This window comes from Salminus brasiliensis, chromosome 5 (assembly GCF_030463535.1).
Source record: "Salminus brasiliensis chromosome 5, fSalBra1.hap2, whole genome shotgun sequence".
Lineage (NCBI taxonomy): Eukaryota > Metazoa > Chordata > Actinopteri > Characiformes > Bryconidae > Salminus > Salminus brasiliensis.
The window spans coordinates 505,619-577,707 of record NC_132882.1 but is presented as its reverse complement, the minus strand read 5'-3'; the positions used below and the strand labels follow the sequence as shown (position 1 = coordinate 577,707).

At 42.4% G+C, this 72,089-nt stretch overlaps 4 protein-coding genes across 7 annotated transcripts in view; 3 read left to right on the top strand and 1 right to left on the bottom strand.

Moving 5' to 3' along the window:
- LOC140555869 (uncharacterized) overlaps nt 1–12,793 on the top strand; it is a 15,944-nt gene extending 3,151 nt beyond the window's left edge. The window contains exons 3-7 of the mRNA XM_072679199.1: nt 1,435–1,671; nt 1,771–2,076; nt 4,656–4,949; nt 5,643–5,873; nt 7,511–12,793. Coding sequence (XP_072535300.1) covers nt 1,435–1,671; nt 1,771–2,076; nt 4,656–4,949; nt 5,643–5,873; nt 7,511–8,166 — 1,724 coding nt within the window. The 3' untranslated portion in view covers nt 8,167–12,793. The remainder of the gene's footprint in view (nt 1–1,434; nt 1,672–1,770; nt 2,077–4,655; nt 4,950–5,642; nt 5,874–7,510) is intronic.
- Nucleotides 12,794–27,482: 14,689 nt separating this feature from the next.
- On the top strand, nt 27,483–42,570 carry LOC140555867 (contactin-2-like). Of its 3 annotated transcripts, none has more exons than XM_072679196.1 (7): nt 27,483–27,527; nt 31,119–31,157; nt 34,489–34,725; nt 34,828–35,133; nt 37,874–38,167; nt 38,861–39,091; nt 39,867–42,570. In XM_072679196.1, the coding sequence occupies exons 1-7, from the start codon at nt 27,494–27,496 to the stop codon at nt 40,139–40,141; spliced, it is 1,416 nt and encodes a 471-aa protein (XP_072535297.1). In that variant the 5' UTR covers nt 27,483–27,493; the 3' UTR covers nt 40,142–42,570. The 3 variants fall into 3 exon arrangements, with proteins under 3 accessions (XP_072535297.1, XP_072535299.1, XP_072535298.1); XM_072679198.1 differs by having other exon boundaries at nt 38,861–39,083; nt 39,867–40,043; XM_072679197.1 differs by lacking the exon at nt 31,119–31,157 and having other exon boundaries at nt 27,487–27,527.
- A 965-nt stretch (nt 42,571–43,535) lies between these two features.
- LOC140555866 (contactin-2-like) lies at nt 43,536–64,136 on the top strand. 2 transcript variants are annotated; one of them, XM_072679195.1, is made up of 6 exons: nt 43,536–43,733; nt 47,216–47,254; nt 52,280–52,516; nt 52,619–52,924; nt 56,527–56,820; nt 63,277–64,136. In XM_072679195.1, exons 1-6 carry the CDS (start codon nt 43,700–43,702, stop codon nt 63,336–63,338), a joined length of 972 nt encoding a protein of 323 aa, XP_072535296.1. In that variant the 5' UTR covers nt 43,536–43,699; the 3' UTR covers nt 63,339–64,136. The 2 variants fall into 2 exon arrangements, with proteins under 2 accessions (XP_072535296.1, XP_072535295.1); XM_072679194.1 differs by lacking the exon at nt 63,277–64,136 and adding an exon at nt 57,517–60,025.
- Nucleotides 64,137–71,996: 7,860 nt separating this feature from the next.
- slc17a7b (solute carrier family 17 member 7b) overlaps nt 71,997–72,089 on the bottom strand; it is an 85,292-nt gene continuing 85,199 nt past the window's right edge. Inside the window, exon 13 of the mRNA XM_072679193.1 lies at nt 71,997–72,089. This exon is cut by the window's right edge and continues 2,173 nt beyond it. The gene's annotated coding sequence lies outside the window, so the exon portion shown is untranslated.

Here is a 72,089-nt window from a genome sequence, read left to right as displayed (position 1 = left end):
TGTGTTCTTCTGGAATGATGGTGGAGGAGCTCCATCCAGTACTTTTGGGAAGAGTTGGGGAGTTGGGGATGATGAGGTGGGGTGCTAATCATCATCCAACATCCTGACTTCACTAATGTTCTTGTTGAAGAATGCAATCAAATCCCCACAGCAATGTTCCTTCAGAATCTAGTAGAAAGTCTTCTATTCAAACTTCCACAAGAGAAGCCTAGACTGAAGATGTGCAAATGCTCACACAGCTTGTCTAGTCCCAGTGGAGAAGTCCTTTAGATTAGAGTCCAATAATTTTCTGATGTCACACAGCTGTTACTGCAGGACATTCAACAGAGGCTCACTGTAGTGTGCATCTTCTCCTGAATGCTCCTTTTCATGGTCAAAGATCTCATGACTCTGGATGCCTACACAACACAACACACACACACTTTTATCTTTCTTATTTAGGGTTAGTGAAGCTGCTGTGGAGAGTACACCCACCCATGAAATCATGTAGAGCAGAGCTGACTAGCTTCCAGAAACACACAGAGACAGTAACTTCCACTACTCCACCAGCACAGGGCAGCAGTCATCTGATCAGAAATCTGAGAACCTCTCAGAGAGCCATGGATCAATTAACACTTAATGTAGTCAATTCATTAAACTGTGTACAGCGTAAACACTGTGCAGCATGAGTAAATTAAGGACACTTATTTTAAAGAGACTGAATAAATAAATTCTAACACCCTGTTATTCCTACATCACTGAGATCATCTTCCCCTCTCACTTCAGAGAATTGAAACATCTAAGCACTTTTGCGTCTGAAATCCAGTGTGTAATCATTAATGAGGCAAATTATTTGTCCAGTAAATTACTGGAGCAGTTTGCTCATGAGGAGTGGGCCGAAATACCTGCTGAGAGGTGCAGAGGTCTGATTGACAGTTACAGGAATCGTTTGATTGCAGTGATTTCCTCAAAAGGTTGTGCAACAAACTATAAAGTTAAGGGTGCCATCATTTCTGTCCAGGCCTGTTTCATGAGTTTATTTTTTAAATAATTCTGTTGAAGCATGGTTGAAAACAAAGCATTCTGAAAAAAAGAAAAGTTGTTAAATTTATGTTTTACTTATTGTTGTGCTCCCTGATGTCGACCTGAGGAGGATGGGTTCCTCGCAAGGTTTCTTCCTTTCAGTCTGAGGGAGTTTTTTCTCGCCACTAAATTGTTTAAAAAAGGCTTGGACCCAGATCTCTGTGAAGCTGCTTTGTGACAACGTTTGTTGTGAAAAGTGCTAAATAAATACATTTAAATTAAACTCAATTGAATAAATAATTAGTGCAGGAAACAGACCTTCTCCACTTTCATTTGACTAAAAACCACATTACAAACCAAAGACACTTTCTGTAAAACTACACACAACCAGCAGAGACAGACACACTAACACATCTCCCTCTTTCTTCCCAGTTTCCTTGTTTCCAGGGTTCCCTTCCCACCATCTGTATGTGTCTGATGAGGTGACTCTGAGGTGTAAGGATGGTGGTAATGTATTGGCGAGTGGTGTAACATGGTTCTTTAAAAACAATCCCTTACCTACCAGCAATGCCACACTGAAGTTTCCAGCAGTGACAGTGGACGACTCAGGAACGTACCAGTGTGAACATGGAGGTCAGAAGAGTGAGGCTGTTGAGATCAAAGTGCTGGGTAGGACATCACAATGCTAAAAAATAAAGAATAATCCTTCAGTAAAGTACAGAGTCTGGCTAAAACCTTCTCTCTGCATCTCTTTCTCCACCCCACCAGATATGTTGCCCCAGGCATCACTGTCTGTGTTAAACAATGCAGACACTGTTATCGGTAAAGGAGGAGCAGTTCTTCTAAAGCTCTACATGGAGGAAGGGCTAAACGACTGGTGGTGCCGTTATACAGAAGGTGATCAAGAAATGTGGCAGCCAATAAAACGCGACCCAACACAGTCTAACAGCAGTCTGATCATACATGCTGATGTTGGAGAGGGAGACGGCAGGACCTATTGGTGCATGGACGCCAAGAAGGGTCTGACGCGTGAGGAGCGCTCACGTAGTAACGCCATCAAGCTCACAGCTACAGGTAACATCTCTCATGATGACTAGGGTTAACTCCAGGCTTTCTTTACAGCACTGCACACCATCATTCTACACACCTGCAGCTGGAAACAGAGGGGCGTGATGAATACCCAGAGAGTAGAGAAGCATGCGGTGATGACTAGGACTGGGATTGGGAAACACTGCTTTCACATTCCACGTTACTTTTCTTTCTATAAGCATCAGCAGGTTTTCCATTCACCATGTTTCAGCAAATTTTGAAAAAATCGACATCATCTGAATATAGTAAAAATATACATTTACGCTAGGACAAGGTGGAAAAAGGTGTGAAAGTATGATGGCTGTAAGTCATGTGATTCTCTTATCAGATGGCATGTGTGTTCGGTGACTGGCCCTACAGATGGTCCGATCATCACACACAGCTTTTCAACAGGTTACTTTCCACGTTCAGAAAGGCCAAATCCAAAGCTGGTCTAAAAAAAAAAATGGCTGTGCTCTGCTCTCCCAGAACTGTCTGGTGCATTTGCACTCCCAGATGTACGATGAATGTCATCAGGGTGTCCATGAGATTTCAGCCCTCATTAGCTGAGCCACTGCTCGTCCTGCCTGCCCGACTCTGAACAGCTATAAATGTGATATGCTGAAAGCAAAGACAGAGTTAATTATCTCTGTTCTGTTTGTGCGAATGCCGCTCCTAATTACAGTCACCTATGTCATTCAAAGGTTTGTTTTGCATAACTGTAGTGAATGGAAACAAATCTTACTTTACATTTTTGCAAAACATTTAAATGGAAATTAAACAGGTGTTAGAAGTTCATTGTAACACTGATGTTATGGTGTGGTGTGGGGTTTGGACTCAAGTGCAGTTTATTTATTTATTTTTAAATTTGTTTCTGCTTTATATAACAAAAATAGGTGGCAGTATAAAAACTTTCTAAAAGTAATACAGACAAAAGGGCTAGAAAACACTAACATATGAAACACCAGGAGAGGTGTCTTTCCAATAAAGGACAATCCACACTGCCCTCACCACACACTCTTCCTTTTTAAACTCTTGCTTTTCTTCACTGTTTGCAGCATAAACACTTTTCTTTTTCATTGTTTGCAACTTAGAACCACTGTTATTGTTCACCCCTCTACAAAGGTATGATGGTGAATTGTTTGGCTGGGTGTGTATATATAATGTGCCACACAGATGGGTCTGGTCAGCGTTAGTTACCGCTGGGGATTCTGGGGCTTGGAGTTTTTTGCTCCAGCTCCACCAGCTGTCTTACTGTGCTGGCCAGGCCCCCTGCTGGTGGCCGATGGTACACACTGCCTGCGTACAATCCCTCAGGTTTATACAGTTTGTACAGAGCATGAGTCTGTACATTTAGGGCTATGAGTGGCATAAGAGTGATTAGGTGAGCAGAGAGGCTCAGCAGTGATCATTTGTCCAAATGACTACACATAGTCTAGTACTTACAGGTAAATAATTATCTGACTTGTATTATTTACACTGTCTGCAATGGAGGACTTCTGGGCAAAGGTCTGCCACCGCTTCCCAAGATACACCACTACCTCCAGTGTAACTAGGCTTGTCTTGTACTTTGATGACTATTATTAGAGATCTCTGTAAAAAGATATATGTAGTATTATTTGATACACAAAGACAACAGTGAAACACATAGATCCCAGTAAAGGACCAAGTTTTGGTTTTTAAAAAAAGGGGACACTGGGGACACACAGATGTCCGGCGTGGTTGGGATGTTGTGATGACTTCAAGTAGACCTAAGTATTATTGACATGCCAAGTAACCACGGTAGTGTGTGTGTGTGTGTGTGTATGTGTGTGTGTTTGTGTGTGTGTGTATGTGTGTGTGTGTGTGTGTGTGTGTGTATGTGAAGGTAATAGGGATTTAAATATGTCTAAATGTATGCAGCTATACTAATCAACATTAATACATAAACGTCTACCAAACATTTACCAAAACTAATAAATAGCCTTAACAAAATCCTGGACATTTTACACAGCTTAGAAATCCTGACCACACACATTTTTGTACATTGACGTGTGGCTACTGGTGGCTACTGGGGGTTTATAGTGGATGGTTTAGTGTAGTATAGTGTAGTGGGTAACAACACTGCCCTCCCTGTGGCAGACCAGGGTACAACATCATTGTAATGGGTACAGTCTTATCACTGTTGAGGCATACACCCAGTATGCCCACATACAGCCACTATAGGGCAGTTTAGAGTACTTTCTACAAAAATAAAAAAAATGAAAGCATCTGTGGTGTAAACGGCAGTGGTCTGTGAGGCCATCTATCCCTAATGTCCATATGGCTGTGGTCATGTTTCACTTGAATCAGCTTTTCTGCCCCCATACTTCTCCACAGTGAGAATCATTGGCTAAGAATCCAACTTCTGCATTCTCCCACCTGTGCAACACAGGATAAGAGTCCAAATGATTGTAATGGATACAGTCCTGATTCATCACAGTTAGTCCTGTCCATGTCCTATCCTAACTCTTAATGTTTACTAAAAACCACTTCCTCCCTCTTGTTCTCTCTTCCACCCCCTTTTCTATCTCTCCCACTTTTGTCTCTCTGTCTCTTTCTCTTAGGAAAAATGGTGAGGCTGCAGATGTCAGAAAAGCCAGCGTGGTCGGGTGATGATGTCACTGTGAGCTGTGATGTGTGGGGGGGTCCAAAAGTGGACCAGGCTGTGTTCTATAAGGATGGACGAGAAATCACAGGGATACAGAAAGTCTCTCAGAACAAATTTACCATCCAGAACATCACCAAGTCCAGCGAAGGCGTGTACCACTGTGATGCCACCTACAGGTTCATTCACATCAGTAAAGATGCAGCGACGCATAGCAACTTGCCCTCTGATCAACAGGTCCTCACAGTCATAGGTAACCCAAATCAAACAACACAATAACAAACACTGCAAACCATCATTTCTTAGTGAATAAAATCATCTGAAATCCTATTGGTTGGAGTAGTGTAGACGGTTTAGTGGGTAACAACACCCCCTTCGCCCAGAGGCTAGGGTTCAATTGTCTGACCGGACAATCCCACCACTCTACACCAATAAGAGTTCTTGGGTACGACTCCTAAGTCTACATTCTCCTTTTATAATATTCTTACATCAATCCCAAAATAAGAAATATCAGCTGTTTAGACTTTGGAATTATTTTGCAGTGTAAACAACATGTAATCAACAGTCACACAACAACATAATACAGCAGTACAGTTACACAAATCACAAAAATACCACAATACCAAAGTAGCTTTATACATAAACCACAGAAATATGAGCAGAAAACATTCATAATCCTGTGGTGTGATGATAGATAACGGAGAGGTAGAAACTTATCATACTTGGACATTTGCTGCTCCTCCCAGCCATGACCCATATGTTCATAACTCTTCATTAATACCTTCATAACACAGTGGTGTCACATTTACACAACACTGATGAGGTTTTAATGAAACACTTCTTTCACTCTGATATCATTCAGATTGGATTGTGTACAGTATATTTTAGGGTTTCTGTGTTTCTTTCCCATGACTGTGTATCTGACTGATGTGTAATTGTGTGTTAGCTGGTCCTCCTAAGCCCCGCCTGGACTGTACACAGATGAAATGTGGGGGTCCGTGGAGCAGCAAGCCTGATTCCTACCTCTGGCTTTACACTCCAGAAGGAGCAACAGATCCAGAAAAACTGCAGGAGTCTAAAGATCAAATCCTCTCTGGGAAAACTGGGACGTACACTTGCAGTGCTAAATGGACGAGCTCTGGTTTCTCCCGCAAGAGCAATGAATGTCGGTTTGCAGGTAAACTCATATACCTTCTTCATATCCCAGTACTGGTGTCCAGTCTACAGTTTTAATCCCCAGCACAGGTTAAGGAACCCAGTGTACTGTTCAATACTGGTGTTATTAAGAACGTATTTCAGCTCCTCATCTTTCCAAAACAGAACCCCAACCTGCCCATCTAGACTGAATTAGTTTTGGTTTAGGATAAGAAAGTCCTAAGTCAAGAGAGACAATTGCCCAGTCAAGACAGTCTAGTCCTTGGTTAAGACAGTCTAGTCCTCTCTTAAGACAGTCTAGTCCTCAGTTAAGACAGTCTACTCCTCAGTTAAATCAATCTAGTCCTTGGTTAAGACAGTCTAGTCCTCAATTAGGACTTTCTAGTCTGGAGTTAAATCAATCTAGTCCTTGGTTAAGACAGTCTAGTCCTCAGTTAAGACAGTCTAGTCCTCAGTTAGGACATTCTAGTCTGGAGTTACATCAGCCTAATCCTCAGTTAGGACATACTAGTCCTCAGTTAAGACAGTCTAGTCCTCGGTTAAGACAGTCTACTCCTCAGTTAGGACATACTAGTCCTCAGTTAAGACAGTCTAGTCCTCGGTTAAGACAGTCTACTCCTCAGTTAGGACATTCCAGTCCTCAGTTAAGACAGTCTAGTCCTTGGTTAAGACAGTCTACTCCTCAGTTAGGACATTCTAGTCCTCAGATAAGACAGTCTAGTCCTCACTTAAGACAGTCTAGTCCTCGGTTAGGGCAGTCTACTCCTCAGTTAGAACAGTCTTGTCCTCAATTAAGACAATCTAGTCCTTGTTAAGACAGTCTACTCCTCAGTTAGGGCAGTCTTGTCCTCAATTAAGACAGTCTAGTCCTTGGTTTAGACAGTCTACTCCTCAGTTAGGACAGTCTAGTCCTCAGTTAAGACAATCTAGTCTTCAGTTAGGACATTCTAGTCCTCAGTTAAAACAGTCTAGTCCTTGGTTAAGTTAGTCTAGTCCATAGTTAAGACAGTCTAGGCAAATTACACAGTGTTACAGTGTGTATGTTTGATCTGCTTAGTTTTGGTTTCACACGGAGGTTTCACAAGCACACTTGATAGGCCTACATCCTGTCTACATCACCTATGTGGGCGGCATCTCCCAGTACTCAACATTTTTGTACAGTGGTGTGTGTCTGATGTCATGTTGTCAGTTCGGTGGATTGCCTTTCCCAGGAAAATTGCTGATTTAGTTCCACACCATCACTACCAGCAGTACCAGCTTCAAACAGAGAACTCCAGACTTGTTCTCCTGTCACTCATGTTTACGTCTCCTGCTGCTTTTCTTTTTCTATTGTTTAATGGGTGATGATGCCTCAACTTCCTGTAATTGGTCTGAAAGTCAGAACCGTCCCAAAAGTGTCTTCAAACTGTAAACCAACTCAACCATGGTTCAATATTGACCAGACTGAGATCATCTTATTTGATTATATGGTTATTTGGTCTAGACTGTGGTCTGAGGCACCTTTCACACCTGCTATTTTGGTTTGGACCAAACTGAAAAAGGGTCCAAACCAAACAAGGTAGGTTGAAAGGACCCTTAGGCTTCATTTGGGTCTGGAAACTGCATAAACCATTTGTGACAATATCTGTCTCTACCCTCATTTTCTATGTCTCTCTCCAGAACAGAAAGGGACCAGCCCCTTGGTTGTGGTGGTGGTGGTGCTGTTTTTGTTGGGGCTGCTCCTGCTGCTGTTGGCACTGTGTATCTGTAAAAGACGCACTGTAAGGAAGAAGAACATAGAAGTGGGTGCTGACGGTGGATACGAGGAGGTCGGGAAGAAAGATCCCGGGAAGGAGGGCGAGTATGAGCTCCTGAAAATCAGCCAGGAGGAGAAAGACAAGGGGCAGTACGACACCATAAAAGGTCAGGGTAAGGGTAAGGGTGAGGGTGAGGGTGAATATGAAGCTCTAAAGGCAGGTGAGGCTGAGGGTACAGTTTACCACACTCTAAAAGAAAAAGATCAAGGAAAAGGGGAGTATGAGGCCCTAAAAACTGCTCAGGCCGAGGTTTACCACACTCTGAAAGGTCCAGGCGAGGCTGAGGGAAAAGGGGAGTATGAGGCCCTAAAAACTGCTCAGGCCGAGGTTTACCACACTCTGAAAGGTCCAGGCGAGGCTGAGGCTGAGGGAAAAGGGGAGTATGAGACTCTGAAAACTGCTCAGACTGAGGTTTACCACACCCTGGGGCAAGGACAAGGGGCAGGAGTAGTGGAGGGGCAAGAGGCAAAAGAGGAGAGCCCATATGAAGAGCTGAAAAAAGAGAAAGACTCAAAGTGAGACCATTTGTTAAAATTTGTTACCAACAGTAATCCACATGGTTCACAAACACAACTTATCAATCTTAAAGCTGTGGTCACACTAGACCTCTGTTGACTAATTCCATTAATTTCATTGGGATTTGCAGTGAATAACAATTGGCAACCTCCAGAGTAAATAAAGTTTACGTACCAAACTTTGCATCAAGTTCAAATTTTGTGCACAAATAATAGCACCCTTGCTCTGACTACCCTGACTTCTGAAGGAGTGCTCCAACTCTGAAGACATACAACTGGAGAATTGCTAATGTTAACCGTCTCTAACCACAACCATTTCTCCCCTACTGTCTCTAAATAAACTGATATATATACAGCTCCACCCCACAGTATCAGTTTCTCTGGTTTTACTAGTTATACTACAGTGTGTTTTAGGGAAATGAACATTTGTATTTCATAAACCATGGACAACAAAGAGAAAGAGAGAAAGAGAGAGAGAGAGAGACAGAGACAGAGAGAAAGAGAGAGAGCGAGAGACAGAGACAGAGAGAAAGAGACAGAGAGAGAGAGAGTGAGAGAGAGACAGAGAGAAAGAGAGAGAGAGAGAGAGAGTGAGAGAGAGAGCACACACCCAGCCAGGCGACTGCATTATGATCTTTATGTCAGCTTATGGTTTATGGTAAGGAAGTTAGTCAGCATGCTAATCTCTCCTGTCTGTAAATTAACACACAAATTGCCCACTGCCCCGTCCACCGCAGTAACACATACAGTGACAGTGTAATTATCTGGCCCACTTTCGTGTTTTATTGTTTGTGGTAATTGCATGAGCTGTCATCTGGTACTGTTCAATGGGGTGTTTATAATGATCTGGCATAGTCTTGTTCACTTTTGTGTTTACGGTAGTTGCATTAGCTCACCTGCTAATGATAAATTATCTCCAAGCTAATTTCTACTGTTTATGGTAAGTTATTTAATGCTAGCATGCTAAAAGCACCAAAACATAGGACTGGTTACCAACAGGACATGGACTGCAGATGTTTAGTGCGAACACAGCTTAAGACAAACAGATTCAGCTCTTATTTTTATTTGAGTCAATATATTCCAATATGTGGTCTCCAATTGATTTGATGAGTATTTAAAATAGAAACCATGTGGTTCATTAATGGATAAAGGAATTTAATATGTTTATTAGATTATTTTTACAACCATATGAGGTCAGCTGTCTTCAGAATGTCCCCACCTGTCTTTCAAGTCCAGTCTGAAGGCTCCCAGTCAGATGTTGAGCCTTCTGTGAAACCCTGTGACTAATGATGAACACAAAAATGAAAACAGGTAATAATAATGACAACCCCAACCTCAACCTGACCATTTCAAATTTAGGAAACTGGGATAGGCAGGGAGTTGGGAGAAAAGAGAGGGCATCTACTCATACAGAGTAGACAATAAAGGACTTCCAAGAAGAAATTGGGAAAAGATCCTTCTATAAATAATCTATAAAGATATCTATAATTAGATAACTATCTATAACGATCTATAATCTATAAAAATGTGCTCCAAATTGCATTCGAATACAATTTACCTTCAATATTTTTATTAAAAAAAATAATACTGTGGTTTTCAAGTCCTGTTTACCACCCTGTTATTTTACCTCAGAATAAAACAAGCGGATTTTCTTTTCACAGAGGACTCGTAAATATATACTCTGCTCTGATTGGAAGTATGTCATTAAATAAAAATGACTAACTAAAATAAGTAAAAGAACATTTGGAGCACAAAGTAAAAATCTGTATGAATTTTAACTGATTTTTATCTCTCAGATCTGGGAGAGTTGGTGTGTTCCGTATTTGATGTTTTTATAAGGAGTGATGTGTGCTGTCCAGCGGTCATCATGAATGTGTTCCCTTATACTCTCACATTAGCCTGTTCCACTGCACTCATCATAATAAAGGTTCCTGAATGGCTGTGGACACTGATCTAGAAAAATAACTTTTACATTATGGAAGGGTTCTTTAAAGGTTCTTCATACTCTCATACTATTTACAATAACGCATGTCCAACAAAACATTCATTTTCTAGGAAACAAAAGTGGTTCTTCTGTTGGCATGGTGTCAAGAACCATATCTGGAACCTTTATATTCAAGAGTGCACAGCTGTTGTTTACTGCCATTCACATTATTGTCCATTAGCTCTGCAGCAGTCAGAAAATACCTTCATTCTGTCATTCAGATGATGCTTGCACTATTATCAGCATTATGTCTGTAATGCTTCTTAATGGCATTTTATTACCTTGTATTTTGCACTTTGTACATTTCTTTGTATTTTTATTTGGTACTTTGGTACTTTAAATGTGAGAAAGATGTTTATTTTCTTGAAAACTGTAGAGGGTAACAAGCTGTTTTTACATGAAAATGTGTAAATATACTATTTGGGTGTAAAAGTGATTTATTTTAACACAAACTGCAAACTTAATTAATCTACTACTTTTGCATATTTAACAGTTACAGTCCATGTTGTTCTTTACTTTTTAAAAAGTTTGAGGTGGAATTTTTAACACAGAAATAAAAATGAAGAATATTGTAACCCCAGAGTGCTGTTTGCACCATTTACACAAATACAAACATTCAGGCTGATCAACAAGACAGACATAAAAAAGCACAGTATTCATTTTCCATGGGGAGGTGGGGTAAAGCAATTATTGGCTGAGATTCTCAATGATTTTAGTATACAAAATTGTTGGTACCCCTCGGTTAATGAAAGAAAAACCCACAATGGTCACAGAAATAACTTGAATCTGACAAAAGTAACAATAAATAAAAAATCTATGAAAATTAACCAATGAAAGTCAGACATTGCTCTTCAACCATGCTTCAACAGAATTAAAAAATAATAATAATAAACTCATAAAACAGGCCTGGACAGAAATTATGGCACCCTTAAATTAATATTTTGTTGCACAACCTTTTGACACAATCACTGCAATCAAATTATTCCTGTAACCGTCAATGAGACTTCTGCACCTCTCAGCAGGTATTTTGGCCCACTCCTCATGAGCAAACTGCTCCAGTTGTCTCAGGTTTGAAGGGAGCTTTTTCCAGACGGCATGTTTCAGCTCCTTCCAAAGATGCTCAATAGGATTTAGGTCAGGGCCACTTCAGAATAGTCCAGTGTTTTCCTCTTAGCCATTCTTGGGTGTTTTTAGCTGTGTTTTGGGTCATTATCCTGTTGCAAGACCCATGACCTGAAACTGAGACCAAGCTTTCTGACATTGGGCAGCACATTTCTCTCTAGAATCCCTTGATAGTCTTGAGATTTCATTGTACCCTGCACAGATTCAAGACACCCTGTGCCAGATGCAGCAAAGCAGCCCCAGAACATAACAGAGCCTCCTCCATGTTTCACAGTCGGGACAGTGTTTTTTTCTTGATATGCTTAATTTTTCCATCTGTGAACATAAAGCTGATGTGCCTTGGCAAAAAGTTCCATTTTGTCTCATCTGTCCATAGGACATTCTCCCAGAAGCTTTGGGGCTTGTCAACATGTAGTTTGGCAAATTACATTCTGGCTTTTTTATGATTTGTTTTCTACAATGGTGTCCTCCTTGGTCGTCTCCCATGAAGTCCACTTTGGCTCAAACAACGATGGATGGTGCGATCTGACACTGATGTTCCTTGAGCTTGAAGTTCATCTTTAATCTCTTTAGAGGTTTTTCTGGGCTCTTTTGTTACCATTCATATTATCTGTCTCTTTGATTTGTCATCGGTTTTCCTCCTGTGGCCACATCCAAAGAGGTTGGTTACAGTCCCATGGATCTTAAATTTCTGAATAATATGTGCAACTGTAGTCACGGGAACATCAAGCTGCTTGGAGATGGTCTTATAACCTTTACCTTTAACATGCTTGTCTATAATTTTCTTTCTAATCTCCTGAGACAACTCCTTCCTTTGCTTCCTCTGGACCATGTTGAGTGTGGGACACACCATGTCACCAAACAGCACAGTGACTACCTGTAGCCCTATATATAGGCCCACTGACTGATTACAAGATTGTAGACACCTGTGATGCTAATTAGTGGACACACCTTGATTTAACATGTCCCTTTGGTCACATTATTTTATATAGTACTATCATTTCTGTCCAGGTCTGTTTAACGAGTTTACTTTTTAAAATAATTCTGTTGAAGCAATGGTTCAAAATCAATGTCTGACTTTCATTGATTAATTTTCATAGCATTTTTATTTATTATTACTTTTGTCAGATTCAAGTTTCTGTAACCATTGTGGGTTTTTCTTTCATTCACCGAGGGGTACCAACAATTTTGTCCACGTGTGTAGAAGCTAATTAGATTATCATCACATTTTTTGGAGGTAACAGCAGTCAAGTCGAGTAGCCACTCCCATTTCAGTCATTTATGTCCAGATTTCCTATCCCATGCAAATTGATCATAAGTTTTACAGATCTCCATTTCTACTACTCTACCTCCCTATGTAAAAACAATTCTGCCCAAATAGGGCTTAATAAATAAGAAACAAGTCAACAGGTGTGATGTATTTGCAGTGAGTCATTGTTTCTATTAATGGACTGTGTGGGACGCTGTTGCCTCTCAGAATTATGACTCCCTGCGGGCAATAATAAACAGTTCTAGAAGTAGTGTGGCCACCGTCTCCGTCTCTCTTTTCTGTGCTACTTGCTTTTTAACTTACAGTCATTTTGTAAATACAGGGACACTGTTTGTTAATATTAAGCTAAAAACATTATAAAATTGGTGAAGAGTGCGGATGGATGCAAACAGAGCAGCGGGTGCTGGTATTGACCGAGCAGTGTGGCCGAGAAGTTACTCCACACAAGACAAGACTAAGCCCACAGAGTACAATGGCACATATTATCAAACAGATTGAGGTGCTTGACGAAGCAAGAGAGCAGTAGTCTACCTATGTGGAGAGGTTTGAGCATTTTGTTAAGCTAATGGCATTACTGAGGACAAATGAGTGGCAGTGTTTTTTAGTGTAATGGGAGTTACTATATGTGGCTTACTCTGTAGCCTTATCGCTCCAGAAAAACAGGAAGAGAAAATGTGCAAAAAATTGTGGATGTGTTGCTGGCTCATTTTCCCCCAAAGCCCATAGTGATTGCAGAGTGTTCCCGCTTTATAAACGCAACCAACATGAAGGGGAAAGCATTGCACAGCATGTGGCTGTTTTAAAGAAGCTGGCCAAGCACTGTGAATTTGGAGTTTATTTAGAAGATGCGCTAGATGATTGTTGGTATGTGGTAAGCTATGAAGCCACTCAGAGAAAGCTCCTCACAGAAGCTACAATTACATACAAAAGAGCTCTGGACATAGCCATGCCCATGAAACAGTAGCGAGAGAATCTCAGCACCTCAGTAATTCATTGAAAGTCAATGCAATGTCCATCTCCACCTTCAAATGTTCCAGATGTGGCGAGACAAATCACAAGGAAAGTGAATTAAAGGGAACCGCATTAACTCTATAACTTATAACTATAACATAAAAGGACCAATTTCTAGTATGTGCAGAAGCAAAAAAACAAAGCCTGACAGTAAATATCAGAGACACGCCTAAGAAAGGACACATACACAAGGTGGAAACTAACAACACTGCTCAACAACTCAACTACAGACACAGAACTGGCATTACATACAATCACAGCTGTCCAGAATGACACAGCAGGGGTGAGTGTGACAAAGGATACTAACTCGATGCAGTGATTTTGATAAGGCCAGAGGTGGAAGGACTGCCAATTAACATGGAACTAGACACAGGTGCAGCAGCGTCTCTGATCTCTGAAGAGCTGTACAGAGATAAACTAGCTCATGTACGTCTGAGTAACACCAGAATGGTCCTGAAGACTTACACAGGTGAAATGATGGCACCTGAAGGAGTCATTAAAGAGTCAAGTTGAACAAACAGAGTTTGACTCCCTCTCTATGCAGTAAATGGAAATGGACCTGCACTTTTTGGCCGTGAGTGGCTTCACAGAATAAGACTAAACTGAAGTGAGATCAAATCAGTAAGGTGTGCACCAGGCTGATGTTGAGACACTGGACACTTTGCTAAAAAGGCATGCTAATGTCTTTAAAAAGGCCTGGGAACAGTCAAGTCAAGTCAAGTAACACTGACTTTGAAACCTGATCAGCAGCCTAAATTCCTACAAACACGCGTGGTACCGTACGCACTCCGACCCAAAGTGGAAGCTGAGCTAGAGCGACTACAAAAACAAGGAGTGATCTCACCAGTGGAGTTCAGTGAGTGGGTGACCCCAATCGTACCAGTGAATCCAGCTCTTTGTGCTGAGTATTATTCTTTACCACGTATAGAGGATTTGTCTACATCACTTGCCAATGGACAGCGCTTCAGCAAGCTGGATTTTTCACAAGCTTAACTGCAGGTAGCAGTTAGTGAGAAGTTCCATCAATGCCTCACAATCACTGCTCAAAAGGGTCTGTTTGTTTATAACAGACTACCCTGTGGAATTACCTCATCACCCTCCATCTTTCAAAGAGTGATGGATCCAGTGCTGCAAGGACTCCCTAACATGCATTGTTTTCTTGATGACATCTTAGTCACAGGTGCTGAGGATGAAAAGGTGCTGTGCATCTGAAAAGCTTGGGGGCAGTTTTGCATCGTCTTGAGAAATTTGTGTCCAGGTACAGCAGGAAAAGTGTGAGGTCGTTAAGAGTTCATTGGAGTACCTGGGACACACTATTGATGTGGCAGGACTTCACAAGTCTCCAGACAAGGTACGAGCGATCGTAGAGGCTCCAGCTCCAGTTATTGTGAGTCAACTAAGGTCATTTTTAGGGCTAATCAACTATTATGTCAGATTTGTCCCTAACCTAGCTACCACACTACATCCTCTGAATGCATTGTTGTATAAAATGTGAAGTGGAATTGGTCAGTAGAATGTGAGAAGGCATTCCAGGAAGCCAAAAACCAGTTGGCAAGCAAGAGTGTACTGACTCATTATGACCCACAACTTCCAATCAGGCTAGCATGTGACACCTCACCATATGCCGTCGGGGCTGTGATTTCTCATGTGATGTCTGACCGGCAGGAAGAACCCATAGCTTTTGTCTCGAGGACATTAAATAAGGCAGAACAAATGTATGCCCATATAGAATGGGAGGCACTGGGATCATTTTTGGTGTCAGAAAGTTTCATGCTTATCTTTATGGACGGCATTTCACCTTGTTCACTTACCACCGTCCTGAGCCCCAACAAAGCAACTCCTTCCAAGGATGCAAAACGACTTCAAAGACTCTTGTACTTGCTGCCTATAATTACACAATTCAGTACAGAAGTGCTGCTGACCATGGTAATGCAGATGAATTGTCCAGCCTACCACTTCCAGCACAACACAAAGAGAAAACAGGATCAGTTCATCTTATTCATCAGTTGGCGGTATTGCAAAAAGGCAGATCAGACATCGGTAAAGAGACTAGATCTGATCCTACCCTTTGTAAGGTTTCGGAAATGGTGTCAACAGGATGTTTCCCCACCACAAAAGGTCCTTGTAGTGACCTAACCCCATATCTAATCAGACAGAACGGGTTTACAACCTTTCAGGGTTGTCTGATGTGGGGCAACTGAGTAGTTGAGGTGGTCGGGCATTGATGCTCACATTGAAGAAAAATCTAAAACTTGTACCCCATCACCATACTGCTCCATACTTTACCCCATCACCATACTGCTCCATACTTTACCCCATCATCATACTGCTCCATAATTCATCTCATCACCATACTGCTCCATACTTTACCCCATCACCATACTGCTCCATACTTTACCCCATCACCATACTGCTCCATAATTCATCTCATCACCATACTGCTCCATACTTTACCCACATCACCATACTGCTCCATACTTTTCCCCATCACCATACTGCTCCATACTTTTCCCACATCACCATACTGCTCCATACTTTACCCCATCACCATACTGCTCCATACTTTACCCCATCACCATACTGCTCCATAATTCACCTCATCACCATACTGCTCCATACTTTACCCCATCACCATACTGCTCCATAATTCACCTCATCACCATACTGCTCCATACTTTACCCCATCACCATACTGCTCCATAATTCACCTCATCACCATACTGCTCCATACTTTACCCCATCACCATACTGCTCCATACTTTACCCCATCACCATACTGCTCCATACTTTACCCCATCACCATACTGCTCCATACTTTACCCCATCACCATACTGCTCCATACTTTACCCACATCACCATACTGCTCCATACTTTTCCCCATCACCATACTGCTCCATACTTTTCCCACATCACCATACTGCTCCATACTTTACCCCATCACCATACTGCTCCATACTTTACCCCATCACCATACTGCTCCATAATTCACCTCATCACCATACTGCTCCATACTTTACCCCATCACCATACTGCTCCATAATTCACCTCATCACCATACTGCTCCATACTTTACCCCATCACCATACTGCTCCATAATTCACCTCATCACCATACTGCTCCATAATTCACCTCATCACCATACTGCTCCATACTTTACCCCATCACCATACTGCTCCATACTTTACCCCATCACCATACTGCTCCATAATTCACCTCATCACCATACTGCTCCATACTTTACCCCATCACCATACTGCTCCATAATTCACCTCATCACCATACTGCTCCATAATTCACCCCATCACCATACTGCTCCATACTTTACCTCATCACCATACTGCTCCATAATTCACCTCATCACCATACTGCTCCATACTTTACCCCATCACCATACTGCTCCATACTTTACCCCATCACCATACTGCTCCATAATTCACCTCATCACCATACTGCTCCATACTTTACCCCATCACCATACTGCTCCATAATTCACCTCATCACCATACTGCTCCATACTTTACCCCATCACCATACTGCTCCATAATTCACCTCATCACCATACTGCTCCATAATTCACCTCATCACCATACTGCTCCATACTTTACCCCATCACCATACCGCTCCATACTTTACCCCATCACCATACCACTCCATACTTTACCCCATCACCATAACGCTCCATACTTTACCCCATCACCATACCGCTCCATACTTTACCCCATCACCATACCGCTCCATAATTCATCTCATCACCATACTGCTCCATACTTTACCCCATCACCATACTGCTCCATACTTTACCCCATCACCATACTGCTCCATACTTTACCCCATCACCATACTGCTCCATAATTCACCTCATCACCATACTGCTCCATACTTTACCCCATCACCATACTGCTCCATAATTCACCTCATCACCATACTGCTCCATAATTCACCTCATCACCATACTGCTCCATACTTTACCCCATCAACATACTGCTCCATACTTTACCCCATCACCATACTGCTCCATAATTCACCTCATCACCATACTGCTCCATAATTCACCCCATCACCATACTGCTCCATACTTTACCTCATCACCATACTGCTCCATAATTCACCTCATCACCATACTGCTCCATACTTTACCCCATCACCATACTGCTCCATACTTTACCCCATCACCATACTGCTCCATAATTCACCTCATCACCATACTGCTCCATACTTTACCCCATCACCATACTGCTCCATAATTCACCTCATCACCATACTGCTCCATAATTCACCCCATCACCATACTGCTCCATACTTTACCTCATCACCATACTGCTCCATAATTCACCTCATCACCATACCACTCCATACTTTACCCCATCACCATACTGCTCCATAATTCACCTCATCACCATACTGCTCCATAATTCACCTCATCACCATACTGCTCCATACTTTACCCCATCACCATACTGCTCCATAATTCATCTCATCACCATACTGCTCCATACTTTACCCCATCACCATACTGCTCCATACTTTTCCCCATCACCATACTGCTCCATACTTTACCCCATCACCACACTGCTCCATACTTTACCTCATCACCATACTGCTCCATAATTCACCTCATCACCATACTGCTCCATAATTCATCTCATCACCATACTGCTCCATACTTTACCCCATCACCATACTGCTCCATACTTTTCCCCATCACCATACTGCTCCATACTTTACCCCATCACCACACTGCTCCATAATTCACCTCATCACCATACTGCTCCATACTTTACCCCATCACCACACTGCTCCATACTTTACCTCATCACCATACTGCTCCATAATTCACCTCATCACCATACTGCTCCATAATTCACCCCATCACCATACTGCTCCATACTTTACCTCATCACCATACTGCTCCATAATTCACCTCATCACCATACTGCTCCATACTTTACCTCATCACCATACTGCTCCATAATTCACCTCATCACCATACTGCTCCATACTTTACCCCATCACCATACTGCTCCATAATTCATCTCATCACCATACTGCTCCATAATTCACCTCATCACCATACTGCTCCATAATTCACCTCATCACCATACTGCTCCATACTTTACCCCATCACCATACTGCTCCATAATTCATCTCATCACCATACTGCTCCATACTTTACCCCATCACCATACTGCTCCATACTTTTCCCCATCACCATACTGCTCCATACTTTACCCCATCACCATACTGCTCCATACTTTACCTCATCACCATACTGCTCCATAATTCACCTCATCACCATACTGCTCCATACTTTACCCCATCACCATACTGCTCCATACTTTTCCCCATCACCATACTGCTCCATACTTTTCCCCATCACCATACTGCTCCATACTTTACCCCATCACCATACTGCTCCATACTTTACCCCATCACCATACTGCTCCATACTTTACCCCATCACCATACCGCTCCATACTTTACCCCATCACCATACCACTCCATACTTTACCCCATCACCATACCGCTCCATACTTTACCCCATCACCATACCGCTCCATACTTTACCCCATCACCATACCGCTCCATAATTCATCTCATCACCATACTGCTCCATACTTTACCCCATCACCATACTGCTCCATAATTCACCTCATCACCATACTGCTCCATACTTTACCCCATCACCATACTGCTCCATAATTCACCTCATCACCATACTGCTCCATAATTCACCTCATCACCATACTGCTCCATACTTTACCCCATCACCATACTGCTCCATACTTTACCCCATCACCATACTGCTCCATAATTCACCTCATCACCATACGGCTCCATAATTCACCCCATCACCATACTGCTCCATACTTTACCTCATCACCATACTGCTCCATAATTCACCTCATCACCATACTGCTCCATACTTTACCCCATCACCATACTGCTCCATACTTTACCCCATCACCATACTGCTCCATAATTCACCTCATCACCATACTGCTCCATACTTTACCCCATCACCATACTGCTCCATAATTCACCTCATCACCATACTGCTCCATAATTCACCCCATCACCATATTGCTCCATACTTTACCTCATCACCATACTGCTCCATAATTCACCTCATCACCATACTGCTCCATACTTTACCCCATCACCATACTGCTCCATACTTTACCCCATCACCATACTGCTCCATAATTCACCTCATCACCATACTGCTCCATACTTTACCCCATCACCATACTGCTCCATAATTCACCTCATCACCATACTGCTCCATACTTTACCCCATCACCATACTGCTCCATAATTCACCTCATCACCATACTGCTCCATAATTCACCTCATCACCATACTGCTCCATACTTTACCCCATCACCATACTGCTCCATACTTTACCCCATCACCATACTGCTCCATAATTCACCTCATCACCATACTGCTCCATACTTTACCCCATCACCATACTGCTCCATAATTCACCTCATCACCATACTGCTCCATACTTTACCCCATCACCATACTGCTCCATAATTCACCTCATCACCATACTGCTCCATAATTCACCTCATCACCATACTGCTCAATAATTCACCCCATCACCATACTGCTCCATACTTTACCTCATCACCATACTGCTCCATAATTCACCTCATCACCATACTGCTCCATACTTTACCCCATCACCATACTGCTCCATAATTCATCTCATCACCATACTGCTCCATAATTCACCTCATCACCATACTGCTCCATACTTTACCCCATCACCATACTGCTCCATAATTCATCTCATCACCATACTGCTCCATACTTTACCCCATCACCATACTGCTCCATACTTTTCCCCATCACCATACTGCTCCATACTTTACCCCATCACCACACTGCTCCATACTTTACCTCATCACCATACTGCTCCATAATTCACCTCATCACCATACTGCTCCATACTTTACCCCATCACCATACTGCTCCATACTTTTCCCCATCACCATACTGCTCCATACTTTTCCCCATCACCATACTGCTCCATACTTTACCCCATCACCATACTGCTCCATACTTTACCCCATCACCATACTGCTCCATACTTTACCCCATCACCATACTGCTCCATACTTTACCCCATCACCATACCGCTCCATACTTTACCCCATCACCATACCGCTCCATACTTTACCCCATCACCATACCGCTCCATAATTCATCTCATCACCATACTGCTCCATACTTTACCCCATCACCATACTGCTCCATACTTTACCCCATCACCATACTGCTCCATACTTTACCCCATCACCATACTGCTCCAGAATTCACCTCATCACCATACTGCTCCATACTTTACCCCATCACCATACTGCTCCATACTTTACCTCATCACCATACTGCTCCATAATTCACCTCATCACCATACTGCTCCATAATTCACCTCATCACCATACTGCTCCATACTTTACCCCATCACCATACTGCTCCATACTTTACCCCATCACCATACTGCTCCATAATTCACCTCATCACCATACTGCTCCATACTTTACCCCATCACCATACTGCTCCATAATTCACCTCATCACCATACTGCTCCATAATTCACCCCATCACCATACTGCTCCATACTTTACCTCATCACCATACTGCTCCATAATTCACCTCATCACCATACTGCTCCATACTTTACCCCATCACCATACTGCTCCATAATTCATCTCATCACCATACTGCTCCATAATTCACCTCATCACCATACTGCTCCATACTTTACCCCATCACCATACTGCTCCATAATTCATCTCATCACCATACTGCTCCATACTTTACCCCATCACCATACTGCTCCATACTTTTCCCCATCACCATACTGCTCCATACTTTACCCCATCACCATACTGCTCCATACTTTACCTCATCACCATACTGCTCCATAATTCACCTCATCACCATACTGCTCCATACTTTACCCCATCACCATACTGCTCCATACTTTTCCCCATCACCATACTGCTCCATACTTTTCCCCATCACCATACTGCTCCATACTTTACCCCATCACCATACTGCTCCATACTTTACCCCATCACCATACTGCTCCATACTTTACCCCATCACCATACCGCTCCATACTTTACCCCATCACCATACCGCTCCACACTTTACCCCATCACCATACCGCTCCATACTTTACCCCATCACCATACCGCTCCATACTTTACCCCATCACCATACTGCTCCATACTTTACCCCATCACCATACCGCTCCACACTTTACCCCATCACCATACCGCTCCATACTTTACCCCATCACCATACCGCTCCACACTTTACCCCATCACCATACCGCTCCATACTTTACCCCATCACCATACCGCTCCACACTTTACCCCATCACCATACCGCTCCATACTTTACCCCATCCCCAGTTTAGAATACAGGGAGCTCTAAAACTGAAACTGACAGAACAGTGGCCTACAGTGAGTCCGTTACTGAACATAACAGTATGAGAACTACTCCCCCCACTCGGCTTCCTGCATCCTGTTATTGGGAACTGGATATTAGCAGATCAAACAGTCAGTTTCGTTCCTCGTTGTAGCCAAGACCAAAAAGAGGTCAGATGAACTTACTTGTGTGAGCAGACATGGCCTAAAGGTGTGTTGGTTTAATCCCTGGGACAGGAACACTACACTTTCTCTGGCTCTCTCTACTTCATTCTTTCACTTGAAAACATGGAAACAAAAATGTTATCTCTCCCTTTCTCAGATATGGACACACACACACACACACACACACTTTTAGCTGAATAACCATTTAGCTCACAGACATTATTAATACACATACATTATACGGAAGTATTGAGACCTTTTGGGAGTTGATCCTGCTTCTGTTGGAGTAACTGTCTCCACTGCCCAGGGAAGAAGACTTTCTACTAGATTCTGGAGGAGGAACATTGCTGTAAGGAACCCAGAGAACACAGTTCTTCCACTGCTCCACAGCTCAATGCTGGGGGGCTTTACACCCCTCTAGCCCACACCCATGCTAATAGGTCAATGATGATCTATTCTATTAGCAGTGCTTCTCCACAGGGAAGTTGTGTATTTGCACATCCGTGTCAGCAATATATACAGTGTTGTACAAAAATACAGACTGTTAATTACAATATTTATGTCTGTGGGACAATTCACACAGCAGAACAAGGATGGTCTTTGTTCCCCCAGCACTCATGCATTTTAAGAGAGGTACAGCTTAAGATAAGATAAGATAGTCCTTTATTAGTCCCGCAGTGGGGAAATTCTCAGTGTTACAGCAGAAAGGGATAGCAAGACACTCAGTTACAAAAAATGATAAATAATTTTGGGGGGGGGGGGGGGGGGGTATTGCACATAGTATTTTTGCATTGAGGGACCTCTGTTCCCTGAACATGTGTGTGTAGTGTAAGTGTGTGTGTAGTTTAAGTGTGTGTGTGTGTGTATGTGTGTATAGTTTAAGTGTGTGTGTAGTTTAAGTGTGTGTGTGTGTATGTGTGTATAGTTTAAGTGTGTGTGTAGTTAAGTGTGTGTGTTTGTGGTCCGCTGGGAGCAGTGCTGGTTGTGGAGTCTGACGGCAGCAGGAAGGAAGGACCTGTGATACCTCTCCTTCACACACTTGGGGTAAAGCAGCCTGTCGCTAAAGGAGACATGCATCGGGTAGTCTCATGCATGGGGTGGGAGCTGTTCTCCAGCTTGGCGGTCATCCTCCTGTCTCCCACTTCTAAGAAGCACCCCAGGACAGAGCCGGCCCTCTTTATGAGTTTGTCCAGTCTCTTCTTATCTGCTGTCGAGATGCTACTGCCCCAGCAGACCACTCCATAAAAGATGGCAGATGCCACCACTGTGTGGAAGAACGTCCTCAGGAGTGCTCCCTGCACCCCAAAGGACCTCAGTCTCCTCAGCAGGTAGAGTCTGCTCTGGCCTTTCTTGTAGAGATCAGCATTGTTGACTGACCAGTCCAGTTTGTTGTTCAGATAAACACCCAGGTATTTATAAGAGTCCACTCTCTCGATGTTCATACCCTGGATGTTCACTGATAGAGGGGGGTGTCTGCACCTGCGGAAATCCACCACCAACTCTTTGGTCTTTCCAGCGTTTATCTAAAGGTGGTTCTGCAGACACCAGTCCACAAAGTCCTGAATAAGTTCTCTGTACTCGCTGTCCTCCTCATTGTATATGAGGGCGACGATCGCTGAGTCATCAGAGAACTTCTGGAGGGGACAGGTCGGTGAGCTGTACATGAAGTCAGCAGTGTACAGGGTGAAGAGACCATTCCCTGAGGGGCTCCTGTGCTGTGGGAGGTTGGAGCTGCCAGACGATGAGCCATTAGGGGATGATGATGACTGTGAGCTAAAAGTTGTGAGAGAGGGGGGAGGGCAGCATGATGGTGGTGCTGCTGATTGGGGATACAGCAGGTCTGTGTAGAGGGAGGGCTAGGTGATTGATCAAATCTGTTGAAAAATAGATTGAGATCATTCACCCACTTCTGGTCCCCCGCCACCTGGGAGTTGGACTTTGTGTGGCCAGAGATGGTTTGAAGGCCTTTCCACACTCCCCTGATGTTGTTCTGCTGCAACTGTTCCTCCAGCTTCTTCCTGTAGCTGGCTTTCCCCTCCCTGATCTTCCTTCTCAGTTCCCTCTGCACAGCTTTCAGCTCATCCTTGTCACCATTTCTGAAGGCCCTCTTTTTCGCTTTTAGGAGAGCCTTTATATCTGGATTAATCCATGGCTTGTTGTTGGAAAAACACCGAACAGTCTTGGTGGGCATGGTGTTCATACAGAAGTTGACGTAGTCCGTAATGCAGTGAGTGAGATTGTCAATGTCCTCCCCATTAGGATCACACAGTTCTTCCCACACCGTTGTTTTGAAGCAGTCCTTCAGAGCCTCCTCAGACTCCTTAGACCATTTCTTCACTGTACGGGTGACAGCTGGTTCCCTATGTACAATGGGTTTGTACACAGGCAGAAGATGAACCAGACTGTGATCAGATCTTCCAAGGGGAGGGAGAGATGACTAGTTGTATGCCTCCTTTGTGTTGGCAAAAAACAGGTCCAGTGTTTTTATGTCTCTGGTGTGGCAGGTTACATACTGGGTGAAGGTGGACAGAGTGGAGGATGGAGGAGCATGGTTGAAGTCTCCGGAGATAAGAAGGAGGGCCTGCAGGTTCTGTGTCTGCAGCCTGCACACAGCTGAGTGCAGGACATCACAAGCCGAGTCAGCGTTAGCAGAGGGGGGGACGTACGCAGCTATCATGATAACATGTGAGAATTCCCTCGGGAGATAGCACGGTCATGCCCCTATATTTATTATAAGATGTAGTGATGTACTGCTGGCCCCTTGTCCCCTTGGCCCTGCTCAGCAAACTGCCACTGTTGGGCCCTTGAGCAAGGCCCTTTACCCTCTCTGCTCCCCGGGCACTGGAGTTGGCTGCCCACCGCTCTGGGTGTGTGTACTCACTGCCCCTAGTCACTAGTGTGTGTGTGTTAACTACCACAGATGGGTTAAATGCGGAGGACACATTTTGCTGTACAGTGACAAATACGTGCACCTTTACCTTTACCTTTACTATGGAGCCTAAAAGTGCAGACCCTAGTCAATTAAAGCTTCCATCTTTTAATGGCCTGTCTCCAGATGATATTGTACAGACAGAGAGATTAGAGAACAAGTCAGATGATCTTTGCTATGGGTAAATGAGAGCATGGCATTACCAATCTGTCATGAGATTTCTCTGGTAGGTTATGCCCCACTGCAAGAGACTTGCCACTGCATACCACATTTCAGCATGACGCCGTTAAAGCCCTTTTAAAGCAACTTCAGAGTTTGATTCTTTAATCAGGATGCATGGTATTGATATGAAAGAGTCATCAGAAATCTTCTTATTGGCATTTCTGATGACATCAATACCGTGCATCCTGACTGAAAAACTGTAAGAAAAATGTGAACAATACTTGTTCACATCAGTCAAATCACATCAAATGTATTTGTATTGCGCTTTTCACAAAGCAGCTTTACAGGAATCAGTAAGAGGACAGGAGGTCAAAAAACATACAAACCTTAAACCCCCAAAGGCCACAGTGCAGGGGAAAAGGGGGAGCCTGGCAGTCAGTATTCCATTAGGTCTGGCCGGATCAGGGGGCAGTCATTTACTGGGAGAAGGTAAAGAGACAGAGTTAGTTCTGAGAGGATTTTATAGAGATCAGAGAATGCTGAGCAGCATCAGAGTGTGTCTGACGACTGCGGCAGGTCTGACTATAACAGCCTAATTAAAAGGAGAGAGCCAGAAGGTAACACAGACACAGGAGCTCCCTGAAGTGCTAGCATCCATCTGCTCCACCGTCCACAAACCTGAGCGATCGTGGGGTATAGAGTTAGTTAGGGTAGCGAAGCACCAGCAGCATCTGTGACTTATCAGCAAGCCCATCAGCAATTGGAAGTTTAAGCTAAGCGACACAATCAGACAATGTTTATGCAGCTGTCCCATATTTAATATGACAATTTGTATGCCCAAGAAAAAGAGTATCATCAAGACAGGAATACAATTCAAGATCATTGTAATGTCACTGTTTGAGATTAAACAAAAGATAATAGTGTAGTGTACCCTATCACCCCTGCCCACCAAAAAGGTCCCATCAAATGTCCATAGGTCATAAATTCATCCTGCAGTAAGTGCAGCTTATCAGCCAGGTCCTGAATAAGGTGAATTACTGGATTACAGGAGCAAGAGACAGAATGAGTCTGATGAAGAGGAATTATGGGAAATAACCCAATAAACCTTTTAGCATTTATAGAGCACACAGTCCAAGAGGGTGCATTTGAGACAGAGGTATTAGTTGAAGGAAGGAAAAGTCCTCTTCCAGAGGAAAGTGAGCCAGAGCTAAGACTCTAGTTACAGCTGGCCAACATGTCAACTCCTGTAGGCTTCCTTTCTATAGCCTATAGAGAGTGGGAGATTGTAAACGGTTCAGAGGATATCCACATGGCAGGTTAACAGCATATATTGGTGGATTCCCCTGCTCAGCAGTGTTGGATTAAACGTGCAGACTAAATCACAGATGTTTAAAGGTACATTTGACTTCACATCAGATTTGAAAAAAAAAATACAATGTGCAATACCCCCCCCCCACGTGCAATTAAGAGTCATTTGCAATAACCTGTAAATAATATTGTTATTGCTCTTTAATTTCTTATTTATATTGTGTATATAGTGTAATTTATTTATCTACATTTTTGTATCTTGTGTCTTGCTATCCCTTTCTGCTGTGACACTAAGATTTTCCCCACTGTGGGACTAATAAAGCATTATCTTATCTTATCTTATCTTGACTGAACATCAGAAGGTAATTTGTTTGTTTCTTAGGCTATCAAGTTTTAAGTAATTAGCTGATGAATGTGTTGTGGTATGTTTTTTAATGGAGAAATCCCTATACAGGGATAATGATTCTGTGTAGCTGTACATTCTCTACATTCTCTACATGCTTTTGATAGAATGGCCAGTTTGAAGCCACTTCCACAGTAAAGTGAGAAGCTATAACTGCTATCTAATCTAAGTAAAAGACAGTGTAGGAGAACAGTGATTAGCCACTATTAAGAGAATTGTGGGATTGGTTTGATGGTTTGGATTGGTCTAACTGCATATTTGTCTTGCAGTGTGTTGGATAGGTATTTGAGGTGTAATGCAGTATTTATACTGTTGTGAATGGAGTGTGTTTTGGCACTTGAGCCGGTGTTCTTTTTTTAAATAAAATTTCTGCTGCTTATTTACCTGTTGTAAATAAAACTTTAGAATATGAATTCCTTAATAATAAAAATTCAGCTCCCTCTCCAACACTCGCCCCCTCCCAATCTCTCTCTATCTCTCTATCTCTATTGCACACCCACTCTCAGTCTGACCCAGGACTTCTTCAGAAATGGACATGAAACACATTCTCCTCATCTTATCAGGTAAAGCCAACCAGCCTCAATTCAGCTCTCTCTCTCTCTCTCTGTTGATTGGCTTGTTCACAGGTGTTCACAGGTGCTGAGTACAGACTAACCTTAGATTAAGATTAGGATTAGTTTAGACTGAAGTATGATGGTCAGGGTGGAAACATGGGGAGCTCAGAAAACTAGGGGTTCAGGTCCAGCTTAAAAAAACTGTGAATCTCAACAATGAGAGTGTCTACCTGTAATTAACTCCATATAACATTAGAATAAACCCAAATAATCATAAAGTCAGTGGTCAGTGAGAGTGTCTACCTGTAATTAACTCCATATAACATTAGAATAAGACCAAATAAACAGAAATAAAGTGGTCAGTAAGAGTGTCTATCTGTAAATAACTCTATATAACATTAGAATAAACCCAAATAAACATAAAGTCAGTGGTCAGTGAGAGTGTCTACCTGTAATTAACTGTATATAACATTAGAATAAACCCAAATAAACATAAAGTCAGTGGTCAGTGAGAGTGTCTATCTGTAAATAACTCTATATAACATTAGAATAAACCCAAATAAACATAAAGTCAGTGGTCAGTGAGAGTGTCTACCTGTAATTAACTGTATATAACATTAGAATAAATCCAAATAAACATAAAGTCAGTGGTCAGTGAGAGTGTCTACCTGTAATTAACTCTATATAACAGAATAAACCCAAATAAACATAAAGGCAGTGGTCAGTGAGAGTGTCCACCTGTAATTAACTGTATATAACATTAGAATAAATCCAATGAAACATAAAGTCAGTGGTCAGTGAGAGTGTCTACCTGTAATTAACTCTATATAACATTAGAATAAACCCAAATAAACAGAAAGTCAGTGGTCAGTGAGAGTGTCTATCTGTAATTAACTTTATATAACATTAGAATAAACCCAAATGAACAGAAAGTCAGTGGTCAGTGAGAGTGTCTACCTGTAATTAACTCTATATAACATTAGAATAAACCCAGTTAAAGTCAGTGGTCAGTGAGAATGTCTATGTTTACCTGGACTTATCCTCATCTTATCAGGTAAAACCAACCAGCCTAAATTCAGCTCTCTCTCTTCCTCCATGATTACTTCTAAATATAAAAAAAAAAATCATTTCAGTTTCATAGAAAGTTTGTGCTTCTTTTAAAAAGTTGTGTCCAGGTGTAAACACATATCATCCTCTAAGGAGACAAACAACTACACTTTTTACTACATTGTTAGTGATTATTTACTGAAATAAATAAAATAAATAAAACCTGTATAAAGAATATGGTACATTTAATGTTTTTTGTTTGTTTCCAATCTGTTGAATTTAGTAAATAAATAGAAATTGTGTCTAAAATGTTTGATATTTGTCAGTGGGTTTACTGTAGGGGATTTATATACTTGTTTACACTCAAGAACGCGTGTCATTAGAACAGAGTGCACAAACTTTTGCTTACAACTATCATAACCACATATGTAATATACTAATCTAAATCACTGTCCCGAGGTTTGTAGATTCAGGAGTTGGTTCTCCTGGGTAACACTACCACAAAAGCTCACCTCTAGAAGTGTAATTTTACTGAAAACACAGAACACTCAAAAGAACAAGATTACCACCATCCCTAAAAACCCTGTGTCTCCATTATTCCTGTTCCTATTTTCCTATTCTCACTTTTCTCCATGAAGTGAATCTGGCAGTAGTTCTTTATAATGTGTCAGAATAGGACCAATAGAAATGCTCTAAAATACCTTGAAATCTTTAAAAATGTTTTGTTCACCTACAGTGTAAATAAGAATACAGTAAGCCTAAAATCATTATGATTTCTTTAAAAATACATTTTAGAAATAAAACCTGAAAGGGTCAGCAGTAGAAGGGCCCTAACAAAATGTAGTGTGGATTATTATTAGTCATATCTAAGCTGAAATGTATCTTTCTAATTCTAGTCTATCAAATATACAGACTATAAGATACAATATACATATATATATATATATATATATATATATATATATATATATATATAGAGAGAGAGAGAGAGAGAGAGGGAGAGAGCAAGCAAAGGAAAGAGTTGTCTCAGGAGATTAGAAAGAAAATTATAGACAAGCATGTTATAGGTAAAGGTTATAAGACCATCTCCAAGCAGCTTGATGTTCCTGTGACTACAGTTACACATTTTATTCAGAAATTTAAGATCCATGGGACTGTAAACAATGATGAGTGATTGGCCACAGGAGGAAAATTGATGACAAATCAAAGAGACAGATAATACGAATGATAACAAAAGAGCCCAGAAAAACTTCTAAAGAGATTAAAGGTGGACTTCAAGCTCAAGGAACATCAGTGTCAGATCGCACCATCCATTGTTGTTTGAGCCAAAGTGGACTTCATGGGAGATGAACAAGGAGGACACCATTGTTGAAAACAAATCATAAAAAAGCCAGACTGGAATTTGCCAAACTACATGTTGACAAGCCCCAAAACTTCTGGGAGAATGTCCTATGGACAGATGAGACAAAACTTACAATAACTTTTTTTGTGCCTTTTTGCCAAGGCACAGCTCTATGTTCACAGATGGAAAAATGAAGCATATCAAGAAAAGAACACTGTCCCAACTGTGAAACATGGAGGAGGCTCTGTTATGTTCTGGGGCTGCTTTGCTGCATCTGGCACAGGGTGTCTTGAATCTGTGCAGGGTACAATGAAATCTCAAGACTATCAAGGGATTCTAGAGAGAAATGTGCTGCCCAGTGTCAGAAAGCTTGGTCTCAGTCACAGGTCATGGGTCTTGCAACAGGATAATGACCCAAAACACAGCTAAAAACACCCAAGAATGGCTAAGAGGAAAACATTGGTCTATTCTGAAGTGACCTTCTATGAGCCCTGATCTAGATCCTATTGAGCATCTTTGGAAGGAGCTGAAATATGCCGTCTGGAAAAGGCTCCCTTCACACCTGAGACAACTGGAGCAGTTTGCTCATGAGGAGTGGGCCAAAATACCTGCTGAGAGGTGCAGAAGTCTCATTGACAGTTACAGGAATCGTTTGATTGCAGTTATTGCCTCAAAAGATTGTGCAACAAAATATTAAGTTAAGGGTGCCATAATTTCTGTCCAGGCCTGTTTCATGAGTTTATATTTTTAATAATTCTGTTGAAGCATGGTTTAAAAGTAATGTCTGACTTTCACTGGTTAATTTTCAGAGAATTTTTATTTATTATTACTTTTGTCAGAGTATTATAATATATAATATAAGTATATATATTATATAAGTTATTTCTGTGGGTTGTGGGTTTTTCTTTCATTAACCGAGGGGTACCAACAATTTTGTCCATATGTGGTGTCTTTGAATTTTAGTTTATTCAAACTAGCTAAGGATATTTTCTGAGTAAACAGTAAAGCACTTTTGTAAGACGCTCTGGGGAAGATCGTCTGCTAAATACCATAAATGTAATGTAATGTAATGTAAATGTAATCTTTATAAATCTATATATTTACACAAATAGAATATTTATTTGCAGTGTTACTTTATTATAAAATGAACTACATGCAGATGTGTGTAGGTGTGTTATGAATAGTAACTGATATTTTGTCTCTGTTTTCAGTATTCTGGGCTTTTACACTTGGGCAAGGGAAACCAAAAGGTAACCCCCCCCCCTCCACACACACACACACACACACACACACAACAGCTCTATTTACACACCAACATGGCATTGACCCAGAGATGCAGAATATAATAATAATAATGATATATATATATATATATATATATATATATATATATATATATATATATATATATATATATATGTATGTATGTATACTATGTAATATTAGTTTTGGGTGCTCATGACCCTGTCACTGATTCACTGTTTGTTCTTCCTTTAGGCACTTTTGGTGTAACAGCACGCATTAACCTTGAGTTGTCACTTCTTGTTACTCTGATTAGTAAACCATTATCCTAACTTGTCTTGCTGAGAAAGGATGAGATTGTTCACCTGGCACCAGTTCTCCAGGTCTCTTATCATTATCAGAGATCAGCCCCACCACAACACAACACAACTTGACAATGGTGGTAGGGCTGGAGATGGCCACACAGTTGTAAGTGTACAGTAAGTACAGCAGGGGGCTCAGGGACACACTGCTTGTGGTCTGTCCGTCAGGAAGTTGGAGATCCAGTTATTAATTACACAAACACAAGCATTTTAACATAAGCACCCCCCAGTGTTCAGGTAAGACAGTGGACTGTGGAGCAGGTGAGTAATGGCATCATTTGTAGAGTGGTTGGGGCAGTAAGTAAACTGTAGTGGGTCCAAGGAGTCCAGCAGAGCAGAAGTGATGAAGTCTCTACCAGTTTTTTAAAGAGTGCTATCTCCTCATGTTCTATCCACTCATGGCTTCTTCTAGTGAAATGTCCTGTGTTTTTTGGACTTTATTGTCCACCAGTTTCCCAAGAAGTCCCCAGACTGCTTATATAAAAATGTAGATGTTCTTGGAGCTGTGCTGCATGTCCCAGTCTGTCATACAGGATTTCCTGCAGGACTGGCCACCCCCTGAACTGGAATTTCCTGTTTCAGCTTTTGTTTGTAGATTGGCATGATTAAGATGGAGGCATGGTCCAACTTAACAAATGATGGTTGAGCTAACAGTGGGGAAAAAAGTATTTAGTCTGTCACCAATTGTGCAAGTTCTCCCACTTAAAAAGATGTGAAAGGCTGTAATTGACATCATAGGTAGATCTCAACTATGAGAGACAAAATGAGAAAAACATTCAGAAAATCACATTGTCTGATTTTTAAAGAATTTATTTGCAAATAATGGTGGAAGTATTTGGTCACCTACGAACAAGCAAGATTTCTGTCTGTCACAGACCTGTAACTTCTTCTTTAAGAGGCTTCTCTGTCCTCCACTCATTACCTGTATTAATGGCACCTGGTTGAACTGGTTAACAGTATAAAAGACACCTGCCCACAACCTCAAACAGTCCCACTCCAAACTCCACTATGGTGAAGACCAAAGAGCTGTCGAAGGACACCAGAAACAAAACTGTAGACCTGCACCAGGCTGGAAGACTGAATCTGCAATAGGCAGCAGCTTGGTGGGAAGAAATCTACTGTGTGAGCAGCAACCTTTGGAGGGAGTTGAAAGTTCATGTTGCCCACCGACAGCCCCAAAACATCACTGCTCTAGAGGAGATCTGCATGGAGGAATGGGCCAACATACCAGCAACGGTGTGTGCCAACCTTGTGAAGACTTACAGGAAACGTTTGACCTCTGTCATTGCCAACAAAGGATATATAACAAAGTATTGAGATGAACTTTTGTTATTGACCAAATACTTATTTTCCACCATTATTTGCAAATAAATTCTTTAAAAATCAGACGATGTGATTTTCAGAATGTTTTTTTCTCATTTTGTCTCATAGTTGAGATCTACCTATTATGTCAATTACAGCCTTTCTCATCTTTTTAAGTGGGAGAACTTGCACAATTGGTGACTCACTAAATACTTTTTTCCCCCCACTGTATGCCTTATAACTGTCTTTGAATGGAGTGTAGCAGTGTATTGATGCCCCTGGTGGGGCAGGTGATGTGTTGGTGAAAGTTCGGCACTGCATGCTTGAAGTTGGCACTGTTAAAGTTCCCAATTGCAATAGGTGCAGCACACCGGTGGTGCGTCTGAAACTGTGTGAGTGCTTCATGAAGCTCACACAGTGTAGTGTCCATGTTAAAGGTAAAGGTGCACGTATTTGTCACTGTACAGCGAAATGTGTCCTCCGCATTTAACCCATCACACACACACTAGTGAACTAGGAGCAGTGAGTACACACACACCCAGAGCGGTGAGCAGCCAACTCCAGCGCCTGGGGAGCAGAGAGCTCAAGGGCCCAACAGTGCTTGCCAAGCCCGGGAATCGAACCCACAACCCTGTTATCGATATCCCGGCGCTCTAACCGCTGAGCCACCACTGACTCACATTGCAGACATATTATAGAACCACGCTGGAGTTCAGTGATCTCTTTAGAACCATCCATTCTTTCAGGCAGACTGCATGGCTAGGGGCTTTATTTTATACACCTGTGGCAATGGCACTGAATTTCTCTACATTTGTATATATCGTGCATGTAATGGAGAAATTATGAAGTGAAGACTGCCATCCCTTGTTTAACAAAGAGGATATTAAACTCTTTATAAATTATGAACTAATTATTTTCTAATTTTAAACATCTTGGTTTATAGTTCATGAAAATCCAGAGTTTAAGTAAATTCTATTCAAACAATATAAAAACAATATCTCTTTGTCAACCAGAATCGTGTTGTCTAGAAGACAATCAGCACCCTCCACAGGATAAACCACAGAAGGTCACTGCAGAAAAGACTGTCTGTCCCTGTTTTAATGCATATTAATGGAAAGTTGACTGGAAGGGGAAAATGTGGTAGAAGAAAGGGTGCACAAGCAACAGGGATGACCACAGCCTTAAAAGGATTGTGAAGAAAAAATGATTTAATAACTTGGACTGGGTTTGGTGTCAGTGGATCCAGAGCCATCACACACGCATTCCTGATATTAAGCCCATTCTGAACCAGAGACACTGTCAGAAGCATCTGACCTGGGCTAAGAAGAAGAACTGCTCAGTGCTCAAAAGTTCTTCATCAAATACAAACACATACTGAATTAGTTTGAATGAGTGTGTGTTGTGTACGAAAATACAAATAAAAGAATACATTGAGCAATATAATAACTTAGTCCAAGACAAGTCCAAGTACAAACCCGCACAAGACCAAGACAGGTCTGGTCTTATATTAGTATATGTATTGAATATAAACAAATTATTCTCAAAGTATTCAAGACATCTTTTACCAAATGTATGCGGTTGGTTAAATCTTGTGTTAGTTGAAGAAGATGTTCTGTAAAACTACACACAACCAGCAGAGACAGACACACTAACACATCTCCCTCTTTCTTCCCAGTTTCCTTGTTTCCAGGGTTCCTATCCCACCGTCTGTATGTGTCTGATGAGGTGACTCTGAGGTGTAAGGATGGTGGTAATGTATTGGCGAGTGGTGTAACATGGTTCTTTAAAGGCAATCCCATACCTACCAGCAATGCCACACTGAAGTTCCCAGCAGTGACAGTGGACGACTCAGGGACGTACCAGTGTGAACATGGAGGTCAGAAGAGCGAGGCTGTTGAGATCAAAGTGCTGGGTAGGACATCACAATGCTAAAAAATAAAGAATAATCCTTCAGTAAAGTACAGAGTCTGGCTAAAACCTTCTCTCTGCATCTCTTTCTCCACCCCACCACCAGATATGTTGCCCCAGGCATCACTGTCTGTGTTAAACAATGCAGACACTGTTATCGGTAAAGGAGGAGCAGTTCTTCTAAAGCTCTACATGGAGGAAGGGCTAAACGACTGGTGGTGCCGTTATACAGAAGGTGATCAAGAAATGTGGCAGCCAATAAAACGCGACCCAACACAGTCTAACAGCAGTCTGATCATACATGCTGATGTTGGAGAGGGAGACGGCAGGACCTATTGGTGCATGGACGCCAAGAAGGGTCTGACGCGTGAGGAGCGCTCACGTAGTAACGCCATCAAGCTCACAGCTACAGGTAACATCTCTCATGATGACTAGGGTTAACTCCAGGCTTTCTTTACAGCACTGCACACCATCATTCTACACACCTGCAGCTGGAAACAGAGGGGCGTGATGAATACCCAGAGAGTAGAGAAGCATGCGGTGATGACTAGGACTGGGATTGGGAAACACTGCTTTCACATTCCACGTTACTTTTCTTTCTATAAGCATCAGCAGGTTTTCCATTCACCATGTTTCAGCAAATTTTGAAAAAATCGACATCATCTGAATATCGTAAAAATATACATTTACGCTAGGACAAGGTGGAAAAAGGTGTGAAAGTATGATGGCTGTAAGTCATGTGATTCTCTTATCAGATGGCATGTGTGTTCGGTGACTGGCCCTACAGATGGTCCGATCATCACACACAGCTTTTCAACAGGTTACTTTCCACGTTCAGAAAGGCCAAATCCAAAGCTGGTCTAAAAAAAAAAATGGCTGTGCTCTGCTCTCCCAGAACTGTCTGGTGCATTTGCACTTCCAGATGTACGATGAATGTCATCAGGGTGTCCATGAGATTTCAGCCCTCATTAGCTGAGCCACTGCTCGTCCTGCCTGCCCGGCTCTGAACAGCTATAAATGTGATATGCTGAAAGCAAAGACAGAGTTAAATATTTCTGTTCTGTTTGTGCGAATGCCGCTCCTAATTACAGTCACCTATGTCATTCAAAGGTTTGTTTTGCATAACTGTAGTGAATGGAAACAAATCTTACTTTACATTTTTGCAAAACATTTAAATGGAAATTAAACAGGTGTTAGAAGTTCATTGTAACACTGATGTTACGGTGTGGTGTGGGGTTTGGACTCAAGTGCAGTTTATTTATTTATTTTTAACTATTATTACTTTTCTATTTTTTATGTAATGAACTTTTTTTATATGTTTTATATCATGAGTGTACCAAATGTGAATGTTTGAAGTAAAAACGAGATTGGTGCTTGGTGATGCTATGTGGCCATGGTAAAACTTGAACTCCCAACCTTGGTGACCACCACAGCTGTGAGAGGTGGCAGTATAAAACGGTTTAAAACAATACATACAAAAGGGTGGGGAAACAATAACAAATTAAACATCAGGAGGGGCGTCTTTCCAAGCAGGGCAATCCAAACTGCCCTGAAAATCCAAACTCTTTCCCTTTTTAAACTCTTGCTTTTCTTAACTGTTTGCAGCATAAACACGACAGGGAAGTGTGTCTGGCTGGGTGTATATATAATGTGCCACACAGGTGGGTCTGGTCAGCAATTATTACCGCTGGGGATTCTGGAGCTTGGAGTTCTTTGCTCCAGCTCCACCAGCTGTCTTACTGTGCTGGCTAGGCCCCCTGCTGGTGGATGCGCCCAGCGTGCCAGAAACCAGGAACGCTACTCATAGCCCTCCCAGTCAACCAGATAATGGGTACCACGTCGTAAGGCATTCCATGCACCCTCACTACATGCTGCAATAGCATTTCTGCCGTTTAATTGGTCGAGGGGAGGTTTGTAACCATGTTGTCCTTAGACGGTGGAAAACCCAACACATGGGATCACGACGTGGGACGAGCTAGGGTCGGCAAGGGGTGTAGAAGGCCAGGTGGAGGGCACATACTGCCGACCAGGAGGACCACCCTGGGGTCGGGCTCCCTTCAAAGGGCTTGTGTTATGACCTCCTCAATGCTCCAACAGAGGGGAGCTACTTTTTGGGAGGCAGGGATCGCATTTAGACCTCGATAATCAATGCAGGGGTGGATATTTTTTCTCCACATAGAAGAAACCAGCCCCAGACAATGATGAGGATGGAAGTATGAACCCGGACTCCAATGCCTCCTTAAATGCAGGCCTGTGGGGGAGGCAGGATTTGCAACTCTTCCTTACGAAACACAGCACAAAGATCCCAATACACATCAGGAACCCTGTCCAGATGAGGAATGAGTGACTCTGGCATTAGGGTTCCTCTGAGGGGCCACTTCCTTGTGTCCCAGACAGGTCCCTTGATAATGTGGACCCCAAGCATAGATCGAGTGAGTTGCCCAATCTATTCAGGGGTTGTGGAGCTCCAACTGCAGATGAGGTGCCTGAGTCACGTACAATTCCACCTGCTCCGTGTACGCCTACAATGTTATTGCTTGGGTGCGATGGGTCATGGGACCGGAACCCACATTCCTCCAATCTATGGCATGGACAGGCAGTGGACATTCCAGGGGATCCACAGGAAGGCCGAGACTAGCAGCAAGAGAGCTGTCCACGAAATTGCCAGCAGCCCCAGAGTCCACAAAGGCTGTCAGCGATATACGTTGGGAGGTCCAAGCTAGAGTAACCGGTAGGTGTAGGCCCGAGATGGGGGATACCACATGGTCTAAGGCAGAGACCCCTGCTCAGGTTACACCCTCTCTGTCCCAGCATTTGAGGGACTATCTTAGACCTTTTCCTCGAGACGACGGATCAGGGTGGTAGATGGTCATGTAATCGAGCAATCTCCCAGTTGCATGGGCATAATGAGGCCATAATGAGTGGTATAAGAGTCATTTGTGCAAATGACTACACATAGTCTAGTACTTACAGGTAAATAATTATCTGACTTGTATTATTTATAATGTCTGCAATGGAGGACTTCTGGCCAAAGGTCAATTTATCTGCCACTGCTTCCCAAGATACACCACTACCTCCAGTGTAACTAGGCTTGTCTCAGGTTAGGTATTATCTCCTAACTTATTTTTTATCTGTCTGTCTCTTTCTCTTAGGAAAAATGGTGATGCTGCAGATGTCAGAAAAGCCAGCGTGGTCGGGTGATGATGTCACTGTGAGCTGTGATGTGTGGGGGGGTCCAAAAGTGGACCAGGCTGTGTTCTATAAGGATGGACGAGAAATCACAGGGATACAGAAAGTCTCTCAGAACAAATTTACCATCCAGAACATCACCAAGTCCAGCGAAGGCGTGTACCACTGTGATGCCACCTACAGGTTCATTCACATCAGTAAAGATGCAGCGACGCATAGCAACTTGCCCTCTGATCAACAGGTCCTCACAGTCATAGGTAACCCAAATCAAACAACACAATAACAAACACTGCAAACCATCATTTCTTAGTGAATAAAATCATCTGAAATCCTATTGGTTGGAGTAGTGTAGAGGGTTTAGTGGGTAACAACACCCCCTTCACCCAGAGGCTAGGGTTCAATTGTCTGACCGGACAATCCCACCACTCTACACCAATAAGAGTTCTTGGGTACGACTCCTAAGTCTACATTCTCCTTTTATAATATTCTTACATCAATCCCAAAATAAGAAATATCAGCTGTTTAGACTTTGGAATTATTTTGCAGTGTAAACAACATGTAATCAACAGTCACACAACAACATAATACAGCAGTACAGTTACACAAATCACAAAAATACCACAATACCAAAGTAGCTTTATACATAAACCACAGAAATATGAGCAGAAAACATTCATAATCCTGTGGTGTGATGATAGATAACGGAGAGGTAGAAACTTATCATACTTGGACATTTGCTGCTCCTCCCAGCCATGACCCATATGTTCATAACCCTTTATTAATACCTTCATAACACAGTGGTGTCACATTTACACAACACTGATGAGGTTTTAATGAAACACTTCTTTCACTCTGATATCATTCAGATTGGATTGTGTACAGTATATTTTAGGGTTTCTGTGTTTCTTTCCCATGACTGTGTATCTGACTGATGTGTAATTGTGTGTTAGCTGGTCCTCCTAAGCCCCGCCTGGACTGTACACAGATGAAATGTGAGGGTCAGTGGAGCAGCAAGCCTGATTCCTACCTCTGGCTTTACACTCCAGAAGGAGCAACAGATCCAGAAAAACTGCAGGAGTCTAAAGATCAAATCCTCTCTGGGAAAACTGGGACGTACACTTGCAGTGCTAAATGGACGGGCTCTGGTTTCTCCCGCAAGAGCAATGAATGTCGGTATGCAGGTAAACTCATATACCTTCTTCATATCCCAGTACTGGTGTCCAGTCTACAGTTTTAATCCCCAGCACAGGTTAAGGAACCCAGTGTACTGTTCAATTCCAATGAAACTTGGAATTGGACTTCCAATGAAAGTCAAGACAGGCTAGTTGCAATTCAGGACAGAAAAGGCTTAAGCCAAGCAACCTCTGAATCAAGTGAGACAAGACTCCACTCAAACAAGTCTAGTCCTGAGTTAAGCCAGTCTAGTTCAGAGATAAATCAGTGTAATCCTGAGTTTAGCCAAAATAATGCAGCCTTGTCCTGAATTAAGCCAGACCAGTCCCAGGGTAAATTAGTGTAGTCCTAAATTAAGCCAGGCTTAATCTAAATGAAACCAGGCTTGTGCTGAAATCAAACAGACTTGCCCCAAGTCAAAGCAGTCTAGTCGTATTTTAACCCAGTTCTTAATTTATAGAATGATAGTAGTACAGGTGATTGGTCTGAATGTTCGAACCATCCTAAAAGCCTCTTTACACTGCAAACCAACCCAATAATGGTTCAGTTTAATCCAGAGAGAGCCCACCACTTTTGTTCAGGCCACATTTTTGTCATTAGGTCTGGACTGTGGTCTGAAACACCTTTCACACTTGCTATTTTGATTCGGACCAAACTGAAAAGTCTGAAACAAATAAAAGTAGATGTGAAAACACTCTTAGGTTTCATTTTGGGTCTGAGAACTGCCTGAACCAGTAGTGGCAATATCTCTCTCTACCCTCATTTCTATGTCCCTCTCTCCAGAACGAGATGCTACGAAGTCCAACATCTGGGTTGTGGTGGTGGTGCTGTTAATGGTGGTGGTGTTTCTGTTGCTGGTGGCATTGTGCATGTGTAAAAGACATATTGGAAGATACAAGGTCAGCACTGGGAAGAAAGAACGTGAGACGGGGAGCGAGTGTGAGCTACAATCCTGCAAGAAGGAGAATGACAAGGGCCAATACGAAACCCTGAAAGATCAGGGTAAGGGTGAGGGTAAGGGCTCTCAAAACTCCTCAGGCCGAGGTGAACATCAGTGAGACCTAACGCAGTTTTTAATCTTTGTTTAAGGGAATGTAAAAAATAAAACAAGGAAGTGGTTAACCCTAGAACACTAACGTTAAAATTAGTAACACCATCACTAACGTTGGGTATATTTTACCCGGTATATAATTCCAGATAAAATATAGTTTTCATCCATTTATTTTAAAAGTACAACACTGTATGACAAGTTTTGGAACCCTTCTTTAATTTTACAACATACAACATTGCATAAAATACAAAAAAAAAGGTACCACGGATGACCCTATAAAAAAACAGAAACATTATTGGAAAATCGGGTAATCCTTAACAGGTAATGTCCTAACAAAATAAATAATGCTGCTGGGAACTTGGTCTTTGGTCCCCTTATTCCTGGGGCATGTGAGCCCTGTCTGGTAAAGGCACAGTCTTCCTGCATCACTGATAACTGTGGGACAGAGAGACAAAAATGGCATTTTTTGAGAAGGGAAAAAATGACCAAATTCTTTTGATTATATGAATTTTCTTGGAAAATACCATTAATTGATATTTATTCATTGCCATTATACTAATTAAGGATTATATGCAAATTCTGGGACAATTCTAACTTACCTTATGCCTTACATGCAGTCAGTACAGGCAGGATAGTAATGGCGAGGGCACACTGGTCGATGGCAGACATGACACCTGTGTTGTGTCTTCCTGTCCGAGCCTGTTGGGCAGTCAGCACACCTCACTAAGGGACCTCCGCTTTCTGCTGCCACTGGTCCAACCTCTCTAGCAGTAGTGCCAGGTGTAGGGATGTTGCACACAGTGCAGATGAGGATTCTGAGCTGACGGGACAGACTTGAAGAGCGGAGTCTCTGCTCTGCCCATGGCTTGATAAGTGCCATTGCCAAAGCCTGCATATACTGCTTCCTCCTCATTAGTGTCACCTCTCCTTAAGGCATTCTCCTTGTGAATGATCCATGAGTTTATCACACCAGCGTTCATCATGCCATATAGCACACACAGTGGCCACCTCTTGGTTTTTGGTTTTTTCACTTGTTAGCATGCCATAGTAAAAATGCCTGATACAGCATGTCAGCTGTGGATGAAATGGGGCAGAGAATGTGGCCGGCCTGAATGTTGTTTCCCTTGAAAAGTGCAAAGAGCGCCTGATTTAAACACACAAACACTAACATCGGGTAAATTTCACCCATAAAATATGTTACTCTCTATCACTAACGCTGGGTAAAAATCACCCAAACGCATGCCTCTTGAAGAAACCACAGATGGGAGGAGGGAATCAACCATACCATTAATGACATCAATGAGTGCCCTGAAGCTACCCAAAGTCCCATGCAACTCAAACAGCAGCAACACAATGAAAATCACATGACAAAAATTGTGTGGGTGAAAATCACATGGCGTTAGCGTTCTAGGGTTAAAAAGGAAAAAGGAAATGGTGAAAAGGGTTCATGAATTTCACAACACACCAACATTGTTTGATCGGAGGACACTGCCAGAAAACGCGTGAACCTACCAGTAACTGAGGAAATGCTAACGTTAGCCGTTTCTCCCCCACGGTCTCTACTAAACTAATAAAGAGAGAGAGAAAGCACTTTCAGTCAGGAGAGAATGTTATCATTTCTGTCATTTTACTGTTTATGGTGGACAAGTTAGTGAGCATGCTAATTGCTAAGTTAGCTCTTCTGCTAAAAGAAGCTGACCACACATCCCTCACTGCCCCACCCACAGCAGGATTATGTACAGTTTCTACTAAACTCAGTGTTTATGAGTGTACTGTAATGAGTGTGTAATCATCAGGCTTGTGTTTGTGTTTTATTGTTTATGTTTGCTGCATTAGCTAGCATGCTAAACCATGAGTTATTCTGAATAGGGCTAAACACATCAGTTAACTTAAGTTAGCTCCAAGCTAAGCTTTCACACAGAGATCCAATCACAGCTATGACAGAGTGTAGCTCTATCCAGTATCAAAGTATCTGATCTGTAACTATTTTCTGTGGTTTTAGTGTTTATGACTGTTGAGTTGACCGATGTGGGCATGCTAACAGTAAAAAAAAAATGTTTTTGGGTAACCAGGCTTCTGGCCAGCCTCATTTCCCAAAGTGATGTTGACTGACCATGTCTAATGTGACGCAAATAGATTCAACTCTCATTTTCAGTTGGGATAAAAAGTGTAAAAACTAAAATATAAACCATGTGGTTCAATAATAACAAGCTTACCCATAGATATATTTTTACGAGCAAGAAATATTTGAATTTGGAATAAGCTGTATTTACATGTTTTACAAATGTAGAGAAATTGTATATTGTTGAAAATGTTTATGTTAATGATGTTTATACTTTTTCACATATTGATCAGTTACAGAACAGTAAAGTTTGTTTTGTTTTTTATGTTATTAAGTGTCATTTTTACACAGAAATAAAAACAAAAATGCTGAAATATCAGAGTGCTGTTCTCTTTACAACCAGAGGAAGCAATAACCCAACACCATACTAACATCTAAATCAGCAAACCCAGTCAAAAGCTGTGTGATGTCATCTTCTTCAAAAAGCTGTATTTACTTCTGCACAAAAAACCCCAAAAACCTCCAGTCTGGAGAGTGTTCTCTTCTCTTATTCTGCCATTATTGAAGGCTTATCACTCACGTTTTACTTGATTTGACACACAGGCAAACTGTAGTGTGTGAGCATTGTGTGTGTAGGTATCAGTACTGATGTTTGTATTTTGCAGCATTTAAGATTCACTTTGGTGCCAGGACAGACAAATGTCTGGATGGTGGTGGGCTTGAAGGCTTTAACATATACAAAACAAAAGTATAATACAGACAGGTATAAAGGACTAGGAGATTAGTGTGATGTGTATACAGTGCAAACCACATCAGTTCATTTTAAGATTGTTCAGTGTTAATAATAGATGATTAGATAATTATTGGTGGATTTGTAGCGGATTAAGTGTAATTAAGAGATAACGTTAATAATAGTGTACAGTAATAGTCAGCAGAGAGTTCCGTTCAGGGGATCAGTTTGGCCAACAGATGATCACAGTGATGAAATGTTGATGGTCAGGAAGATCTCCACCGAGGACTACCTTCCCCATTTCACTATTAGCTCTTGAGTGAATGACGAATAAACTTTGATCTGATCTGATGTTGTTCACTAGACATTATTAGTGTACTGTGGGAGACTGTACTGCCTCAAATTCCACTTTGCGATTTAGACACTGGATGATGTACTCAACAGCTGTCTGTGCAGGTGGGCCTTCCGCTATTGCTTCCCTGAATTGTGCTGAAACAGAGGGCTGTGACTGACTATGTTGCATTTCTGCCAAATTGACAACCATATTTACCATTGGTGAAATTTGAACACACACACACACACACACACACACACACACACACACACAATCTCTCTCTCTCTCTCACACACACAATATCTCTCTCTCTCTCTCACACACACTCTCTCTCTCTCTCTCTCACACACACACACACACACACACACACACACACACACGCACTATCTCTCTCTCACACACACACCCACTCTCAGTCTGAGCCAGGACTTCTTCAGAAATGGACATGAAACACACTCTCCTCATCTTATCAGGTAAAAGCAACCAGCCTCAATTCAGCTCTCTCTCTCTCTCTCTCTCTCTCTCTCTCTCTCTCTCTCTGTGTGTGTGTGTCTCACTCTCTCTCTGTGTGTGTCTCACTCTCTCTCTGTGTGTCTCTCTCTGTCTCTCTGTCTCTCTCTCTCTCTCTCTGTCTCTCTCTCTGTGTGTGTCTCACTCTCTCTCTGTGTGTCTCTCTCTGTCTCTCTCTCTCTCTGTCTCTCTCTCTCTCTGTGTGTGTGTGTCTCACTCTCTCTCTGTGTGTGTCTCACTCTCTCTCTGTGTGTCTCTCTCTGTCTCTCTCTCTCTCTCTCTGTCTCTCTCTCTGTGTGTGTCTCACTCTCTCTCTGTGTGTCTCTCTCTGTCTCTCTCTCTCTCTCTCTCTGTCTCTCTCTCTCTCTCTCTCTGTGTCTCTCTCTCTGTGTCTCTCTCTCTCTGTGTGTGTCTCTCTGTGTGTCTCTCTCTGTCTCTCTCTCTGTCTCTTCTCTCTCTCTCTCTCTCTGTGTCTCTCTCTCTCTCTGTGTCTCTCTCTCTCTCTCTGTGTGTCTCTTCTCTCTCTCTCTCTCTGTGTCTCTCTCTGTGTCTCCCTCTCTCTCTCTGTGTCTCCCTCTCTCTCTCTGTGTGTCTCTCTCTCTCTCTCTGTGTGTGTCTCTCTCTCTGTGTCTCTCTCTCTCTGTGTCTCTCTCTGTCTCTCTCTCTGTCTCTCTTTCTCTCTCTCTCTGTTGATTGTCTTGTTTTCATGGGGTACCTCAGACCTATAGACAGGTGTTCACAGGATTAGTTTAGACTGAAGTATGATGGTCAGGGTAGAAACATGGGGAGCTCAGAAAACTAGGGGTTCAGGTCCAGCTTCATAAAACTGTGAATCTCAACAATGAGAGTGTCTACCTGTAATTAACTCTATATAACATTAGAATAAACCCAAATAATCATAAAGTCAGTGGTCAGTGAGAGTGTCTACCTGTAATTAACTCTATATAACATTAGAATAAACCCAAACAAACATAAAGTCAGTGGTCAGTGAGAGTGTCTACCTGTAATTAACTCTATATAACATTAGAATAAACCCAAATAAACATAGTCAGTGGTCAGTGAGAGTGTCTACCTGTAATTAACTCTATATAACATTAGAATAAACCCAAATAAACATAAAGTCAGTGGTCAATGAGAGCGTCTACCTGTAATTAACTCTATATAACATTAGAATAAACCCAAATAATCATAAAGTCAGTGGTCAGTGAGAGTGTCTACCTGTAATTAACTCTATATAACATTAGAATAAACCCAAATAAACATAAAGTCAGTGGTCAGTGAGAGTGTCTACCTGTAATTAACTCTATATAACATTAGAATAAACCCTAATAAACGTAAAGTTAGTGGTCAGTGAGAGTGTCTACCTGTAATGAACTCTATATAACATTAGAATAAACATTAATAAACATAAAGTCAGTGGTCAGTGAGAGAGTCTACCTGTAATTAACTCTATATAACATTAGAATAAACCCAAATAAACATAAAGTCAGTGGTCAGTGAGAGTGTCTACCTGTAATTAACTCTATATAACATTAGAATAAACCCAAACAAACAAAGTCAGTGGTCAGTGAGAGTGTCTACCTGTAATTAACTCTATATAACATTAGAATAAACCCAAATAAACAAAGTCAGTGTGCAGTGAGGGTATCTACCTGTAATTAACTCTATATAACATTATGTGAATATTTTAGGATAAATGTGAATATTTAGCTGTTAGTTATTAGTATTAATTGTAATGGTATTAATGCTGGAACTGAGCTGTAAAAGCATTTGTGTTGAAACAGTGCTGACGTTCCTCTTTTACTTGAAGATCTGACTTGATCCAAGTCCAAGAACTCTGTGTTAAACTGAAAGAGGAACTGAAAGAGTGGAGTAACTCACTTCTGTATTTCTGAAACTTTGCATGTTTATGCTGAATTACATTTTCCTGGTCAGCAGACTAATGGAAAATCTATATTAGGCACATCTGTAAGATCTGGGTTTCTGTTAAACAATCATGTGGAATATTATCTTCATCATAGGGTATCATATATCAGCTTGGTACACTTGTGAATGGTTATATTCTCTAAAAAAAAACAGCACATTTACAAAATTAAACTATTGATATGCACAGCACTTGCTCCAGGTGCAAGATGTCCCACTAGCCCTCAGAGTAGACAATGACATCATCAATCTAGGCAGTGGAAAAGGAATGGTGGGGCCAGAGGATGATGTTCATAAGCTGCTGGAAGGTGGCAGGAGCCCCCTGTAACCCACATGACAGAACCTTGTATTTCCACAGGCCTGAAAGGGTAAAGAATGCTGTTTGTTTTCCCTGGCTAACGGAGAGTGTGCTATCTGTCAGTAGCTGCTGGTCGTCCTTCTAGCAAGAAGAACTCTCCTCTCTCAGGAACTGTGGGTGCTCAGAAAATATGATTAGTATTTTGTAGCCTCTCTGTGGGCTTGTGTGGCCATGGATGTCTGGCACCAAGCCTATTGCTAGGTTTCAGTTCCTCTGGCCGTTCTCAACTTAGACATGGACGGTGGGGATGTGCTGCATGTGGCCGTGCTTGCATGGCGTTGAGCATTCCGTCCTGTGGCTGGATCCAGGGCCTGGCTGAGGGTCTTGCCAGGGTGATCAGGCTGCCAGTGCTGAATATGGCATCCACTTTCTGGTTGTCATTTTGGAAATTCAATTCAGTTGTTTCAAATCCGTCCATTAACACAATAAGAGCCTCAGCAGACCACTTCCTTACTGTCCTGGTCATCATGGGTTGCCTCAGTGCGAGTGGAGTCCTCAGCTGCACCAGGTTATGGTCTGAGTTATCATGCAGCTGTATGCCTCCTTGACATTGGTGTATAGCAAGTCCAGTTCCCTGGTAGGGCACCTGCCATACTGTCTGAAAGTGGGCAGAATACAGGAGAGCCTGACCGATTACGTAGTGGTTGGAAACACAGCTATAGCAGCAACAGGGATATATAGTGGGATATAGACTAACATTGTAAACACATACCCACTCTCTGGACAGATACTCTGGTCACATGCTAAACACTAGTAACTCAGTGTTAGTATGAGTATACAGTTTCTACTTTATAGTAATGTTATCTGAATTGTACCACATACTCTTACTCACATCACCAGCCCACCTCCTCTTTCCTCTCTGTGCTTCAGTCCACGCTCACCATATGGAAGTTCTCAATGTTAGTGTTTCATCAGGCATCAGTTAATATAGCCACGTCTCCCTTAAGCACACAAAACTACACTCCCGGGATTCCCACTGACTCAGAGTTTAGACCAATCTGTGCTTTAACCATTAATAACGTTTGACCCCAAGTAGTGTATGGTGAAAGGTATCATGGCAATAAACAAACACACACTTAAAGATGCTTAAAAAGTCAAACGCTTGCAGTCACACACACTTGTTACAAAACAGTTTTTTAACAGAGGTTTTGTCTGTGTTTTCAGTGCTTTGGGGTTTCACACTCGGACAAGGGAAACCAAAAGGTAAATCTCCACACACTCACCTTTATAATGTGTTGAAAGCTGTGTGAGTGAGTAATGGTGAATGGACAGATAAACATGGACAATGTTTTTACATCACCTGCCAGTGGTATTAATGTTATATGATTGGTGTAGCGTAGAGTTTATTAAAAAGATTAGGGCTTTGCAAGAGCAGCAAGCATTACTCTTGAGGAGGATTCGACTGATTGTACAAATGACCTCAGTTCACCCTCACCCTCCCAGTTCATTAGTTCACCCTGACCAGCACACCATTAACTTCAGAGGTAGAGAAGACACTATTTTGTCAGCTGTCATTGGGAAATGCAAAGTCATAGACTTAGGAGTCTTTTGACCACCAATAGACTATATGTGCAAAAGTATTGGGACACCTACACATTCCACCTACAGCAGTATCTTTTATGCCATCCCATTCTAAACCCACAGGCATTAATAAGGAGCTGGTCCTCCTCTGCAGCTCTACCAGCAGCAGCAGGTCTGGAGCTCTGCTGCAGTTACTGAGTCAGTTGGAGGCTTTTCTGCACTCTGCTCTGAGCTCAGCACTCGGCCCTGACCCCGCTCTGTAACTTTACGTGGTCTGACAGACACTCGGTGGCTGAGCTGCTCTCTGTGAGCTGTTCCTCCTAAACTCTTCCACTGTTCAATAATAACACCACTCACAGCTGATGGAGGAAGATCTAGGAGGGAGGAGATTTCAGCAGCTGACTACATTTACATTTACGGCATTTAGCAGACGCTCTTATCCAGAGCGACTTACAAAGTGCTTTGCTATTTACCCAAGAAAAACCTTAGCTAGTTAGAATAGACCAATAATTCAAAAGATACCTCTAAGCTTAGACATTACTAAACACATTACAATAAGGCGACCATAGAACTCTATTCGTCCAAGTACTCTCGGAAGAGGTGGGTCTTCAGTCAGCGAGCGACTCGGCCGTTCGGACAGCCAGGGGCAGCTCGTTCCACCACTTTGGTGCCAGGACAGAAAAAAGCCTGGACGCTTGTCTTCAGCGGATTTTGAGGGATGGCGGGTCGAGCCGATCCGTACTTGAAGCTTGAAGGGCTCTTGGTGCGGATCGGCTTTTGACCACTGCCATCAAGTACGGAGGGGCTGGTCTGTTCTTGGCTTTGTAGGCCAGCGTCAGGGTTTTGAATCTGATGCGGGCAGCAGCTACAGGAAGCCAGTGGAGAGAACGCAGCAGTGGAGAGACATGGCTGAATTTAGGGACATTGAAGACAACCCGTGCCGCTGCATTCTGGATGAGGGGTCTGATGGTGCGCAGAGGGAGACCAGCCAGAAGAGAGTTGCAGTGGTCAAGTCTTGAAGTGACGAGAGACTGAACAAGCACCTGGGTGGCCTCTCTAGGGAGGAAGGGTCGAATTCTCCCGATGTTGTACAGGAGAAATCTGCAGGACCGAGTTACGTTTGCAACATGACCTGAGAACGATAACTGATCATCAATCACTACACCAAGGCTTCGGGCTTCTGTAGAGGGAGTGACCAGTGAGTTCTCAAAGGTGATGGCAAGATCGTTTTTTGGTCCAGCAGTTCCTGGGATGTACAGCAGCTCCGTCTTGCTGGGGTTGAGTTTGAGGTGGTGAGCCGCCATCCAAGACGAGACGTCGGCGAGGCATGCTGAGATACAGGCAGAAACCTGTGTGTCAGACGGTGGGAAAGAGAGCATGAGCTGAGTGTCGTCGGCGTAACAGTGGTAAGAGAATCCATGAGAGGAGATCACTTTACCAAGAGAGCGAGTGTAGAGTGAGAGAAGAAGAGGACCAAGAACCGAGCCTTGTGGAACGCCAGTGGAGAGACTACAAGGAGCGGACGTGTTGCCCTGCCATGTTACCTGGTATGAGCATCCCTGCAGGTATGATGCAAACCATCGCCATGCAGAGCCGGTAATTCCAAGACCGGCAAGGATAGACAGGAGGATCTTGTGGTCCACAGTGTCAAAAGCTGCGGAGAGGTCGAGAAGGATCAGAACCGATGACCGTCTGGCAGCTTTAGCTGCATGGAGCTTCTCTGTAACTGCAATGAGAGCAGTTTCAGTAGAGTGTGCAGCTTTGAAGCCAGACTGGTTAGAGTCCTGAAGATTGTTCTGAGTAAGAAAGAGAGACAGTTGGTTGTAGACAGAGCGTTCGAGAATCTTTGAGAGGAAAGAGAGAAGAGAGATAGGTCTGTAGTTGCCGATGTCCAAGCTGTCCAGAGTTGGTTTCTTTAGGATAGGCACAACTCTGGCAGACTTGAAAGCAGATGGTACCTGACCTGACAACAAAGAGCTGTTTATGATAGAGGAGATGAAAGGAGGTTTGGAGCGATTGTTTGGAACAGAGGGGATGGAACAGGGTCTAGTGGACAGGTGGCAGGATTATTGGAGGTGAGAAGATGTAGGAGGTCATCTGTGGAAAGAGGAGAGAAGCAGGACAGAGGAGGGGGGAGGAGGGTAGTGCCTAGAGAGGGGGATTGAGGCAGGGGGGAGAGATCGCCGGATCTTGTCGACCTTTTCTTCAAAGAAGGAGACAAAATCTTCTGCAGACAGGGTGGTGGGTAGTGGGTAGTGGGAGGTGGGGGAGTAGGAGGGTTGAGGAGAGAGGAGAAGATGGTGAAGAGTTAACGTGGGTCAGATGCAGATGCTGCTTCCAGTTTCCCCCTGTAGTAAGATGCTTTAGCGGCAGCAACTTCTGTTCTGAACCTGGAGAGAAGAGACTGATAGGAGTGGAGGTCGGAGTCGTGTTGTGACTTCCGCCACTTCCTTTCAGCCAGTCTTAGCTCTCTACGGTTGTTGCAGAGAACATCTGACAGCCACGGGGAAGGTGGAGAAGAATTTGCTGACCTAGGGGAGAAAGGGCAGAGAAGGTCGACAGAGGTGGAGATAGATGAGAGGAGAGTGTCTGTAGCAGTTTCAAGTGGGAGAGAGGAGAAAGATTCAAGATGAGGAAGAGTGGTCAGGACAGTTGAGGCAAGAGCTGAGGGGGAAACAGAGCTAAGATTGCGGTGAAGAGTGGAAGAGCTTGCAGAAGTGGTGGTTGAAGGAGCAGAGAGGGAGAGTGAGAAGGAGAGAAAGTGATGATCAGAGAAGTCCAAAGGAGTCACAGCCACATCCAGAGTAGGGACAGGTCTGCTGAAGATCAGGTCCAGAGTGTTCCCTGCTCTGTGTGTTGGTGCAGACTGGTTGAACGCGAGATCAAAAGAGGATAGGATTGGGAGAAGGCATGAAGACTGGAGTTTCTCTGATGGAAGGTTGAAGTCGCAGAGTAGAATAAGTGGGGCGTCAACAGGGAGTCCACTCAAGAGAACATCCAGTTCATCAATGAAACTGCCCAAAGGACCAGGAGGACGATAGAGAACAATGATGTGTCTAGTGGGAGAAGAGACAGGAACAGCATGGTATTCAAAAGAGGAAATGTCAAGATTAGAAAAAGAGAGCGGGGTGAAGCGCCACAGAGGAGAGAGAAGTAGACCGGTGCCGCCGCCCCTGCCAGTCCTTCGTGGAGAGTGGGAAAAGGACTACTTGTTGGTGGTGCAGCAGTGTCTCCTATTACATACAGAACCACGCTGGAGTTCAGTGAGCTCTTCAGAACCTCCAGTTCTTTCACTGATGTGTGGAGGAAAGACAGACTGCAGGGTGTATTTATTCAGCTGTGGTGATGAGACTGAATCAAACACCTGAATTAAATGATTAAGAGGAGTGTCCCAATACTTTTATCCATATAGTGTATATACTGTTCTATATTACAAAAATATACAAATACAGTAGTACACAGCAAACACACACACACACACACACACGTGGTTTACAAAGGGACTGGAAGTGTGTGAGTGGTTTGCTACCCTGTAATAAATCGTGTATCATGGCCACAATTTGCAAATAATCCTTTCTCTTCAGATTATTTTATCATCATCCTTGAAAGTACAGCACGGTAACTACAGCAGCTGTGTGTGTTGGGCACTGGTCTGATGTGAAGTGGTGTGCTACAGTTCTTGGTGTGTTAAGTGCCTGGAGCTCACAGACTCTGGATGCCTCTGGAAAACAAACTCACCCTCAAAATCTGAGGACAGATTCCCCTAATGCAATTAACAGAATACGGTTATAACAGATCATATGCAGGATACTTTAATGGTATACTGAAATACAAGGTTTTATGTTTTATGTGATCAGTTAAGATATTATGCGTCAGTATCTTAATAAGCTGTCTTGGACTGCACAGCATTCTAAACAAAGGAGAAAGTCAGTACCAGTCCAGGACTAAGCTTAACCCCTGTCCAAGAAAACTGAAATCAAAAATGTTTTCATGAACTTTCAAAACATTTTTGTTGCATGTGTGTGTTTTTATATTGTCATCATGTCATCAGCTGTTTGGATTATGTATTTTATATATGTGACCTCTGGTCACCTGATTTGATTACTAGACAATACAGTGCGCATAAGAACAAAATTCCATTGCATTGGCTTGAGGTAGTTATAAAATCAACAGCAGTAGAAGTACAATGTTATGATAAATGTAACCCTTTCCTAAAACTTCATCTTTTAGGTTGGATACATCACAAATAAACTGAAAATCATGATATGCCTTTATGTTATAACATTCTGTGGTTTCTCGTTGAATATTTTTAGATTTACTGGAAAATTAACCATTTAAAGCACTATGAAATATACTTAACCACAGCACAACAGTGTCTTAAACCAAACCAAGAGAATTTCCTTGCTGTCTTGATCTGATATCTGTATGAGGGTAGGGGGTTGTGCCTCCTCCACTGGTTACATAATCAGCAAGTTGATTGGCTCTTTTAGTTGAGGAGCAGGACTTCTGACTATCTGTAAACAGATGCCATGCTAAAGTATTGCAAGTCCCATTCATATTTCAACCAGTGACCGGTGTCTTAATTCATAATGTCTCTGGCATTACTGCAAACAACACTGTCTATTGTGCTATTTTTATTAGCCATTAGTATGGAGCCCTGTGTAAGGATAGACAGACACACTAACACATCTCCCTCTTTCTTCCCAGTTTCCTTGTTTCCAGGGTTCCCTTCCCACCGTCTGTATGTGTCTGATGAGGTGACTCTGAGGTGTAAGGATGGTGGTAATGTATTGGCGAGTGGTGTAACATGGTTCTTTAAAGGCAATCCCATACCTACCAGCAATGCCACACTGAAGTTTCCAGCAGTGACAGTGGACGACTCAGGAACGTACCAGTGTGAACATGGAGGTCAGAAGAGTGAGGCTGTTGAGATCAAAGTGCAGGGTAGGACATCACAATGCTAAAAAATAAAGAATAATCCTTCAGTAAAGTACAGAGTCTGGCTAAAACCTTCTCTCTGCATCTCTTTCTCCACCCCACCACCAGATATGTTGCCCCAGGCATCACTGTCTGTGTTAAACAATACAGACACTGTTATCGGTAAAGGAGGATCAGTTACTCTAAAGCTCTACATGGAGGAAGGGCTAAATGACTGGTGGTGCCGTTATACAGAAGGTGATCAAGAAATGTGGCAGCCAATAAAACGCGACCCAACACAGTCTAACAGCAGTCTGATCATACATGCTGATGTTGGAGAGGGAGACGGCAGGACCTATTGGTGCATGGACGCCAAGAAGGGTCTGACGCGAGAGGAGCGCCCACGTAGTAACGCCATCAAGCTCACAGCTACAGGTAACATCTCTCATAACAACAACTCCAGGTATTCTTTACAGCACTGCACACCATCATTCTAAAGACTGGCAGAACCCAACTGCTGTGTTCAGGAGTGAGTGCTCTACTTTTATCCTAAGGTAGGAACTGAGAAAGAGGTCTCTAGAGAGAGACCTAAACTGAGTAGATCCCAAAAAAGAGTTGGAGAAACTAAACAAAGACTCTACCTGGCATAAACACCACACAGTGGGTAAAGAACAAAGGACACCAGGAGAAGGCTGGCTAACCAAGTTACTGGGAAAACTGGGAAAGAAAGACAAAGTTATGTCTAAGAAAGTTATAGTTGTTTTTTTTTCTCTTTTCTTTTGGGAGACAAAGAACTTGAGACTGGAGAAGTATACAGAAAAAGGTTAGGGGGGCGTGAGAACTCCCAATCTTCTAGCATTCTGGACTGTTTATCTTGGCTCATATGATGACAAAGATCCAGCATATGAGCTCCTAAATAGTGCTCCTCCCAGTTGTAGGCTGTTGTGCTTGATTGGCTCTGGCAGCCACCCGCCCCCTGGTGGCAGTAGGTGGAACTTGCCTGGAGCCAGTCTTTACATATATATCTAATATAATCATAGAAGTGATGGTCAGAGTAATATGGTGATGGGTAATAATGATAATAGTGGTCATTATGCACATAACAGTGGCAGGAAGGTAGGCAGCTGGTCTGACATGGGTGGCAGGGGAGCCCCGTGGTCAGTATGGTGGGTGGGCAGTTGGTCTAATGCGGATGCAGGTTTCCAGCAGTCAGTCTTCCATCATGTCAGGCCTGCTAAGTGGCCAGTCATTAACTCAGAGAAGGACAAATACAGAATTATTTCTGGCAGGTCTGACTATAAAAGTCTAATCAAAAGAGAGAGCCAAAAGGGAACACAAATACTGGCATCCACCCGCTCCACCATTAAACCTGAATGATCACGTTCAAGTAGCGAGGGGACAGATCCAGTATCTCAGCGTATGGAATTATGACAATGTATGTAATGTAGAAAAGCTGTCCTAGTAATATTAGCTATATATTGGTCAAATGCTCTGAATCAATTATGACACCAATATTGTTAGTTGCTGAACCAGAAGAATCAAGTTTAACATTAAGACCTAAAAGGAGAACCTCTTTTTTGTAACTGTTTAGAAGGAAAAGTTGTGTGACATCCATCGTTTACATCCTTTACACAGTCCTCAATTTTCTTTATTCTAGATTCATCACCAGTGGTAACATGTATAATGTAAATAATAGTTATCCTAAAATAGAGCCATCTGGGATTCCACATCTCACTTTTGTATAATTTGAAGATAAAAATCTTCAAACTATACCTGTAGTGTCAAAGGCTGCACTGAGGTCTAGTAGAGCTAATAAAGATACATAGCCTTGATCAGAGGCAGGAAGGAGATGGTGTGTAATCTTCACTAGGACTGTCTCTGTGCTGTGATTGGGTCTGAAGGGCTGTCTCTGTGCTGTGATTGGGTCTGAAGGGCTGTCTCTGTGCTGTGATTGGGTCTGAAGGACTGTCTCTGTGCTGTGATTGGGTCTGAAGGACTGTCTCTGTGCTGTGATTGGGTCTGAAGGGCTGTCTCTGTGCTGTGATTGGGTCTGAAGGGCTGTCTCTGGGCTGTGATTGGGTCTGAAGGACTGTGTCTGTGCTGTGATTGGGTCTGAAGGACTGTCTCTGTGCTGTGATTGGGTCTGAAGGACTGTGTCTGTGCTGTGATTGGGTCTGAAGGGCCGTCTCTGTGCTGTGATTGGGTCTGAAGGGCTGTCTCTGGGCTGTGATTGGGTCTGAAGGACTGTGTCTGTGCTGTGATTGGGTCTGAAGGACTGTGTCTGTGCTGTGATTGGGTCTGAAGGACTGTCTCTGTAGTAGAAGAGAAAGAGAAGAAGAGAAGTAGAAAATTAGCTAAACAGAGATTAATGTGTAATTAAAGTACAAGCTAAAAGACAGAGACAGTGAGCCTCTAACACTGGCTGCTCAGCATTGAGCAGAAGCACTGATGTTAGACCTTTTTTTTTGCAAACATTCCTTCAGAAGGTACATCAAATGGTGACCAAACATCTCTCAAAACCACTCCCTTCCCCACACATTTACCTGCACAGTAACAGAACGTTACTGAAAAAAAAAGAGTAGGGTGCCCTGATCATTCCTGATCAAGAAACCGGCCAATGCCAGAGCAATGGCCTTTTGTGCCTTTTTAGCATCCTAGCATTTGTCACTTACAACTATATAGAATATATACCAGGGCTAGGCTAGCATGCCAGGGCTGAGCCAGAACGATACAGAAAACCTAAACCTACAGGCAGTGCCTGGGGAAAACCGTGAAACAGAAAGACAGCGCGGGTCAGGCGCTTCTGAGACTTACTGGACCTCCGGAGCTGAGGGATCCGCTGCCGAACCCAAACAACAGAACCGATACAAGGACGGGGCCAGCTTACCAGAGCCCAAACAACAGAACTGAGACAGTGACAGGGCTAGCTTACCAGAACACAGGCGATAACTAGAGCGCGCACCAGAGCTGACTTCCTTGACGAGAGCTTCACAACCGAAGCGAGGAGAGTTCAGCGCACTCCCATGAACAAGCCCCTGATACTCACAGGCGTGATAGTACCTAGTTCTACAGTTAGCAATTAATATAGCCAGAGACATTACATAGGCCTGGTTAGAGTTCAGTTATGCTATGCTATGTTATGGTATAGTATGCTATGCTAGTTAGCATTTACTTCCAAATTGTCAAATTGTTATAATGTTTCAGACACTGCATGGGTCACAAATTAATGCAAAAAGTGCAAAGGCATGGCTCTGTGCAATACCTTGCTGAGTCAGGAGGGATTGTGACAGAACCCAGTACTTACCATCCATGGAACACATGGAGTCAGGGGTCACAGGTCTGGTTAGCCTTCTCCTCCAAAGGACCAACAATCTTCTGGAGTTAGAGAGGTTAAGGAGAAGGTGAAGGTTTTTTTTGGGGCAAGCCAATACAGAGAAGGTTTTTCATGTTGCCTTCAAGGCAGAAAAGTGGAGTTGCTCAGTGGAGCAAGTACTTGGGAATACGTTGCTCTGGATAGGATGCCATAAGTTCTGTTGATGTAATGATGTGATAAATAAGTGCAAAGGGCAGAGAAGGCTAACTGAAGAAGAGCGTGAAGAAAGGAAAGTATTAGTAGCAGTTACCAGGGGTGAGGGAAGAAAATGAGTCCAGGACATGGGATGGGATGACCAACTAAATTTATAAACAGTGGCAAAGGTGGAAATACAATGCTACCAAGCAGACCAATCACGGCTGTTACGAACTACACTGCCACATCATGTAGTTACATTTCTGGGGAGGTGCATGTCAGCCTATGGTGATTATTAAGGCAGAGGCAGGAGGTACAGAAGCATAAATACCAGAACCAGCCGGTTCTGAGACTGTAGCACAGTGTACTGGTCCAAAATCCAAGTTATCTCACATGTCTAATTACACCTCCACCCCATACACAAACTTTTAACCGGCATTGACTTACTGGAACTGTGACCTCTGCTCGTTCTCTCTTCCACCCCCTTTTCTATCTCTCCAACTTTTGTCTTTCTGTCTCTTTCTCTTAGGAAAAATGGTGAGGCTGCAGATGTCAGAAAGGCCAGCGTGGTTGGGTGATGATGTCACTGTGAGCTGTACTGTGTGGCAGGCTGCTCATTTAGACAAGGCTGTATTTTATAAGGATGGACGAAAAATCACAGGGATACAGAAAGTCTCTGAAAACACAATTATCATCCAGAACATCACCAAGTCCAGCGAAGGCGTGTACCACTGTGATGCCACCTACAGGTTCATCCACATCAGTGAAGATGCAGTGATGCATAGCAACTTGCCCTCTGATCAACAGGTCCTCACAGTCATAGGTAACCCAAATCAAACAACACAATAACAAACACTGCAAACCATCATTTCTTAGTGAATAAAATCATCTGAAATCTAGACGTTGGTCTAGTAAACAGGGTATAGAAGGTAACATGGAGGCAAAATTCTGCAGTTTGTAAGTAATAATGTTTGCCACTAAAAAGTAATGATCTGCATGCTGAAACAAAAATACTGTACATTGCAATTTAAAAATAATATTCTTACACCAATCTCAAAATAAGAAATATCAGCTGTTTAGACTAAATTAATGAGGATTTTATTCACTAAGATATATATTTTGCAGTGTAAATAAATATCCACACAACAACATAATACAGCAGTACAGTTACACAAATCACAAAAATACCACAATACCAAAGTAGCTTTATACATAAACCACAGAAATATGAGCAGAAAACATTCATAATCCTGTGGTGTGATGATAGATAACGGAGAGGTAGAAACTTATCATACTTGGACATTTGCTGCTCCTCCCAGCCATGACCCATATGTTCATAACCCTTTATTAATACCTTCATAACACAGTGGTGTCACATTTACACAACACTGATGAGGTTTTAATGAAACACTTCTTTCACTCTGATATCATTCAGATTGGATTGTGTACAGTATATTTTAGGGTTTCTGTGTTTCTTTCCCATGACTGTGTATCTGACTGATGTGTAATTGTGTGTTAGCTGGTCCTCCTAAGCCCCGCCTGGACTGTACACAGATGAAATGTGAGGGTCAGTGGAGCAGCCAGCCTGATTCCTACCTCTGGCTTTACACTCCAGAAGGAGCAACAGATCCAGAAAAACTGCAAGAGTCTAAAGATCAAATCCTCTCTGGGAAAACTGGGACGTACACTTGCAGTGCTAAATGGACGGGCTCTGGTTTCTCCCGCAAGAGCAATGAATGTCGGTTTGCAGGTTAACTCATATACCTTCTTCATATCCCAGTACTGGTGTCCAGTCTACAGTTTTAATCCCCAGCACAGGTTAAGAAACCCAGTGTACTGTTCAATACTGGTGTTAAGAACATCTTTCAGCGTAAAAAAGCTCCTCATCCTTCCAAAACAGAATCCGGACCCATTAAGCTAGTTCAGTTTAGGACAGAAAAGTCCTGAACCAGCCCAAGCAAGTCCTGAATCAAGAAAGACCAATTTCCACTAAACCAGTTCTGAGTTAAATCAGTCTAGCACTAAATTCATTTCAGTGAAGCCTAAATTATCCCAGCCTTGTCCTAAGTTAAGAAAACAAACAAAACAAAACTGTATGAACAGATTGATTTGGTTCCACCAAACCGCTGCCACAGCATTTCTCACCGGTCTCATCAAATTAGATATGTCATTACACCTCCACCCCATACTAACTCTCTGCACCTACAGTGCAGAAAAAAAAGTATTTAGTCAGTCACCAATTGTGTTCTCCCACTTAAAAAGATGAGAGAGGCTGTAATTGACATCATAGATAGACCTCAACTATGAGAGACAAAATTAGAAAAACCAATTCAGGAAATCACATTGTCTGATTTTAAAAGAATTTATTTGCAAATAATGGTGGAAAATAAGTATTTGGTCAATAACAAAAGTTCATCTCAATACTTATATATCCTTTGTTGGCAATGACAGAGGTCAAACGTTTTCTGTAAGTCTTCACAAGGTTGGCCCATTCCTCCATGCAAATCCCCTCTAGAGCAGTGATGTTTTGGGGCTGTCGACGGGCAACACGGACTTTCAACTCCCTCCAAAGGTTTTCTATGGGGTTGAGATCTGGAGACTGGCTAGGCCACTCCAGGACCTTGAAATGCTTCTTATGAAGCCACTCCTTTGTTGCCCTGGCAGTGTGCTTGGGATCACCGTCATGCTGAAAGACCCAGCCACGTTTCATCTTCAATGCCCTTGCTGATGGAATGAGGTTTGCACTCAAAATCTCACAATACATGAACCCATTCATTCTTTCATGTACACGGACCAGTCGTCCTAGTCCCTCTGCAGAGAAACAGCCCCAAAGCATGATGTTGCCACCCCCATGCTTCACAGTTGGTATGGGGTTCTTTGGATGCAACTCAGCATTCACTCTCCTCCAAACACAGCGAGTTGTGTTTGTACCAAACAGTTCTACTTTGGTTTCATCTGACCATAAGACATTCTCCCAAAACTCTTCCGGAACATCCAAATGCTCTCTAGGAAACTTCAGACGTGCCGGAACTGTGGATGAACTGGCTTACGCAGGGGAACACGTCTGGCACTGCAAGAGTCCCTGGCGGCGTAGTGTGTTACTGACGGTAGCCTTTGTAACGTTGGTCCCAGCTTTCTGCAGGTCATTCACTAGGTCCCCCCGTGTGGTTCTGGGATTTCTGCTCACCGTTCTTGTGATCATTTTGACCCCACGGGCTGAGAGCCCCTGATGGAGGGAGATTAGCAGTGGTCTTGTAGGTCTCCCATTTTCTGATTATTGCTCCACAGTAGATTTCTCCACACCAAGCTGCTGCCTATTGCAGATTCAGTCTTCCAGCCTGGTGCAGGTCTACAGTTTTGTTTCTGGTGTCCTTCGACAGCTCTTTGGTCTTCACCATAGTGGAGTTTGGAGCGTGACTGTTTGAGGTTGTGGGCAGGTGTCTTTTATATATCTTTTATTATTTGTTTGTAGGTGACCAAATACTTCCACCATTATTTGCAAATAAATTCTTTAAAAATCAGACAATGTGATTTTCAGAATGTTTTTTCTCATGTTGTCTCTCATAGTTGAGGTCTACCTATGATGTCAATTACAGGCCTCTCTCATCTTTTTAAGTGGGAGAACTTGCACAATTGGTGACAGACTAAATAGTTTTTTTTCCCCCACTGTACTTCCTTACTGGGACTGTGACCAACATCATAATACATATATAATATATAAAGTTAAATAATTCATAAGGAGACAATAACAATACCACAATACATTTGTGTATTTGTGTAAATATATCACAGCAATAAGATAAGTGGAAATCGTTCTGCACTTAGAGTGGGTTGATGTCTGTTGGACAAGAAACTCACCATAATTGGACCACTATATTGGGGCTGCACTTCCCAACTCTCAGCCATGACCCATATGTTCATAACACTTCCACCGTACCTTTGTAATGCAGTTATGTCACGTTTATACAAAATTGTTGATGATGCAATGATTTAATAAAACAAAACAAAACTATTATTTCAAAACAAAACTGTCTTTTCCTTTTGGGTGATAACAGCCTGCCAAAATCTTTTTACACTGTAAACCAACCCAACCATGGTTCGGTTTGAACCTGACTGAGACCAACTTTTTTGGTCTGACCAGAATTCCTTTGGTCCGAACCGTGGTTCAAAGCACCTTTCAGACTGGTTCAGATAGGTGTGAAGGCAACCTAAATCTGAAGGCTGAAAAACCTGAAGGCTTAATTCTGTTGGGAAATTGCTGTTCTGTTGCTACCCTAATTTTCTATGTCTCCCCCTATAAAAAGCAAAGCATTCAGCTGGGTTGTCGTGGTGGTGCCTTTTATGGTGGTGTTCCTACTGCTGGTGGTTTTGTGTATCTGTAAAAGACGCACTGGAAAAAATAACAAAGAAGAAGGTATAGATGGAGAACACAAGAAGTTTGGCACTGGGATGAAAGAGGGCAGGATGGAAGAGAGTACAGTCTCCTAAAAAACAGCCAGAAGGTAAAAGACAATAAAAAAAGATCAATTTAACAAACTAAAACTGTTAAAAAGGCCTCAAATAAAATTTCTTACCAAACAGTAAAGAAGCATCTGATGCATCTGTTTTGTTCACAAGCGTGAGCATCTATCTGCAAATTACTGACATTTGGTTATGAGTGACATTTGGTTAATTTTTTAAATAAACATTCAAAATATTTTCCAACCAGTCAGAATTCAAATACACTCACTGAATTAGTAATCTCACAAGTTTATGGTAAGACTTGGCCCCGGTCCAGTAAGTGACCTTAAAGAGAAGTGGCTACAGTGACAATTAATGTCCACCAAGGTAGTTTAAAAGCATTACACTAAGGCGCATACACACATATACGTATAGATTTGTGGGATCCCTAACCCTGACCGTAGGTCTTTCAGATGTTAGCATTATCATGTCTACGCAGAAGGGAGAGCTAACAGAGTGTAAAATATAACAAATAAAACATACACAATGCTTTGTCACAGTGTACTAATTGATGTCAGCATTTTCAAAAAGTTGTTTTGCCCAAAACAGTGGTGGTGAAGGCAGAAAAAAAGAGAGTGTTACTGAAGGTTACAGTATAAAAACTACTCCCCCCACTGTTTTCTGCATCCTGTTATTGGGAACTGGATGTTAGCAGATCAAACAGTCAACTTCAGCCTTTTTGTAGCCAAGACCAATAAGATCAGCTGACCTTCTTTGTGTGGGCAGAAATGGCTAGAGAAGAGAACCGGATGTGTGCTGGTTCAATCACAAAGATTGGCATTGGCACACTGGCACTGGCATGGAAACACACACCCTTAAAAACATCCTCTCTCTTTTTCTTAGATACGTATGCACACACACTTAACTCGCAGACACTTTTACTTTTACTTTTACTTTTTAAGTACTGGAGGGTCCATCATCATTCTAGAGAACGCCTGGCATTAGGCAGCATGGTGCCAATAGGTTCATGATGATGATCTGCTCCAGAGAGTCCTATTCTATTGGCAGTACTTCTCTATGGGGACTAGACAAGCAGTGTGTGCATTTGCTCATATGTGTCAGAAATGGGTAAAACCTAAAGTAGCTAAAAGCATTCATCTGAAAAGGTGTCCAGGATGAACTATCACATCTCAAATAAACTAATATTGTAAAGAAAACTTATATATTGTTTTGGGTTGAGGTTAAGGTTAGGCTAGGATCAAGGTTAGGTTCTAAACATATCTTCTAACCTGTTGTGTTTAGACAATCAGGTAACTATATGTGCACATCTAAAGTAACACTTTAACACTTTTAAAACCGAAACTCAAACAGAACATGACAAACCAACCAGTGAAAACAACAAACCTAGGACTAGGAGGAGCAGTGAGCGGCAGGGGATTGAGCCGTGATCTAACAGGATCAGAACATGAGAAGGGGACAAACGAAAACCACAAGCCTAGCTTGGGATACAGGAAAGTAATAAGGGAACCTAAACCACAAGCCTCGCTTCGGAAAAAGCAGGGAGAACTTAAACAGCCACAAGCCTGCTGGTGCGATCCTAAGGGGAAACTAGAACTGAGAACAAGAGCCATGCTCTATGTAAACAAAGGGGAAACTGGAGGACCAGCTGCCTGAACAAGATAACCAGGCAAGCCCAACCTGAGGATACCGTGAAACTGCCTTGTGAGCTTGAGCTGCCAGGGAGCATGAACTGGACGCAACGTAACAGAACTGCCTCGAGAACCAGACTTGAAGAAAACATAAACAAAACAAGATACTAGCTAACAGAATCACACCACAAACACGTAGCAATTCAATTCACAGCAGTAACTAGCTGGAGGGAGACTCCTTAAATGCCCCCAGTCCCAGGTGCAACACATGAACACGAAATGAACACAAATGAGCCGGAGGTCCTTATATAGGCCTGGGGGTTGCGATCCGGGATCGCCCTGGGGGAGGGCACGGTAATGAGGGCCTGACAGGTGCATTGTCCCTCACAGTAGTACAAAAAAGAATACAAATTTACAGAATAGAAACACTGAATATTTACATGTTAATTTATACTATACATGTACACACACACTATACTATACATATACACACATTACACACACACTATACACACTCTCTGTTTACAATACTGCACTGGTAACAGTTAAACAGTTAAATGTACAGGTTTGATATGATCTGAATGTTTACATTATTTACAGAAGGCATTGGATGGGTGTTGTTCAGGTGTAGTGGGTTCCAGTAGTAAGTGCAGGGTGCACTTACGTCCTGAGGATGCAAGGGTTCATACCAAACCTCCTCAGCCATCTGAGGTAAAGGAGGCACTGATGTGCTTTCTTCACCACCCAGACCCAGATCTGCAGTGGGTCCACGGTGGCAGGTAGTGAGGAACAGATTAAGTCTCTAACCAGCCTTTCAAAGTGCTTGCTTATGATAGTGGTTAAAGCAACCAGCGCAAGTCATTTAGGCAGGTAATGCTGGCTTTGGAAAAGGGACAATGATGGCCAGTTTGAAGCATGCTGGCACGACAGAGAGTGAGAGAGGTGTTGAAGATGTCTGCAAAGACTCCAGCAAGCTGAGGTCAGGAGATTTGTGTGTGTTGACACGCTTAAAGGATCAGCTTCGGAGAAAGAGGGTGGGTGTGACTCAGCAGTGAATGGTGCCTTAGCTTTAAATTGCTGGTTTGCCTAGAAAATCTGTACTCAAATTTGGCTGCTTTTATGGTCTTATGGAGAGCATAGCTGGCTATTTTATACTTCCTATTTTATACTATTTTATTTTATATTTCCAGGTCTGAAAGCAGCACTGGTGTTCAGAGCTGTGCAAACTTCACAGTTGAGCTATGGCTTCTGATTCAGGGAAACATGAACAGGCTTTGTGGGCACAACATCCTCTGCATACTCGTCAATGATGTTTGACGAATCACGAAACATCTCCCAGTTCAAGTCATCAAAACAGTCCTGAAGCATAGAGTCTGATTGGTCTGACCAGCGATGAACCACCCTGATGGTGGGCGGCTTCCATTTGAGCTTCTGCCTATGTGACTGGGAACCCTATGCTCAGTCACATAGCACCCACAAAGACTTTTCCCCACCCATACTACACCTGAACTCACACCCATCCAGTGCCTTCTGTAAATAATGTAAACATTCAGATTATATCAGACCTGTACATTTAACTGTACATTTTACCAGTGCAGTATTGTAAGTAGTAGTTTGATTGTTGTAATAGTAGTTTTTTTGTGTGTGTGTGTGTGTGTGTGTGTGTGTTTATGTATAGTATAAGTTATGGTGTAAATATTCAGTATTTCTATTTTGTAAATTTCTATCCTTTTTTGTGCTACAGTGAATGACTATGCACCCAGGTCTTTCACTCTCCTTTACACCTGTGTAATGTGATGTGACAACAAAAGTGATTTGAATAGATTTTTGATTTGCCTGTAAGTGGGCAGGAGCAGGATTGAAGAGTGATCTGGGGAGGGCTTGGGGAGGGCTTTGTACGCCCCTCGGAAGGGGGTGTAGCAGTGGCTGAGAGTCTGTGTTCTTTGCGTGCTGCATGAGATATGCTGAAAGAACTTTCCTTAGGTTTGCTTTATTAAAGTCCCCAACAACAATGAACACAGCCTCTGGGTGAATGGATTCTTGCTTGTTGATCGCCTTGTACAGTCTCCCGAGCGTCAGGTCTGTGTCAGCCTGCATAGGTATGTACACGGTGGCAATAATGACCCCTGAGATGTTTCTAGGCAACCTCACTGGCCTGCACGAGATGATGAGATATTCCAGGTCCGGGGTCTCTTTCTCAATGGTAGAATAATTTACCTGGTGCTTGTTGAACTTACAAGAAAAGCAGCACTCGGGATGCTCCACACCACAATCATCTTTACGAAGTAGAGAAATTAGAAGTGTAGAGAAATTAGGAGCAGCCCAACCAGGAGTACTACAGAGAAGGGCCAATGGGAGGGTCAATCTAAGGTGTAGATCACAAGATCATCCACGTAAGAGAAAAACAGTGTTTACCAGCTTTTCGAAGCTAGCAGGGGTGGAAGCTACCAAATGGTAGAACTGTGTACTGTAAAAAAGCATCAGGAGTTACAAATGCTAAAATATCTGATGCCCGAGAAGTTAAAGATACTTGCCAGTATCCTTTTAATAAATCAAGTTTACTAACAAACTGAGTATAACCTACATTGTCAACACAGTCATCAATTCTAGGCAGAGGACAAGAGTCTGAAATTTACACAGAAAATTGTAGGACTGGGCAGGACTAAACCCCAATGGTTCCTGAACAGCCTCACATGCAGCAAAAAGTGCAAGCCCCCCCCCCCCCCCCCCCCCCCCCAATCCCAGTCCGTCCCTGTTTTCAGACAGTTTTTCCTAAGCATGGACTTTAAATACTGGTGAAACCTCTCCAGAGCACCCTGTGACTCTGGATGATAAGAAACGTTGTACCCTGGTGAGACTGAACAACCTTAGGCAGACCAACGATAGTGAGGTACTTCATTAAAGCTCATATTACTACTGGTGCTGTGATTTTGCGAAGAGAAATGGCCTCTGGGAAACATGTTGCAGTACTGGTACATTAACAGGTACTGATGACCAGATCTTGTTTTTGCAGTGGTGCTTTACACTCTATCAGGACTCTTTTAACTCAACCACATCTTTTCTAAGACCTGGCCAAAAAATCCTTCATTTATGCCTTAAAGGGGTGGCAACAAACCACCCTGCAATGTTATTACCCACGATACATGTGACCCCTTCAACTGTCAAGGAGGGACAAACACCCACTCTAAACTCCCCAGCGGCTAACCCTGAGGTTAGAACATGATGCAGAGGAACTTTCACATACTTCATTGCTTTGCCACAATAAAATAGGTACAGACCACAAAAGGATAGCTAAAACCAAGGACTGGACTGCACCAGTAGAACAAAGGATACTCACAGGGTACTGGATTTGCTTATTACCTTTCAGGAAAATGTGAATCTTGGGTTACTCATAAATTAACCCAGAGACCGTACTCCCTCTCTAACAACCACTCTCACCCCCTCTGGAGTCACTAAGTGGCCCTAAATTGCAGAGACCCTATAAACTTTCCTCTTTGGAAATGCAGGAAATGAAATTCCAGGATACCTTAAGTGACAGCTATTTCGGCACCAGGCACCAGAGATCCTTTGTACTGATTGACACTATCTGCTTCTTGACCAAGAACAACCCTTTAGGACCCCAAAGTAACCAACATATTTTATGCCCAAGAGTGCAATCATGGAGCCAAGGAAAACTGCCTCTCACCAAGAAGACTCAGAAGACTCTATCTCAGAACTTTCTTAACAAGTTACTAGACTCTGTTAAAGCAGCCACAACACAGTACTAGATGGTGATCATGATAAAAATGCATTTTTATCCTTCTCTGTAGAATGTGTGTGACTGTTTCTGCATTATAGGTTTTACATGTTGCACCTATTTACTCAGACATCAGAGGGTAGACAACAGACTAGCCTCAGCTCCTAACAGCTGGCAAAAGGTGGAAATGCAGTTGACCATGACTAATATTGCTGCCACCCTGAGAGGCAGGCAACCATGTGATAAAGTCTCAGGAGATGTGCAAAGCATGCAGAAGGCCCACGGGCTTGGTCCTGGGTTCTTTGCACTGGGCACATACCAGACATGCAGCTATTTGAAACCACCAAAACTATTGTCATAGGTGCATGTTGTGAGGGTGCCATTAAGTGCAAGGCATGCATCATTGCAGGACCTTCTCCCTGATGACACTCTGAACAAAGAGCACACCAGATGGCCCTCCACCTGGATCTTGCTTGCTCTGGAGCGCTAGCGACACCACATCATCCAATCCTTATTGAATGAGTGCCTCAGCGAGTACAGTGACAGGCCACTAGCTCAGAGGAGGTTTCCACTGATAGAAGAGAGCTAAAATGTCTAACAAACCTTTAAAAGAAATTAGCAAAGCCAAGGATGTGCCTATCAAAGTGATGTGGGATGAGGCCAATCAACCATGGCCCTGAACTTGTGGGATGTGGGATATGGGATATGCTCTTGTATATGTTCTTGCTATATATGAAGATGTCATCCAGATAGACAAACACATAGCAGTCAAGTGCCTCTCACTCAAGAACTCATTTATGAACTGTTGGAAAACTTCTGGGGCATTCAGTAGCCCAAATGGCATAACCAAATATTCATAGTGGCCAGATGATGAGCACTCTTTCATCAATTTTCTATCCAAGATAAGGTTATAGGCACTGCACAGATCCAGTTTAGTAGATTTATTCCACCAATTCGGTGCCAGGACAGAAAAACGGCTTTTGACCATTGCCATCCAGTCCAGAGGGTCTGGTCCATTCTTTGTTTTGTAGGCCAGTGTCATAGTTTTGAATCTGATGTGGGCAGCTACAGGTAGCCAGTGAAGAGAATGCAGTTACATGACTGAATTTAAATATAAAAGACAGCCTGCACCACTGCATTCTGGATCAACTGCAACCCAGATGTGATCATACAGAGCACATCTGGGCTGTTTTCATACTGAGTACAGAGCTTTAAGAGGCAGGCTAATGACTTTAATCTGCAGCATAAATAGAGCTTCACTCACATCACTCTCAGTTTCACTGCCTCACAGGACACACAGCAGTGCCTCCTTCTGGAGAGTGAAGAACACTGCAACTCATGAATGAAAATGATAAGAACAGTACTTTAGCTTCAACTGGTTCCCAAGGGGCATGGTTGTGATGAGCAAGTAAAATCAGCTTGACTCGCTTTTGAATGGCACTAAATAGCTTACATGCTAGATAGCTAGTTCAGTAACATATTTTGTGAAGCTGTGGTAAAATGGTTTGTATTTCTCCATATAGCAGGTCACAGTTTTAGAGAGCTTTAAAGATTACATGTCCTATAATGCCCTCATGCGCTCCCCAGAAGCTCATATTAAAAATTCTGTGCTTTGTAAAACATGAAACACTATAAACTGCTCACATTTTGTATTTATTATTTATTAACACAGTGGACAGTCACACATTTGGACCTCTTCAGTATGTTCTTTCAGAAGATACAGTGGAAGCCCTCTGGTAAACTGTGGACTTCTTACACTGGAAAAAAATACTTTTCCACAGGCCAGAGGCTGTTATTACTCGGTTATGTCACTGATTAATATAATTAGATAATGTCATTGCACTTTTTATTGATCAATGTTCTTTAGATCATTTTATTTACAGCATTTTAAATTTGAAATGAATCTGTTGTGTCTTCTTTACTTAAAGTGCACACTTTCCAAACTGATAGGTGTGAGCACTGAGCAAATACACGTTCAAAAGGCTTCTTCTTAAACATTCAGATTTCCACAGAGAGTTCAAAATTAAAGTTTTTCAATGTCTTTGTGGAGTAATAACATAACTTTAGGGGAGGGACCATGCTCCAACTCCTCCTCCACAGCCCTATATATATATTATTATTATTTACTCTGACTTCGGCTTTGTGCCAAACAACATTGCATGTTGATCACATTTACTCACCTCGCGCCATGAGCATTAATCTTGTTGCTTCTGACAGGGAACTCTTGTCCTCTGCCCCTCCTAGTCAGGCCTCCACACCTAGTGGTCTCCAATGCTGCCACCCATGACTTGTTAGCCATCAAACCAGCCTCCTCCACCCATCACGCTTCGGATGTCTGAAGCCTTCTTGCTCTTCATGGCCCTCCACCTGTTGCACGGCTGTTCACCACACCACTCATACCACCAACCCTCTGCCAGTGACTTCTAAAAGGAGCAGATATTGATTTCTCTTTCCTGCTACTGATACATATTCTATTCCCATTCAACCATTTCAGACCTCATCCTCCTGCTCTGTCATCACACCAGGGAGTACTTCTCCACTTCTTACTACTTCTCACCTCACAAAAGTCTGTGTAGTCTGTCTACACTCTGCACTGCACTGTCTGCATTGTGTTTCTGTCCGCACTGTGTTGTGTTGCACCGTGGTCCTGCAGGAACGCTGTTTTGTACTCTGAATATAGTTGAAATGACAATAAAGCCTCCTGACTGGACTATTTGACTAGAAATATATGTACCCTTCATTCTCACTTCACCTTTGTGTCAAACATCACACCCATCACAACATAACCATCTCCATAGGGGCGTTTCATACACTGACTATATGTCTACATGTCTTTTGAACGTGTGACAAAGACATTTTATTAACGTCTTTTTGGGCACATTTGCTCAGTGGGTACAAAATTGTATATTACAATTACAATTTTAAGCTTTTCATACATTGTTTGATTGAAGCAGGGATAGCTATTAGCCTAGCATCTTGCAAGCACATTTGTGTTCCCCAGCTTTGTCTTTCTCGAGGGAAGAGAGGCAGTCACATAGTGTTAGCTTTTAGCCAAGCAGCTATCCACCTGTTCTTCTCTTCATGGCGTACAGAGTTTCAGCTCCTCTTCTGTGGACAGTGGCACAAGAAAAGCCGAGGTCATAAGGTCTGGTACCTGTAGCAACCCCTTTTCCCATAACCAGCAGAGTCTGGAGGTGATGAGCTGCTCTCCAGTATCAACACCACCATGTTCTCCTGAAGTCTCCGCCACATTTTACCAGCATTGACTGGGATTTCTGGCTGGGGTTTATGTAAATGTAGGTGGTAAGACCCCCAGTCAAGATGGTGATGTAACAGTTTTGGGGGGTTGGAATTGGCCTGTTTTACAGCTCTGTTTAGGTTCTGCTGGATGTTCTTCTGATGTGTTTGAGGTTCACGGTTTCTTACTTCCATTCCACAAACAGATTCAGATGCTCGCAGAGATAAAAGACGAAAGCTTTACTAATATAATTACAATCCAAGTTCGTAGTCAGAACACAGCCAAGGGTCCGTTCCAAAGGGTAAGGCGAAAGGCAAAAGGCAAAAGGTCATACATGATAATACACAACAGAAAATAACGCTGTAGGAATACAATACCTTGCAATGACCTAAAATACAGCCTGGACTCATATGATCAACAACACAGGTGATGATGATTAGAATTTAGGAGGACACTGTGAACACAGAAGGAAGCTTTAAGTCACGTTCAGGAGTCATATGATCTCCCAGAGGATTCTCAAGACACTCGACAGGAGCACAGTGAAAATATCTGTATGAATTAAACTGATTTTTATCTTGAAGTTTTTACCTGGATCTTTCAGATCTGGGAGAGTTGATGTGTTCTGGTTTTGATGTTTTTATAAGGAGTGATGTGTGCTGTCCAGCGTTCATCATGAATGTGTTCCCTCACACTCTCAACAACATTCACACATTAGCCAGTTCCACTGCATTCATCATAATAAAGGCTCCTGAATGGCTGTTATTAAAGACACATTATTAAAACACTCAGTTTTATATATACACAGTTTTTGGGAAACAAAAGAGGTTCTTCTATGGCATGGTATCAAGAACCGTATCTGGAACTTTTATATTTAAGAGTGTACAGCTGTTGTATACGGTCATTCACATTATTGTCCATTAGCTCTGCAGCAGACAGGACCTTCATTCAGTCATTCAGATGATGCTTGCACTATTATCAGCATTGTGTCTGTAATGCTTCTTAATGGCATTTTATTACCTTGTATTTTGGTACTTTTGGTACTAAAATACTGTAGAGGATAACTTTGCTTTGAGTTTTATCTGTTTATGTGTTAAACCACGTTAGAGAAAAGGGTAAATATGTTATACTGCTGTACTCCATTAACCTGCCACTTTCACATATTCATCAGTTACAGTCCAGGATATTCGTAACATTTTTAAAATGATTTTTAACACAGAAATACAAATAAAGAATTCTGAAATCCCAGAGTGCTGTTCTCTTCTCTACCACCAGAGGGGTTAGTGACACACTGCTTAGAGAACTACATCCCCAGTCAGCCCTCACTCTCTTAAAACTACACCTCCCATCAGTCTTTACTTTCTCCTTGATCCTTTAATTCTCCACTGATCCCTTAACCCACCTCCCAGTGAGAGAGACACCAGACTCCACCAACATGGAGGAAACGCCTCCACCCACGCCTGCAGTCAGGTCACTGAGAGGGTTTTTATTCAGACGTTTTTTATTCGTAAATGTGGGAAAAGTTCAAAGATCATATCCAGTTGAAACACCATCTACACGTATACAAACGTTCAGACTGAACAACAAAACAGACACAAAGACATAAAAAATTTGTTAATAATAATAATAATAATAATATTAATAATAATAACAATAATAATGATAATGATAATAAAATCAGGATCATTTAGATATTTTACAACAAAGAACAGACATGTAAGAAACAGAAAGGGAAAGAGTAAGGAGTGCAGAGTAGATGAGCTCTGTCCTTCACCCTGGTGTGGAAAGTGTGAACGCTTCCAGTGTTGAACTGATCTGATACTGACCTCACCTCCTCTTTGGTTTTCCCCAGAATGTGACAGTAATGCTCTTATCTGTCCAGTAGAGGTCACTAATATACTGAACTGAAACTATAATCCTGTATTTAATGTCAACACTACTAAACAGTCTTAAAAAAACGTGTAAAGAGATTTGTCAGCTGAAGAGGAAATTGCTCACCTGACCGAGTCGTGTTCATGTGAGCGGAGAAAGAAAAACACTGGGGGGTATTTTAGCCCAAAATCAAGTCTGTCCAATAGGAACAGAGCTAAAAGACAAGCCTACTGGATGGTTCTTGAGAGTCTAAAGGTGTTTTAAACACAGATGCAGCCAGAATAGCGACAATTATTACATATTAAAATTGTTCATTATTGATTATTAATTATTGATTTTGTGTTATTAGAAGAATGTTTGCTGATGCTGATACCTCCTGTCCAGTTAGAATAAAAACAGCGTCAACATCACTGAATTGACGTAACATCAGTGATTATCTAACGAAGCAGCAGTTCTCAAACTAGCCAGACACAATCTTACAATCTGTATTTTTAGTTCTTTTTAATTCACAACTTATATCTGCTTCAGTTGCATGTTATAAAATGTTATAAAATGACATGCAAACTAGTGATTTAATAACATTAAATTAAATCACTAAAATGTGTGCCGACCAATCACAGCTCAGACCTGCTTAATTTAAATATCGGATACGTGCGGACGAGTTTGAGAACCACTGTAATGAAGTGAGGTTTATGTACAGAGTGCTGGGTCGTGTGTATTTACAGATGTGTAATGGTGGATTAGGAGTGAAATTTAAGGAACTTGGCTGGTATTGATTAGGGGTTGCTAGAACTTCTAGCATCACTAGCAGTGATTTAGGCCAGTGCTAATGTCCCTGAGCTGCGCTGGGTCTTAGCTGTTGAGGTGCTGAGGTGCTCAGAGTGCTAGATCAGAGAGAATATGAGCGCTAGTTCTGTTTGTTAAGTTTGTTAAAAAAAAAAAGGCTGTGTTTCTGAGTATGAAGAACACTCACGCCTCCACCCACAAAGCCACCTGGACACGCCCCCTCCGCCCAAACACACATTTGTGTTGTGTTAATATGGTGCCCCGCCCCGCCCCGCCTCAGCACAACCTCCACACCACCTTATAACCATGTAATGTGTGTGTGTGTGTGTGTGTGTTTACCAAACTACGAGTCAAAAGCTTAAATTGAGAAAATA

What these genes read in the sequence shown, in the direction of transcription:
- LOC140555866 (XM_072679194.1), top strand. Translation starts at nt 43,700, where the DNA reads ATGGACATGAAACACACTCTCCTCATCTTATCAG. An exon ending in CGGACAAGGGAAACCAAAAG is followed by an intron (nt 47,255 to 52,279) that starts GTAAATCTCCAC and finishes CTTTCTTCCCAG; the next exon opens with TTTCCTTGTTTCCAGGGTTC. An exon ending in ACAGGTCCTCACAGTCATAG is followed by an intron (nt 56,821 to 57,516) that starts GTAACCCAAATC and finishes ATTGTGTGTTAG; the next exon opens with CTGGTCCTCCTAAGCCCCGC.
- LOC140555867 (XM_072679196.1), top strand. Translation starts at nt 27,494, where the DNA reads ATGGACATGAAACACATTCTCCTCATCTTATCAG. An exon ending in TGTTGAGATCAAAGTGCTGG is followed by an intron (nt 34,726 to 34,827) that starts GTAGGACATCAC and finishes CCCCACCACCAG; the next exon opens with ATATGTTGCCCCAGGCATCA. An exon ending in CATCAAGCTCACAGCTACAG is followed by an intron (nt 35,134 to 37,873) that starts GTAACATCTCTC and finishes TCTTTCTCTTAG; the next exon opens with GAAAAATGGTGATGCTGCAG.